We start from the raw sequence: 60,948 nt of genomic DNA, 5'->3' as shown, positions 1-60,948 counted from the left end.
GTGTTTAAATACAGTAAGGTGTCACATATTCATAATGATCCCAGGAACGCCTATACATATCCATAACCTTTCCCCGGTTTTCTTATCTTGGCATTCGACGAGGTTCTGTTTTTTCTTAGCATAATTGGTTACATAAAGCTCTAAACCAGGCACCCTTAAAGTGTTAGTTAGTTAGTTCCCTCTATCATTCTCGCGTTCTGAACTTGTTTTGATGGACACACCTCAAAAGCTGCAGCATTAGAAAAAGGGCTAGAGCTGCATTGCCGTTATTGTGAGTTCAGGGGATTCGGGTTAGACACGAGGAAGGAATTTTTTTTACTATGAGGGTGGTGAAACACTGGAAGAAATTGTCCAGAGAGGTGGTGGATGCCCCAACCCAGGTGACATCCCAGGCCAGGCTGGACTGGGCTCTGAGCAATCTGAACTGGTGAAGATGTCCCTGCTCACGGTATAGGTGGCACTGGGTGAGCCTTGGAGGTCCCTTCAACCCAAACTATTCTGTGATTCTATGATACGAAACTGCAGCAACCGGCCAAGGGAACGCAGCAGAAAACCCCACCGGGGGCTCGGCAGCAGCTCTTACCGAGCCAGCACTTCCCCCGCTCCCGGGGCGGGCGCAGGGTTGGCCTGCAGGCGGCGGAAGGAGCGGCCCGGGCCCGGGCCCGCCCCGGAAGCGGCGGCGGAGTCGGCGTGGCCGCCATGGGCAGAGCGGTGACCGTGGCTACCTGCGCCCTCAACCAGTGGGCCCTGGATTTCCAGGGCAACCTGGAGAGGATTGTCAGGAGTGAGTCGGGGGGGCGGCGGGACCAGCTGCTCCGCGGGTTGCGCGGCCCCAGCCCTGCGGAGCGGCGGAAGCGTCCGGCTGGGGTTTAATCCGAGCCTCTTCCAGGTATTGACATCGCCAAGAGCCGAGGAGCCCGGTATCGGCTGGGGCCAGAGCTCGAAATCTGGTAAGAGCGTTTTGTTGGTGCTGGGTTTGGTCTGTTCCCAGGTAGTTACTGCAGAACGATCAGTAAAAGAATAATTCCCAGGTAATGGTCAGTAAAAAATTCAGCCCTGTGGTGCACTAAGGTTTAAAGCATTACTTAAAGCAGCTGTCAGTGGAAAGGAAAGCGCTGCAATTGCAAGCACAAGATGGGTGCTCTTCTCTTGAAAATGTCACTGGTATTGGTAATTTTTGGCCTATTTCAGCCAGTCTTCCCTCACAGAACCCCTTGTACTTTGACTTCTCCCAAGGCCAGGCTGCTGCCCTTGCGAGGAATGTCCCAGCGATGTCGCAATGTTTTCAGTGCTGGATGATGTTGGCAGTGCTGCTCCTGCATGTTCTGCAGATACTGCCGTGGGAGAAGTGTTCCGTGTCTGCTATAGTTCTGGTCCCTGGCTCTGCTGCTGACGTTGGCTGAATTTTGTATTTCTTTTGCACGCAGTGGTTACGGCTGCTCGGATCACTACTATGAGTCTGACACGCTCCTGCATTCGTTCCAAGTTCTGGCAAAGCTTCTGGAGTCTCCAGCCACTCAAGATATTATCTGTGATGTGGGAATGTAAGGTTTTTTGTCTGTAAATATGATAAAGGGGTGAGTCTTTAGAAATGCCACATCGAAATTTTAAACACATCTGGGGAACTGCGCTACTCTCCGTTTTAATTGCCAAGACTGGGACTGCAACATGCCAAACACTTTCTGAAAGAGAATCCTATTAATGTACACCCACAGGTTGGATTAAATAAATTAGCCCAGCCAGGGGGATTCTTTTGGTCTTCTCGTGCTGCTGAGGCTTGTCAGTCCTGTGGGAGCTGATATATCTGAGACTGACAGCGTGGTCAGTACTCTGATTTTTGCAAACAACTGTTTCAATTAAAAAAAATACAAGCCAAGACTTGATATATCATTTTGTAAGTGTTGTCTTAAAAATACTTAGTGTGCAGTGGAGTAGATTCTGTAGCTTTTCTTAATTTCATTTAATTAATTTACCTGCTGGTAACTTTGCTTTGTATTTTCACAGGCCTGTTCTGCACAGAAACGTTCGCTACAGTTGTCGAGTGATATTTTTAAATAAGTAAGTAGTTCTTCATGGGTTTTGTGAGACATTAGTTAGTGTATCCTTTCAGAGACCTGTTGGGCCTGCAGGAAAGATTCTTCAGCGCTATATGGAGTTGTCTTCCTGTCTCCTGAATTTCAGAGAGACAACTAATGGTTTTCCATTATCACTTTTTCCTTTCTGCATTTGTAGAAACTAAATTTCCACTGCTTTCTGAAAGATTCCAGAAAAAAAGCCTCAACCCCTAGGTCTTCAAACTGAAACTTTAAAAATTAGTGTATGTTGTAGTTGTTTAATGTACATCGTAATAGAAAAAAAGAGCTGGTATTAATCAGTGTTCTTAGTCTTGTTTGGCTGTACATCAGGTCTTCACTCACCCTTTCTGTTTTATGTTTTAAGAAAAATTCTCCTGATTAGACCGAAAATATCACTGGCAAATGCAGGAAACTACAGGGAACTGAGATGGTTTACGCCGTGGAACAAAGCGAGGTAGGCTGACTACCCTTAAAATCGTGTTCAAAACCATGGCTTGCCGTTTGCAGCCACAGAACAAAGACTGAAACCTCTCTAGCAAGCCAGTGATGCTGCTCCAGAGTGAGTGGTAAGACAGAGCCAGCTAAGCTATGTAAGTGAAGCTCAATTAGCTTATTAAGTGTAATCAAATTCTGAATTGCGGAGGTAGAAGGAAAAGTGGGGCTGAATGATCCTGCATCAGGGTAGTAGTGGCATTTTCCTTGTCTCTGCTTTCTAATCTGGGCAGTTCAGGACTGGAAGAGTTTGTGTTTATCTGCCCCATTGATTGATGTATCCTGTGCAATATTAAACTGGAAAACAATGTCAAGTGGATGTGCCGTGTCAGAGTTTTAATGGCTGCAGAGGCTACATACCTTATTGATGCCACAAAATATGCTTGATGCTCGTCTCGAATGCTGTGCGCTCCTCCTGGAGTCAGAGAATGTTCCAATTTGTTGGTCTCAGGACTAAGTGCTTCTGGGAGAGCCCCTCTTAATTCCAGCTGGCTTCCGAGTTGCTCATCTAGTAACGCTGCAAAAAGAAAAGCTTTTATTTAGTATTTGACTTGCATTTTGCGTTCTTTATTAGGTCTAGTTTATAGCTAGGACGCAGCATTGTTCACCATGCGTTTCTGAAGTAAACCAGGATGTTCCTACCTTATAATATTTCTCATTAATTTCACAAAAAGTATGAGGGTTCTTTTTGAAATTTTTTTTTAAACATACACAGCCCTGTACAACTGAGGGCAATTTCCTTTCTCAATGTTAGAAGGTGGCAGAATGCGGAGATGAGAATCAGTTTTTATGCTGTCATTTACATAACGATGTGTATTCACAACCTATAATCCTGCTTTAGGCATGTGGAGGAATATTTTCTACCCAGGATGATTCAGGAAGTGACTGGACAGGTAAGTTTGTAAAGGATTCTTTTCTTTTTAACTTTAGCATCTTCCAGAGTCAGCGATTTAAATGTATAGAATTGGTGGCATAAAAGTGTAATACACCAAATTCTGCTGTCAGTCTTGTGGCAGATCCATAGGTTTCAGTGATAGAGCTCAGTTACATTAAATGAGAACATAATTTAACCTCATTTATGTTCATATTTGGCAGCAAAACAAGTGCATTTTAAATTTGCCTCAGTTATTTGTATATACAGGACCTTGAAGATTGTCTTATTTTGCACAGTTCTGGCACTCATATTTTTCTGTGCTTGAGACTAAAAATGAGTATGTGTTTTGAGGTTAAAAAAAAATTAACCTTGATATAACCTTGGTATAAAATGAAGGTGTAATGTGATTGATATTGTTAGATTCTTCTGTTTGATGTGTGAAAGGATGTTCTTGGTTTTTCTCAGGAAACTGTTCCTTTTGGGGACGCAGTGCTAGCGACCAGAGATACCTGCCTAGGGGCAGAAATATGCGAAGAACTCTGGGCACCAAACAGGTAAAGGAAAAGAAGAAATGCAAAGGAAACTAAAACATCCCTGGACCTCCTGCCTGAAATACATGTTTGAAAAATAATCTGATTATTATTCTTCTATGTGGTAAATCTTTCAGAAAGTGCCAGGTAGCTAAATTATAAGTAGGAGCAATAAATGCATCGGGGGAAAAATTTCACTAGGCTGGATACAGAAAGAAGTTTTAGGTGGTTAAGCTGAATTCATTTGAAACAGAAGGTAGGAGAGAAATACTGAGAAATGGAATGAAAAGGGCGACCTGAGGAAACAAGTGATAGAAAACTACAGGGCTCGTGTTCAGATACTGTTCAGCTTTTGGTTCACCCTGAGGTTGAAATGTCCTCTCTGGGTCCACCTCTGTAACTTGATCTGGAGTCCAAGTGACAAAGGGGTTTTTTTGGTATCAATTTGTAGTATTGATTTTGTGTAGTAATTATAATCCCATATTGTTCCCACTTACTGTATCTAGTCTCAAGAATTTGAAACTACTAGTAGGTCTTTTTATTTAATTACCTTATTCTATTTATCTTTGGCTTTGACCAACTCCTCCAAAGCATTTCACTTAACAAACTGGAGCCGCCTTATATTTGATAAGCTAGAGCATTGGCTTCTGGGCAACATCACTTTGAGGTGTGTAACTCATTTTTCCTACTTAGCTGTTAGCTTCATCCTTCTGCTTTATTTGTTAAGCAGCATCAGACAATGCATAATGATATGCGGAAGGAAACAACAAAAGCAAAGCCTAGTGCCCTGAAGTAATACTTCCTGTTATTATTTTAATTGTTGTTACAAGTTTTTCCCAACAATAAAGAAGATCCCATTCACAAAGGTCTGATGAGGGGTGGGGATGGAGAGATGAAAAAAACATGAAAGCTGTTGTAGTTACCATAAAATAAGCAAAATATTCCTGATGTTTTTGTAAATCTCCCAGTTACATTCACTTAGAGCAAAAGGAGCAAAAGGAGCAAAAACCCTTTTGCTCTTTGCAGCCACCACTGGTCTTTGACAGAAGAGTCAGGCAATGCAAAAAACCAGATGTTTATTTGGGCCAGAAAACTGGCGACGACATAGATGTTTTTACTTGTCGGTGGTTTTAAATGATGCCTGTAATATTCACAGCGTTGTATTACCAGCTGAATTTTGTTCCTGCCTTTTGCTTTGCCAGCCCTCATATTGAAATGGGGCTTGACGGTGTGGAAATTTTCACTAACTCTTCAGGGAGTCACCATGTGCTGCAGAAGGCTCACACCCGCGTGGATTTGGTGAATGCTGCCACAGCAAAGGTATACGCTTAATAAAATAATATGGTTTTGGTTATGCGCCTCACTTTATTCCAGAAGCCGTCTCTCTTGTGACAGGATGTAGCATTTCCTATGTGAGTGTGGAGGCCTTGACAGACTTGGTTGTTAGCTTTTTGTTGTCTTACCTATAATCACCTTCCCTGATTGAATCAGCTATAGGGGAAGAGCTCTCTGGCGGGGGGACTGTACTTCTTTGGGGCACCCTGCTATATATCTTGTTCTACCATCAAACACTCATTTATTCCCAGCCCTGTGACCCCAAATGCCAGAAGCTGTTTGATTGCAGGTTGGTTCTGTCTGGCCTGTGGAGCAGCGGACCAGAAGAGCATCTAGTCCTGCACTGGCATGCGAAGTATAGAATCTTCCACAAACACTAAAAATACCTTAAAACAGCTTGATAACTCCCAGCTCTGGAGACCTGTGCTCCAAAAAATGCATATGATGTCCTCAGTCTTAATTCTGTTAAGCACAGAAGAAAAAAAATATATTGTGGATAAATGTATAATGGATAAAATGGATAGCAAATAGTTCATCAGAATAACCGACTTTATGTGCTGAATTGCCAGCTCATTGCCAGCTTGTAGTAGCATCAGTAAAGGGGATTATTTCCCTAGCACATATAAAACCATCCAAAAGTCTTTTGTTTCCTCAAAATGTCAGTTTCTTTCCCAGTTTTTGTTCACATAGCAACATTGTGTTGGAGAAATATTGGTAACTGTATCAGAAAGGGGAAATAGAAATAAGTGTTTAAACTCTGACTTCATTATTTTTCCCCATCATCTTCTTACTTAAAATATATTCAATTTTTTCCTACTTTGAAGGTTCTGTTTATTTTAAAGAAGAGCAGACATTTAGTTATTAGTTTGTAATCCTGTCCAAGTGATGGGGACAAAACCAAAGTAATGAATGCACATTACACTGTGAAAAATGTTTAATTTGTATAACTGCTTTGTCATCGTAGTTTAACATGCTTTGATTCTATTTAGCAGCATCTGCTTTGTCCTCAGATATCCAAACACACCTGTTGTCATCTTCTTGCTTTTCTCAGTCTCAATTTGGACTTTGAATTTCACTTTAGAAGTGCAGCCCTCTCTATTTGGGCTAATAACATAAGACTTCTGTCTCCCAACAATGTGAAAGGGATACAGCTCAGTTACTACATTTACTTTTGTAGTTACTTCTTTCCGCTGTGTGTATCACATGCAAAGTAGTTTTACAAATGAAAAGAGAGTGTCCTAGCTGTAAATCATTCACAATATAAAGACTTAGGAAAATGATAAGAAGGCCAGGAACAGATAAATAACATCTTGCCTTTTAACATTCTGTCTGAAAAGCATTTTTTTTTTGGTCTGCATCTTTGTTTTCCTCCCAGAGCGGTGGAATATATATTTTAGCTAACCAGAAAGGCTGTGACGGCGATCGTCTGTATTACGATGGCTGTGCCATGATTTCGGTGAATGGAGAAACAGTCGCACAAGGATCCCAGTTTTCACTCGATGATGTGGTAATATATTCAACCTATAGCTGCTGGTTACAGCTGAAATTAGTACTGCTGCATTTATGCTCAACACTTCCCAGACATTCCAGATATTAAGTCCATGTCTCTAGACTAAAAAAGATGTATTTTTACTATGTTATTCAGCGAGATCCAAGGTTTTTCCTAGTCAAATTGCCTTCTCTTGAGAGCAAGGAAGAGCTCTCACAGTACAAGAGCTTCCTGAAAATGTTTGCCTATGCATACAAATCAGGATTGAAAGAACTTGCATGCACTCTTCTTCTCCAGCGTTTTTTGTAGTCCAGGTGTTGTTTATTGGTGTAGAACTGATCTAACGTTGAAAGCCTTTCCATAGGAGGTGCTGGTTGCCACTCTGGACTTGGAGGACGTTCGAAGTTACAGAGCAGAGATTTCATCTCGTAACTTGGCGGTAAGAATTCTTTATGGAGTTGTGTTTGTAAACTCTGCTGAGTTTGAATAGTTACTGAATTTTAAAAGTATTTTCATGTCTTGATTTTCATAGTATTCAATAGATTCGTTGTTTTATAGGCACATGCTATGCTAAAATTGATGTCCTCCCAATTCTTCTGTACTATTGCTTAGGCCAGTAAAGTGAATCCTTATCCCAGGGTAAAAGTGGATTTCGCTCTGTCGTGTTCTGATGATGTGGCTGTACCTACTTGTGTGCCAGTCCAGTGGAGACATCATAGTCCTGAGGAGGAGATCAGGTAAGAACATACTGAATCTGTTGCTTGAAAGTTATTTTGTTTAAAAAAAACCAAACCAAAACCAAACCAAAACTCAAACCAAGAAGAGATAAACATAAGATCTTATTTATATTTAAGTAAAGGAAGTATCTCGCTGGATATCTCACAGTAAATACGCTGACTTGCTTAGGTCTTAGTCCATAACCCTCTTGGAATAAGCATATTCTTTGTTTTCAGCCTTGGGCCTGCATGTTGGCTTTGGGACTATTTAAGGCGCAGCAAACAGGTAAGGAAGAATGGTTTTGTTCTTTGCCTTGGCTTACACATCCCCTCCTGTGCTGCTGTTAATGCAAAGACATGTTAGTCCAAGGAATAAGGCTTGAGTTTTTCACTGGTGGCTCATTCAGACTTAAAACTCGTATGCAAAGCGTGACTTCAACGTACTCTTCAGAGTTTTTCCTTAGGAATCGTGCTTTCTTTGACTGTTGCTTTCAAGCTTACCTAATAAAGGAGTTTTTTTCCTTTGTAACACTGTTTTTTCAGTGAGGAAAATATTTAATGGCATAATGGAGATGTTTAAAATAAGCAGAGTGACATGAAGCAGTAATTGAGTTGAAAAGTGAAATATATACGAAAAAATTCATCTTTTGTAGTAGCTCTTCTATCTTACTAGAGGATAAAGATGTACTGGAAGTTATTCTAGCCAGAGGGTTTGCACTGACTACTTGTTTGATTACCCAGTCGATAAGAGTTTGAGAGTTTGCTAGGTCAAGTTGGTTTGGTTTTCCCCAGTAGAATATAAGCAGACTTGAGCAACGCACACACGATTCTTTTGCAAAAGTGTGTTTCTGAATGGCACGATATATATTTTTCTAATTTTGCTCTTTGGAACGTCTTCCTTGCTCTGTTTTCAAGGCGGGATTTCTCCTACCTCTTAGTGGTGGAGTTGACAGCTCTGCTACAGCTTGCATCGTGTACTCCATGTGTCACCAGGTTTGCCTGGCAGTCAAGAATGGAAGTGAGTAGATGTGCACGTCTGCCTTGCCACGCTTACCAGTCATTAGGGACAACTTAATGTTAGCTTGGTGCAATAGATGCAAGACATGATAAGTGGTAAACTCTTGCCCAGCTGTTCTAATGGAATCCTTTGTATCAGAGATTCCAGCAATGTGTGTCCACATTTCAGGTTCTTTGAATGGCTTTAATAGTTTTCATTCTGGTTTTCAGGACTGGATGTGGAACTCAGATTAGTTTCTGTCTGGAGTATCGTTCAAAATGTTGGCCAATGTAGCTTTGGGATTTCAGTTTATCAGGAGAATTTTCTTCTTCTGCTTAATTCTGCACTACAAAACGTGGTTCAACATGGTTCAAGCTCTTCAACTGGCTTTAGATATGCTACATGCATTTAGCTAAGCCTTTGTACATATTGGATCATATTTTCCATCAAGTTTCTTTAAAACACAGAACAAAAGGATTTAGTATTTCTGTCTTCAAAATTAGGAGTGAAATCAGTACTTCTTTTATTTGATGTATGAAAATACGTTTGGAGAGTTAGATGATGGCATCATGTCATTTTCGAGGGGCAGTGTAAAGCATAATTGGAATACGTATCCTCAATAGCAGGAGTGCAACAATTTCCACTCTTGTTGTATTTCTTTTGCTTTGGACTCAGATGCAGATGTGCTGGCTGATGTGCGCAGGATTGTGAATGACGAGGCCTATGTCCCTGAGGATCCTCGAGAACTCTGCAAGCGCATCTTCACCACTTGCTATATGGCCAGCGAGAATTCCTCCCAGGATACCCGCAACAGGGCTAAACTCCTGGCCGAGCAAATAGGCAGGTACAAAATGCTGCTAAAAAATCACGTTCTGGCAAAGACTTTCATATAAAACTAAAAGAGGAAAACAGGATAGTAGGTGTGTTAAGTAGGAGTATTACAGATGTTTTTTAAGTGTGTAAATGTGAGGCAAACTTAAAAGCATCTAGTAAAGGATATGGAAATTTGGAAACAGATGCTGGAAAGTTTTATTCTTTCCTAAGTTTCTTCATGCCAGATCTGAGCTGGTAGTGGCCTTTCAAATATAATTTTATGGGTGGGTTTTTTCTTTTTTTTAATGCTGTTTTATATAGTCAGATTGTGCTAGTTGAGTCACTTCTGCTTGAATTCTTTTCAGCTATCACATCAATCTGAACATAGATGCGGCTGTGAAAGCCATTGTGGGAATTTTCATCACGGTGACAGGTCGAACTCCCTGTTTTTCTGTCTACGGAGGGAGCAGCAGAGAAAACCTGGCACTCCAGAATGTGCAGGTGTGTTTCATGTAGGCTGAATCAGGTCAGAACCTCCTCTTTTTATCTATCTATTTTTATTCTTTTAAAGAGTACAAAATGCTAAAGTAGCAAGGGACCCTTCATTTGCATTGGTGTGAAAACCTGAACTTGTGGTACATCCCTGAGGATTCCTGGGTTTCCAGTAAATGCTTGTCTGCAGCAGAAATCAACAATCCCACATAACTCAGGACTAGACCAAGATAATTTTTGTTTGTAACTTTTACAGGATGGTCAGTAAGCAGTAGTATATGCCTGTATCCCATCAATAGCATCGATGTTTAGAAAAGTGCCCCAACAGAAAGCTGCCAGGTCAGGAAGATAAGCAGCAAAAGATTCTTATGGACAAGTCTGAGTCCAGTAGGATTGTGGCAGGTCAAGACTCAAAAACATTGCTGATGTGCAGTAGATTTTCCTATGGTGAATATTAGCAGCCTTTAAAAGGCTCTGAGATGTCAGTCTTACCCATTCTAATTCCTGGATATCCTCCGTTTTAGAAGGTAGAAAATAGTTTTATTTTTTATCATCAGAATGTATTTAATCTTCAGTGGCCTTATAAAACACAGCTCAAACACACATTTTCATTGTGTCAGAACAGATTGGTGCTGTGCCTGGGTAGCGCCGGTATAACTGTCCTATAGAACCACAGAAAACAACTGCCTGGTAACTCCTAGACCTTGGCTCCAGTCGTATCTTTCCCTGGCTGGAGAGCTTTCTTTTTTGGCTTCCAACCTATCCAGAAAGTCTGTTTTAATTCTGGCTAAATGTTGATTATTGTATTTGATAGTTTTTGTTAGCTCAGAACCTGATCTTTCTTCCCGTGATGTTACTGGAGAGCTCCAGCTGTCTCCTCTGGAAGCAAACATTGAATCCTTTATCAGCTTTTTGGCAAAGGGATGGGTGTTAGTCACAAAATGTGATGATTTGCTTAAAATCACACACAGTTGTGGCCAGGGCTGGAAGTTGCATTTCAGGTGTGCTTGGTGTTATTACCATCCTTAGAAAAAGCAGAGTTTCAGAATGGTGACAGAAGCAAAGAGAACTTTTCACAAATTTTCTATAAGTAAATCCCTTCAGTCTAATACTCTGTGAAAGGATGTGTTAGACAAATGGTTTATCTGCATACTTTATTCCTCTTGGACCCTTACTAGTGCTTGGAGGCGGCAGAAAATGGCAATTACCCCCCATTCTGCAATTCGGAGTAGAATAAACTTGCCCAGGTGTGTCAGTCTGTGGCAGTAGCAGATACTGAACCTGGCCTTCCCATGTTCAGCATCTTCTCCACGAGATCATCCTTGCATTAACACTTCCCCTCTTGCATTTTATTCTTTATAGGTTTGTTCAGGGAACTGACTAATAAAAATGATTGAGGAGAAATTATTCTGCTTTGTAAATTTGTTTTGTTTTCCATTTTGCTTTGCAGGCTCGAATCAGAATGGTCCTTGCCTACCTGTTTGCTCAGCTGACGCTTTGGGCTCGGGGGATGCCGGGGGGACTCCTGGTGCTGGGATCAACCAATGCAGATGAGAGGTTGGTGGAAATTAGAAATCTAAAAGCGGGTGAACTGGGAAGACGTCACTGCATTTCCTTGCAACTCTACCAAATCCCAGCGTAAATTATTACTCAGAAGAGATAACAAGCTAAGAATACACTGATAGCAGTGAAATTAAGTAGTTGAATTGACCTGAATGGAAAATCGTGTATTTTTCAGAAGTTTACCGCAAGTATTGTTGTAGTTTTCCAGTCAACTGCTGTTCCTTCCTTAGCCATTTTCAGTAGAGTTTGCCTGTGGGGTTATCAGGTGAACTTTCCAATTTGTTATTTGTTGTATTTTCCGTTACTGTAATAGGAATGAAGTTGTGAACTTCGAATTGAAAAATGTCTTCAAAATCTGGAGTACTGTTATTAGAGCTGACTATTCGAAGATTAAAGCAATCCCCATGAGACTGTGGGATTGATAATCTCAAAAGCTGGGAGAGTAGCGTATGCTGATTCTATGGGTATTTTGGGATTTACTTTTTTAAGCGGTCAGGACAGTATTTTAATTGTTTTGCATCAAATATATTACCTGAGCATGGGCAGTTCAGCAGCGCTTCATAACTGTTTCAAATATTGTCTTCCTCCTGGCAATTTCATGGCTTTGGGATAACCCTGTGGCAACTGAACACCTGTTTGCCTCTTACATATAAATACATTAACAATATGCAGTCTGTTTTTCCTTGTCTTTATATGACATTTATATTCTATATAGAATAAACCATTATTTATTATACTAATGTTACATTATTCTTTACTATTACTATATAAACTTTGTCTCTCGCTCAGTCTCCGAGGTTACTTGACGAAGTACGATTGCTCAAGTGCTGATATCAACCCCATTGGTGGAATCAGCAAGACTGACTTGAAGAACTTCACACAATATTGCATTGAAAATTTTCAGCTCACGGCCCTCAGAAGGTGAGTAGTGAAGCAGCGGTATCTGGTGACTGTATTCGTATGCAGCAAATTGTGGACTTCACAGTTTGATTTTCTATACTAACAGAGCTAAGCTGCAGTAATATTGCACATGCTAATAAAGAAAAGTCTTCTGCATGACCTTCTGGTTTTAAATGACTCTGTACCCTTCACAATGTAAATGACTGAGCGCTGAAAATGCCACCAGTCTTAGGAGGTACCGAATGCAAACATTTGTGTTGTTAATTCAGCTGAAGGAACTGTTTGAACTAGATGCTTTATATTTTTTTGTATAAAGCATTGCTTTTTAGACCTAGAAAAGCTTCTAAGTGCAACTTCTTTGGAGTTATCTGATCATTTAGCAGCTTATGTCCTGAAAAAGTTTTGAATAAAGCATTTGGTTTTTATCAAACCAGACTGGTTGTTAACTAGTACTATTGACACTGGTTAGAATTAATGATTTTCTTTTTACCTTTTCCATACAGTATCATCTCAGCTCCACCCACTCCAGAATTGGAGCCCCTGGTAGATGGACACGTAGCTCAAATTGATGAGGTAATGGGCAGTGACTATAAAATGCTCTGGTAAGCCTGATCCCAAAACTTGTTTTGTGTCTAACAGCTATTGCTTGCTCTTGTGTGCATCCGTGCTTATTGCCAAGCATGTTATAAACAGCCTTAAAGCCACTGACAAGGCCTTGGTATCCCACACCAGCGGTTGCCAAAGCAGCAACTTAACATTTTTGAATGATTTTATATTTTGAGCACTTAGAAGGATGTGTATTCTGAAATTCAGTTTGTTCTAAAGCTTCTTAACATCAGAAGAGAGACAGAAAGGGCCTTACTGCTATTAAAATGACAAAGCCCTCCCTCTTCTTGCTCTGCCCTTCTCTTTCCTACCCACTTGTGTAAGACAGGACTGCTCAGCCAAACCACCACCTCGAAAGGATGTTGGATATTTAACTGCAGGGTACTGTAAAACTCTATGATAAAGCAAAGAGCTGCTGAACTAGAGGTAGTGGTTTTCTTCATTTGGCCTCACCTTACTGATACATGCTACATGTAAGCTACCTAGAAGCGAAAACAAATGTTTTGCAGGAAGAAATCTTTTCACTGACCAAATCAAATATATTCAGGGAAGAATTTCTAATCTCCCATGTCAGAGAGATTCCAGGTTTTGTTTGTTTGTTTGTTTGTTTGTTTTCTCCTCACAATATTACTATCTCCTTGTCTTTTTGCTCATTCACAATTTCATTTTGGTCTTGCCTTGACTAAGCTGGGTTGTTGTAATTGCTCCATAAAGCTGTTAATTGTAATTTGCATAGTTAAGATTTTCACTGACTTTGTGTGTGTGATTTCAGGTGGACATGGGGATGACCTATGCAGAGCTCTCAATCTATGGCAAATTAAGAAAAATTGCAAAGGCTGGCCCATACAGTATGTTCTGTAAGCTGATCAATATGTGGAAGGAAATTTGTACTCCAAGAGAGGTAATATTAAAAAAAAAATAAAATCAAATAATGTAATTTCTTTACCAAAATAGACTATGTTTGGAGAAAGGTCAAACAGACTTCCTTTTAACTGAAAGGGATATTTTAATTATTCTATGTTTAAGGATTATTGTGCAGCTGTAGCAAAATACACTGGAAGAACTGGTATGCATCTCTTAATGAACCTTGTTGTCTGTGTTGCAAATTGTTATAACGGTAATTGGGTAATTTGAAAACAATTACTTCAGAACTGTACCTTCAGGGGAAAATTATTCTCTGCAACTTATGTGGCTGACTGCTCTTAAGGCCTTTGGTTATGTGTTCCGACACAGCCTTGAAGGACTGTCTACACTGACGACGTGTCCTCTTGGCTGTTACGCAGTTGGTCCTTTCTTGTGCATGAAGGAAAAAAGTTCAGATTGACACCAGAATTGCGGAGATTAGTGCTTATTGTTAGATTTTGTACACTGCGCCTCCTTATTTTTATAGTAAATAGGTGCAGAGAGGGAGGTGGTGTCTGAAAATGGTCTTAAATGCCTCTTATAGGTAGGGTGATCCACAGTGATTCATACCAGTAGTGGTAGATAATTTATGTAAATGTTAGGGGAAGAAAACAGGTATGTAAAGCTAGAATACAATCTCAGCTAGATTTTTCAATACTAAGAACCTTCATCTGATTAAAAGCTATATTCTCTGTACACCAGGTGGCATCCAAGGTCAAGCATTTCTTCAGGATATATTCCATGAACAGACATAAAATGACCACTCTCACACCATTCTACCACGCTGAAAACTACAGTCCTGATGACAACCGGTTTGACCTGAGGCCTTTTCTTTATAACACCTCATGGTCCTGGCAGTTTAGGTGTATAGACAAAGAGGTAAGTGCCGTCTACTTCTTGTATAGATTCGTATTTAAAGCCCTTGCAGTCGAACAAGCGCAGTTCCAGTGAACATCCAGCAAAAGCCCTCTAGCATTTAGGATAACAGTTTAATACAGAAATAAGTGTGATTGTTCTTTTCACATCACTGTGAGGCTAAGAATTCTCTGCTTTTAGTGTAAGCTGTTTTTTTTTTTTTTTAGTTTTTTAAAATTGTTAAGTACAGCAAAAAGATAAAAACAAAGAGAATATGTGTACTGAGGCTGGAAACTAATAGGTGTACCCATACTCATTAAGTCTTGTGCTAGTACAGAGAACAAGCTTCTGTGTTTCAGTTTCAGTTCAGGACGTGTCTGCATGGATCTGTTTAATTGCAGGATTGAGACTTGACCTACATCTGTGTGGGAAAAGCCCGTAAGAGGCAGCAATTCACTGTGAATCCTTCTCTCACCTGCTGCTATCAGAACTGTGCTTCTTGTAGTTTTTAGTCACACCTTCAATGTTACTTTAATACATATTTTTATGGCAAAAGTGCTGGGCTGAAGAATTTTAGCACCTTGAAAATTTTTCTGCCAGCGATTTTTACACCTCAGTTGCTTTTAAGATATGTTTATATATGTAATAAAATATTAATGCCCTCATCTGCGAAATGCCAGACATGCTGTAATAGTGTTTTTATTACCTTGAAACCTAGGATAAAAGCTACCATATGTGGTGGTTTTTTCTTTTTCTTTTCAATCGTTTTAGACTTTTTCCCTACTGAAGTCCAGGACAAAAGGGTTTTTTTGGCCCCAGTGGGAGTTGACTAAAATTATTTTTGTAGGGTCTGGACCAAAATGTAATTATTTTATGCTTACAGTAAATGTGATTAAGATCTTTTCATGGTCCAGAATATTCATACACTCTTTAACTACATTTGTATGGAATAGCAGTTGTGCTATGCAAAGGTCATTGCACCTTATTCCTGAAAACTGGGATTTAAGTTTGGGGAAAAATCTCTTATGGAGGCAACAGTAACCTGAACTGATAACTGATAGTTTTTTGCAAGACTGGAAAATAATGACTTGCAATAACGTGAGTTAAATCTGCCTATTCAAGAAAGGGAATACTGTAAGAGTTTCCACTTATTGTGCATATTCAGTACAATAATAATTCTGAGGAGAATCACTCTATAGGACAATGTCTTACTGATAATTGTGCTCCTGGGATTTTAATCTGCGCGTAAGGTTTTTCTGGCATAGTAACAGGACTGTGAAAATATGGCATAAACTCTAAATGATGCAGTTTTGCCAGAAAACACCTTTAGGCAGGTAATGCCAGGTTTTCCTGTCGAAGACTCGTGTTACAGCTTGAGCTCATTTGTGAAGGGAAATGGTTTTGAGTGCTAATGATAGAGAAATCTGTTGGATTTGTGGAAAGTACTTTTCTACTTTGGATGTTTGTAGTGTAGTCAAGCCACATTAGTTATCCACTCTTCTAACTGCAAAATTCTCTCCGTATTTGCTGCAGAAGGAAGAGGGGTAAGAGGAGGCCGAGTTCATAGTGCTTGCTGGGAATTGCCAGATTTGCTCTTGGAGTCTTAGTATCATTCAACTCTACCTGGGTCATGAAATTTCTAGTGGTTTAGAGTGAAAACTGGAAACTGCAGAAGCACTGTCTGTAGGTTCTGCTGTTAAGTTATGCATGAGGTAAACGATGTGTGGTCAGACCGTGCACTTTAACAGTTTCAAAGTGCCAGAATGTTCATTGGGATTTTAATAGCTGGCATAATTTGAAGGGACTGTGACATAGCTCAGAAGAAAACTAGGACACCTACCCCCAAGGATTAGGTACCAGCAGTCTGTCTTACGCTTTTTCTAGCACTTATTGGTCATACCACAAGAAAAACTACGTTGGGTCAAACAGAAGATTGAGCAACCTGAGTATCTTTGTGCCTCTCAGCAGCAGATGTTGAAGGACGAACATAAGAACAGAGAATTTGTAGTACAACCCACCCTTATATATCCCCATATATCTAAGGAACATAAATCTGAATTTTCCAGTTAGAAGTAACATGCAGAACATCATGTTTAGTTTGTGTTCTTGGTCTATCCTCCACGAGTTTGTAGAATCCGTTCTGAAATGATTTATACTGCTAGTCTTAGTAACAGTTTAGGTTAATATAAGGTAATTAATTTTCTAAAGTTTTAAGAACAGTGAAGGCCAGTTTTATAAAATTGTGTGCGTGTGCATGGAAAGAACTCTCTGTGTTCGTTTTAATTATTCTAGGCTCTTAGGGGCAGGGTTCCAGGTTATGGCCTGATCTGATCTGACAGCTGTCACTGAAACGGACAGCGCTGCCTCCCTTCCTGTCTCTCCTGACTTTTGAGATGACTTTGGTGCTCATCTCCCTCCTTGGGCAGCCATATGAAGTCACCGAACTGACAAAAACCTAAGAACTGATGAGAGCATGTGGCTGGGGGGAGGTTAAGAGGGTAGGTAGAAAGTTTGACCTTCTCTTTTGGCTGCAACTAACATCTTGTTCAGCTCTGTTGTCCCCTAGAGTGTCTCCTGCTGTCAGTTGCTGATGAATCTGGGCTCTCCACTGTTTTGTGATGGAAGTCTGAAAAGGCAGGAGACGCTAAATGCAAGCGTATTTTTACTATTGAATCAGTTTCCTTTTAACTTGCAGGTATCCAAGCTAGAAAAAAAGGAAGGAATTTCTCTAGATGCAGAAGTGGACTGACTTGCTGTCTTGTATAGCTGTGGTAATTAATTTGCTAAGCAGAATGTTCAAAACTGGAGTATACTGTGATGATCATGAGCGGAGATGACCCAAACAATTGTCGAGGTGACCATTGTAAATCAGGATTTGTAATGAACTCCTCTATTTTGATTGACTCCCTGTTTTGTTCCCAATATACTTAAACCATAGTTCGGCTAAGGAATCATTTGTTAAGGATTTTCTTCAACTACTGGACTTAATTACCTTTAATTGAAAATATTTGGATAAGCCCATCAGTCATAAATACAGGGTAGTCTTTTGTGAAAGTGTAATAATTCATTCTAATAATTTGGATATGATTTTTGCGTAACATTCAGCCGAAAGTATAACATTTTAACAGTTCTGGCATGTGCTGTTGAGGGGAAAGGCTCATTTTGCTTTGCAATAAACTTGTAATTTTATAATGCTAATTGACTCCGTTCCTATTTTACTGTTCCTTTTATTAATCTAGCATTGGCTGTGTACACTGGCCTGGTGTTTTGAATAGCCATGTAAGGTCTAATTCAGAAAGGTATTGGAAACATGTCTAACTTGAAGCAGATGGGTAACCTCCTTGTTAGTGGGATCCAAATTAAGAGTTCAGCTTCTTGTTTTGCATCTACTTGCTGTGTAACTTGTGACAATTAACTTTAAAATCTCTGACTTAATTTTCTCAGAGAGGAGAAATAACCTGCTTCATTAGTCTGTTCAGAGATCGTTTAATGGTTACTGCTCTCCAAGATCCTCAGCTGTATTTTAAGGATTTTGATGAAAGTTGGCATGGTGTCTTTTCCCTCCTGGCATTTTTGATGTGTAAGAGTAACTTGAGTCCCTTTTCTGCTTGTTCAATTAATGTTTGGCCATTTTTGTTGCTTTTTAAAAAATCTGACTTGAAAGATGCTTTCAGAGGTTCTAGAGAAACCATGCTATAACTGCAACAGCCGGGTAGCTTAGACCAGGCAAGAGTTTTGTTAAAATGGTTGTACATTGTGCTAATGGCAAATGTCTGCTAAAGGGCATGTTCTCCACATTTGTTTTCCACAATCTGGAAACACAGACTTGATTAACTTGGAGTTAAAGATGCTGCATTATTCTTGGTGAGTTTATTATATGGTATTTTATAGATACGTAGCTTACCTTAGTGGATGCTGCTGATACTAAGGATGTTTGTGTTCGTCTGACTGAAAACCCCAGTTAAGATTTGCTTTCCTTCACTGTCGGTTGGGCATTTCCCCTTCCTGTTCCAGCCGCAGGGAGTGGATGAATTTTGAATAGGAATCCGTTGTATATTTGAAGGCTTCTTATTTCTTTTTTTCTTCCTGAAGTTATTGATTCTCCTTCCTGACCATCACAGAAGAGGAAAGAAGGAAACATTTGCTTTCATTAAAATAAAATTAATAGCAAAACCAATACAATGTTTACATGTACTTCCTGTTACTGTGATTACCCTGAATGTTTCAGACACTTAGCAAAAGGACATTTGTGGGTTTTAGCAATGGCACTTAGAGCATGTGTGAGAATTCCATTTTATTTCTTGCCAGCTACTGCTGAATACACATTGTCCCAGCCTACTTCTACTTTACTTCTACTATCCTGAAATTTTCACTGTACCTGTTCCATTTGATGCCTCTAGTTCACCTGTTAGCAACAATAACTCAAATTTTATTGGTGCTTTGCTGTCTACTGAGAATGGGAAATAACTGTTATGTGTAGCTGCTGCCGTTCACTTTTTACTAGTGATGACTCTTACAGTAAAGGTAATGTCATGGCATTTTCCCTTTTATCTTAAGCTCCCAAAAAAGGCTGGATCTTAGACTGATTTATTTAGAAGCCTCTGTATAATGACAATTTTTGACCCATCTGTTGTGCAGCTGAAGGCAAAAACCTACCCCATTGCTAATTAAACAGTGTAGGATGGATCTACTTTTAATGCTCAGGTTGGAACACCAAATCAAGGAATGGATACACTTTCCTTTTTATTGTTATGCTGCCATAGGTCCCAGTGTGTGGCAGAAAAGAGTGCAGACTTGTCAAATTGTTGTCCCCAAAACAGGGTTCTTTACCCGGTGTACGTGCAAATTTTGAAATTCTGCACACAGAGATGAGATGCTGGTTTTATTGCAGAGTTGTGCAAGTCTGGATGCTAGATCAAACTAGTGTACCAGCAATGCAGAAGTCTCATTCATTTATACAAAATGCTGTCAGTGTATGCACAACCTCAGGGCTGTCCTGTAGGGCTGACTGGTTACAATATTTGCACATAAGATATATAACACTGTTCTTACTACGCATGCTCCCTGAGCAGAGGTCTTCTGGAGGCAGGTAGCCTTTAATGAGGGGGTGTGTTTTTGTATTCAAATGATATTATAATGCGCAAAATTTGGCAATTATAATAATAATCAATAATAACCAACTATCCATGGTTGACCTGTCAATTTTGGAATAGGTTTTGTTCTGCAATTGAAAGTTAATTACTGCTAGGCATCTCATTTGTTACTTGTCTAATATTAACTTTCCAGTAGGCCTCATGGTCAGCTCTTTTGGCCTGTCTAGCAACAAAATTATCCTGACACCTACCCTTTAGAAATTGCAGCTTTATGCAATTGAACAGTCAAAATGTGCATGAAAGGGACCATGAAGAAAGGTGGAGGGTAGTAAAAGTGAAGAATCTCTTAACAAAGTAGCGTAAGCCAAGTTCGTAGTTGGTTCTGGGGTGCCTAGGTAGCTAAATAGAAATTAAATACCTTCTGCGACCAGGGTTGTGAATTAGTATTTAAGAATGTGAATACTAGCAGGAAGCGATAATTTCTAACCTTGCTATTATTTCTCAATACATCCTAAAGCCAGATCCTGCGTGGCCAGTGTTGGCGACTGGCTTTCAAGGTGTGTGGAGCTGAGGAGAGAACTGTAGAATCGTTTGGGTTGGAAAACACCTTTAAGATCATCAAATCCAGTCCATCGCTAAACCATGTCCCCAGGAACCTTGTCTATGCATCTTTTAAGCCCCTCAGGGGACGACGACTCCACCACTGCCCTGGGCAGCCTGTTCCAGTGCTTCACAACCCTTTCAGTGAAGAATTTTTTCCTAATATCCAATCTGAACCTCCCCTGGTGTGACTTGAGGCCATTTCCTCTCATCCTGTGGCTTGTTAGTTGGGAGAAGAGACCAACCCCCTCCAAGCTCCTTTCAGGCAGTTCAGAGATCAGAAGGTCTCCCCTCAGCTCCTGTTCTCCAGGCTGAGCCCCCAGGTCCCTCAGTCACTCCATCACAATTGTGCTCCAGACCCTCACCACCCTGGTTGCTCAGCTTCTGTGAGGTAAAAAAGCTTCAACTCCTCACGATATAAATATTTAAATCGTAAACAACGTCTGGGATCTGCTCTCTAAGGGGAGAGCAACACTTTTTACCAGAGACTTACGTCTTTCATCAACCCCCGGCCACTTAAAAACACCAGTTCTTGAGGCGGCAGTCATTGCCGGGGCGCGACACGGAGCTCCGTTTGCTGCCAGAGGGACGAGCCTGACAGGGGGCAGGGCCGTGACCGAAGACGGAACGGGGAGCGACCGGAGCCACCGCCTTCCCGCCCGCCGCCGGTCACGTGAAGGGAGCGGGGCCTCAGGGGGTGGAGCCATCCACCCCTCCCCTTTCTCAGCCCTCTCACAGGCTCCGCCCCTTTCCCTGCCCCTCTTATAGGCCCCGCCCCCTTTCACGCCCGTCGCTCCCGTGCTATCCGGGCGGCGCGGCGGGGTCGCGGTGTTCGCGGCCATGGACGCGGCGGCCGGTGCTGAGGCGGAGCCGCTGTTGCCCCCGCGGAGCTGGCGAGCGGGGCGGGGGCTCTGGCGGGCCGGTGGCGGCGTCCGCTCCGCCGCTGAGGACGGTGAGTGCCCGTGGGGCGGGCGGTGGCTACGCGCCCCGGGCCCGGCGGGCGGCGCTGGGGAAGCCGGTGGCTGGGGCGGGCGCTGGCGCTCCCGCTCTTCCCGGGGAGCGGGTCGGGCAGTGGAGGAGGAAGCTGCCGGGGGCCGGGGCTCGGCGTGGTCTCCCCCGCCGGTGTTTCGGCGGCGGCTGCGCCCGCCGAGACTGGTTGAACACGCTAAGCCGCTATCACCGACCTTTGCTGCAAACCTTCAGCCTCGGGCTTGGCTTATTTTCCTTTTTAATTTTTATTTTTTTTAAGCTTCTGACTATTCTCTAACTAATTTAATATTAAACGTCTGACTTCTCAGTTCCCCTATAAAAGGCTCCCCTGGAGACCTCAGGTTCTGTATTTTCAGGGTATCGCATCATTCGAACGAACCTTCTCCTTTTGTTGCCTGTTTGTGTGGTGTCAGGAGCACAGGGGGGTCTGGGGTGGACCCCGCACAACCCAGCGGAGCAGCGCTTTAATCATCGCTTGTGACTCAGGGTCACTTGCTGTGACTAAGAGTTGCAGAATAAACTGGGTATCCTTGGCAGTATGCATGGAGAATGCCTTTTTTTAGAAAAATGAAGTTGTTAAACTCTTCTTGTTAACTTTCTTCTTACAGTTATATTAAAAGGATTGCTTAGACTCTTCGCTTTCAAAATTGTGGGGATTAACGCTGGGCTTGTGCTGCGTGCTCCACAAGTCTAAAGCTTTTGTTGGCCTTGATACCCTTTTAACTAATACTGTTCCTTTAAACAACTTTATTTGCATCTCGCTGGTGTGTCGTGTCTTCGGAAGATAAAAATCTTTATGAGTATGAGCCTCGCTTGTCTCCTGTTTGTGTTCATTCTTGTACCGCGGATCATATCAGAATCAGTACAAAACTGTGTTATTGCTTGCGCTCAGATAAATGCTGACATTTAAAGACTGTTTGCAGCCTTTGTAGAAGGTTGATGCAGCTGAATCATGTGGAATATCAAGTCGTCTGGGACTCAGATCAGCGGTGCTTCTGGCGCTGGTTGGCATCTGGATGGGCTTGTTCTAGTGCTGGGATTGTAATCTCTGGGAAGGAGATGGTGTGAAGGGCTTCTTGGGCCTCTTCCCCTTGTGGGGAGGTTACACCAGCACATATTGCTCTTATCTCTACATATTATTCTTATCTCTAACCCTCTCCACTTTCTCTTTTATTTTTTTCCTCATTTTCACCTCAACTACCTTTGACTCACTTGTTGACTTAATCACCAGGTTCCTTGCTCCAAGGTCTGAATTCAAGTGAGCACAAGCAATTGCCTTTTATTCTTACTTTATGTATTTATCTTCATGTGGACTTTTTAGTAATGCATTTTGAATTCACACATAGTAATTAATTTGGTGACATTTTATTTCACATTGCGTACTTTTACCTCTTTCTGTGTCTTGAACTCTGATCAGTTTGATATGGTAATAACAGCTCTCAGGACAAATTAGAATAGGACTTTTGTTCTCATCTGACTGGAGGTTTCTGTTGGTTTAGGAGGGAACGAGATCAATCTAAACCTCAGTACCTCTATGAAACGAAAGCAAAAATTCCTAGAATGCTGGTGTCTGTTTTTTCCAGCTTTACTTGACTGTACACTTTGTCAAAGAGTAATTTGATTGAAGCCTCTTTAAATAGAAATGGATTTTTGCCATCTAATTTAGGGGTAGTTTTCTTGAGACAAGACTGGTGAGGTGGTAGGGTTATAAAATAATACAGTATGTGTTACTTATGACCTGTCTCTGTATAGAAATATTCCAGTCTTGTGATAGCTGTTTAACTACTAGTGTAGTCTAGGTACTTAAGGTAAATGTAAGAGCGAATCTTTTCACAGCGTATAGAAAGATGTATGATGTATTTGAGATTATTATTCACTTAATTTAATGCACAGTGCTACTAATGGAGCAAACATGGCAGGAGCTGTGTCTTTACTTTGTGTGTGTACAGTGCCCTTTATCATGAGAACCACGGTTGTGGAGCTTCTGATAACTGAAATACATTATCTGCCATACAGTAAGTGGTTCTTACTTCTTTTTATCTTTGTAGGTACTGCAGCTGATAATGACCTTTATATAAACCAAGCCATAGTATTTATTGAAGATGCAATACAGGTAAATATAACTAATTTGTTAGCTATTTTGCTTCCCATGCTGGATATTTGTCACACATTCTGCTGACTTTTCCCATTGCACACATCTGGGCTGCAGCTGTGCTCGTGGGTGACCGACACTTCAATAATTAATAACGTGTACCGTAGCATCTTTATCTTATAGTGAAACTGGAATTGTCTGAAGACTTGGGCTTTGTTGATTAGAACTCAATTTATTTTGGTAACTTGATCTTTGAGACAGACTGAATGTGGTGTCTGAATCATCCTTTTTGCTTTCTGCCTTCAGTATCGATCTATAAATCACCGTATGGACTCCAGGTCCCTGTGGCTTTATCGATGGTACTACTCCAGAACTTGCCAGTGGTAAGAACTTGATGTTCTTTTTGCTTTTTCTTTTGGGAGTAAGTCTTTATTCAAATAAGAAAATCACTCTTTGTTTGTCTTTTTTGTTAAGTAATTTGATAATTGTGGTTTTATTCTTATAAGAACTTATTGCAGGAAGCAAGTGGATTGGCTACATGTGAACGTGACAGAAGTGGAAAGCAACAAGATAGATTGAAATGTCATCGTGTAGATGGCTCTTTAAAGGGCCTTAGGACTGTTGTGTGAATGAGCTGTTGCCGTAATTTACAGCCCTGTGTGTTAAGAGTTTCTCAAGTGTCTATTTCTAAACATGTTAAATAGTAGGGAGGTTGTTTGCTGATGTTAGTTTCAAAAGAACACTACCTAAGGTTGTTTGATGGTCAGCAGTTACATTATTCTAATGCAGGCAAGCCATGTATGTTAAGTATGATATTCTAAAGCTTGGTTTAGTTATAAAAATTTGCTTTACTGTAAGTATTTTGTTGTTCTTTTGACTAATTTTGTGGGTTTTGAGGTTTGTTTTTTTTTTTCTTGTTTCCCATTTTGTTTTGTGTTTTTATAACTTTATCTCAATTCAAACAGGATTTTGAGTTTAACCATCACTCTGATCCTGGCTTTGGCTTTCATTGAGAAGCCTTCTTCGCTGACTGTCACGTCAGACGTGCGATACCGCCCTCCCGCCTGGAACCCTCCCTGCGGCCTCACCGAGAGCATCGAGCTGCTTTGCTTCATCGTATTCGTGGTTGATGTGTCGGTGAAGGTGAGCATCACGTTTCTCTGGTCCTCAATGAAATACGGGTCCGTCGGGCAGCTCAGCAGGTGTAGTCAGTGTGGATCTCCTCCGTTATATTCTGAGAAACGCTTTAGAACTGTTATTCAAATCTTGGGTTTGCATGGTGAGATTGCTTTGCTGTAGTAAGGTCTTTTAAGAGAAAACTGAATTTTCTTTCAATATTTACTTCTGGAAAAATCTCTCTTAACGGTTATTAAATGTACATTTTTCTATCATCCAAAGGATTCCTTTCACGTGGCCTGTGTGCGCCTCTCACTTCTACCAGCCTTTATTCAGCTCTGGTAGAGAAATTATCTGACTAGTGTATTTTTGTTTGGATTTCAGGGAGCTCTTCATGAGCACTGATGTAAAATTACAAACACAAACCAAGCGGTGTTGACTTGTTATGGTATTGGAATTTATTACTAAAATAACCCGTTTGTTTTTCCTCCCTAGAGTTACTTAGTTGGATGGGAAGAATTTTGGAAAAACAAATGGCTGATGGCTTATATACTGACACTAGTTGTTTCCCTTGCTGATTGGATTGTGTCTCTGAGTTTTTTCTGCGCGGAGGTAAGAACCGTGTCCTGCTCAGTGTGTTGCTATAGTCTGTCAACATCCAAAGAGTAGAGAGAAAACTGGTTGCGTAGCACCAATTTTGTCATATAGTTGGAGAATTACACTCTTAACTCGTTTCAATGGCACAGTCAATGTATTGATGTCTAAATAAGAGGAAATTGTATAGTTTAAAAATCAATTGTATAGTTTAACAGCTGCTTTCTAAGGTGTTGTGTTCAAAACAATTGCATCCCAAGAGGAATGTGAGTTTTGTGAAAAGGTTCTTAAAGTCTCCTCCTCTATGTAATAATGTGATCTCCCACTTGGTTTTCTCTACCGTGGCATAAAACTGCATTAAATCGGTTGTTGTTTACTTACAATCATCATTAAGAAAACATGGTGGGAAGTGAATGAGGCAGAAATCTTCTGCTTTCTGTGTGATTTCTTGTGTCAGAGCCATTATTCGTTGCCTGCACGTAACCTTCAAACCTATTTCAAATTATTGTCTGGATTAGTCAGGGTTAGGTTGGGTGCAGTTGCTGCTGTTAGTAACTCGCTGTTTAGTTTTCCGTGCTTCAGTGGTTGTAGTTAATCACTGGTCGCTGTTGACCAGGGTGTGATGTGGTATCAAACAGATGATCTTAAACTCTTGGAAGAATATGGCAATTAAGCTTATAAGCATCTGACTATTAAAAAACCCATGCATATGCACTTTTCATGTTCAAGCCAAATAAATGTAGTGCGTCTGAAATTAATTATCTAGGATGAAGATTTTGCTTGCAATGTGGGGAATGCATCTTGGAAATAAATGATTGTAAAATCTTTAGGTATCATAGTGGACAAGTAGTTTGAACAGGAGCCTCCCATACAAAGCAGAGGCAGAAGAAGCAGTTTAATTCTTGGGATGTGTGAACAAGGGAATAATGAGGGGAAAAAAGTGATTAATTTGCTGTTATATGTGACCCTGAGAAGACTGATCCTAAAATGCGGGATGCTGAAATACCCGAAGCAGCTGATAAGTCACAGAAATCACTTGAGGGCTGGCAAGTGTCTTGAATGTGAGAATCAAACAGCTGAATTGTTTTAGTGTATGTGAAGGAAAATAAAGGCAATCACCTGTTTGGGTCTTGTCAGAGGCAGAAATCACTGAGTAATAAGCAGGCCCTTCAATTGTGAAAAGAAGGTTGAAAATTGAAATCAAGCACTTATTTTCAAAATGTCAGTCTGTTTTTATTCAAAGTAGCTGGCTATTAATTCCTATCTTGAAATGGACCTTGTCATAAAATATGAAAATGCCATCTCTTGACCTGCTTGCTATGTCTACCCAGCTGGCAGTAAAGTTAGATTGCTTATAATTAGTGGCCTGATGAGGCTGTTGAAATGTCAATGTGCTTTTTCAAAGCGATCTCTCATTCTTTTAATGAGGCACCCATATGTATAAAATAGGACCTCAGTGGGACACATTGAACTTCTGAGCACAGATTTTTTTTGTATGCCAAACTGTAGACTTTGTTGTTATGTGTGTCAGTGTTTAAAATATTTGGTGTGTTAGTCTTAGAGGAACTCAGTATCTGATCCATTTTTTTTTTTCAGAATGTGAGAATAAGAAGAATTCTTCGTCCTTTCTTTCTCCTTCAGAATTCCTCTATGATGAAGAAAACATTGAAAAGTATCAACAGCACGTTACCTGAAATGGCAAGGTAGATAGTAGCACAGAAAAGAACCATGGCAAGCTTGTGGTTACCCTTAATGTTCTGGCACGGGACGTAGAAACACATGTATTGTCTTCTAGTCATGGGTGCCACACAACAAGATACCTCTTTCTTTACATCTTCAGAGTGCTTTACTTCAGCTTTTTTATTTCTAAATGATTTTAGCAATACCTATATTAAATATTACTGTTACTAGAGACATTGAACTGGAAACCCCTCTGGTGAAATCATAACCAGGCAGCATCCTCCTTTTGGAAGATGTGACATGGGTTCTGTGTATATTTACAGCTTATAGAACTCGCTGCCCTTACCTATTACTTTTTAACTAACAAATCCCAAGAGAATCAAAGGTGTGTGCAAGCCAAGATGTTGTATTTTGATCGGAGGGTATAAATATGGTTCGAACTGTAGAAAAACAAGCGCTGTGATCTCACTGACCTTCCCATTGTCAAAGCTCAAGCTGAGGAGTCCTGAACAAATGTGATTCTTATTAATCAAAGCTTAGATAATCTGTAGACTCCATATAGCTTCTTAAAAATACCCCTGGTTTTCTTTATAGGGCATCTTTTTGTATTTTTAGTAAAGGATATTAAGATAAAGTTGGCGTTGATGCATATGACCTGTCTTCTTTCCAACAGTGTTGTTCTACTACTCGCCGTTCATCTGTCTCTCTTTACCATGTTTGCCATGCTGCTGTTTGCTCGAACAAAGGTAACCCAGTGTATTTATGCTTTGGTAGATCTTGCTTGCATAGCTGCTGCATGTCTAGTTTTATAATCAAACTGGTAAAACTTGTTTCCCCCCAAAAAAAGTCATGTTACCTTCTCAGAATTAGTGGAGTGAGTTTAAAGTCTATTTAGAGAGATTTAATGTGTGCGTAGCATTTATCTATAGGGTTCTTTTTCAAAGTGGGCATTAGGAGGCTCCTTAGAATAATGTTAGAAATCTCTTCATCCTTTAATGAAGAACTTTTCCCAGCCTGCGCTTTGTTTCTGAAGTGATAACGTTCCTGCCTAGTCCGCAACTCAAATCTTCCGTTCTTGCTGTGAACTCTGGCATATTAATTTAATTTAGATGGCTCCATGCTTTGTTTATCGTTGTGCATGTTACTGATATAGATGCCACTATCACAGGGGAGAAATTTGAAGCCTGTTTATACAAGAGGCTTCTATATACAGCTCTCCGATTTGATCCTTTGAGTTACTTTTTCTGTTCAAACCTTCTATGCTGTTCTGTGTTCAGAGCTCTTAATCTTGTCACTTTTTTGTTTCTACAATCACTCATTTATTTTCTCTTTTCCTTATCTAGCTGTGCTAAATTTAGTTTCTTCTGTGTTTTCTTATCTTCCAATACTGGTATTCCTGGCCATGCCTTGGTAGGTTTTTGCCTGTTTTTGCCTGCGTTACTCCAATATTTTAATTTCTGAGCTTTGTTTTTTGTTTTTGTTTTGTTTTACTTTCCTGCTTCCAAAAAACAAATTTGAAATTTTGTGGTTAAAACTTTTCTATTCCAGTGCTCTTGGTGTGTTCCCTCTCCCCTAAACTTCCTGTATCTTAATGTATCATACTCAATTTTTATTTGTTTTTGTCCATACTTTTTAAGGCTTTCCATAAATGTGTTACTGTGAGCACAAAGATTTGTTGCGCCCCTCCCAGTAATTTTAGTCCTCTCCTTAATGTCAGTTTTACCCCTTCATTCCTGCTCCGTTTTACACTTGAACCTGCCTCCAGGCTTCCTCGTGATCAGCAAATTCCTTCAATTCCCATGTTATAGAATTTTTCTGGAATTAGAAGCAGAGCTCTATTTTTCCCCCTGTTCTTTAGTTATGTGCTGTGTCTCTGTATTATCTCTGTATGTCAGATCTAATTTCATTGATGAGCTTTCCCAGAAGATGGGAGTGTAACTTTTATACCTGAACCAGGCACTTTTGTATACATTTAGGTGAAAAATAACGAATTAGAGAGCAGTCTTAATCTATTTCCTTTGTTTGTTTTGCTGATCTAATACCCCTACAAACTGATTTTATCCAGCAAAGCAAAATACTGAAAGCAAGTTCTAAAAATACGTTTAATAATGAAATTAATGCCTTTAGATTTTGTGCTGTCTCGTATGTCCTCTAAGGTACATTTTCCCAGTCTTTGCAGCAGCTTCAAGGGCTGTTTGTTCTGATCTGCGTGATCGATGTTTGTGCTGTTTTCACTCTGCATCTTTTTTAGCCGTCTCTACTTGACCTCGGGGAAGAAATAAATATGGGGCTGGTCCAAGATCAGCCTCCCAGGGTGTTTTTGCTGAACATTCTGATACCATCAGAGCTTCAGCAGATCAGCTGATGTTTCTGCTGAGTCACTAAATAATTTGCTGACTTAAGTTGCCAAATCTTTGCAAGTATTTTTGGGTCCTCTAGCACATTTCTATTTTATTTATTTTTTCCCCAAGGTGTTTAAGCTCTTTGTGATGTTTTCATTGATGCTGTACATAGAATTTTGAGTCTTCTTTTCAAAATGACAGTTGCGTGTTTTCTGCCTGCCCGACAACTGTCATGTGCACTCATGCTGGTTATAGCAAACTGCTATAGCTGTGTCCTCATATTTGTGTAAATACATTTCTTTTCTCTAAAATAAGATGAGGACTGTATCCTTGTAGTAATACTTTAAGTACCTCTTGATGGACGTTGTTGAAGAGAGACCTAAAACTTGTCTGGCTGTGTTCTGTGTTGATCTTACAAACTCAGGGATTTCTGTTTAATTACAATAATGCCTGGAGAAGGGGAAAAACTTCCATTCCAAGTAGTGTTAGTGTTTTTGTGCAAATAATCCCTATCTTTTGTAACACGGTAGCTATTGAGGCAGCTCCTCGTTACCGAGGGGTTCATGGGGTCACCCAGATGTTGCCATCCTTGTTGTGTTTCTGTTCTTCAGCATAAACCCAATCTATTTTAATATTTTCCTCAAATCGTATTATACTTCTGGACACGTGCAATTCTACAGGACACAATTCAAGGTGATGAGGTTCCCATCTACGCTGGGGTACGGAGTTCTGTAGCTGGACTGACAAAGAAAACAGCTTCTGCTCTACTCTGATTTTTATAATGCAATTTGAGACTCAAGATGGCATTTTATTATTGTGATTTTATGTATTTATTTTAAAATCATGTTTAGGATTAGCTCCAATACACTAATATCACTTGCAAGCTAATATTTTTTATATCAAGCAAGGGTGGCTTCAGATTCCTGTATAGTCTGTTTGTGACATTGTTGTTCTCCCTGGATCTGAGGTGTTAAATAGACATGATTTCTGTGTTGAGCCTCCTGTGTCTGTCTTAGCTTGCTGTTCTTCCTTCTGTTCTTTTAACAGCTGTCGATGAGTGAAGTGATTGCACTGCATTACTACACATTGTCCCAATTTTTATGTCTGTTTCATGTTTTTTCCACCAGGTAGATTTGATTGTGTGTGTGAGGAATTGATTAACTGATCTATTTTTATTATTGTAATAATAATAGTATTATTGTTGTAGTGATTCTCCAGTGTTTCTCTAACAAGGAATGTGTCTCTGTGTAGGATGGCCAGCAGGATAAGGAGTGGGTGGTGTATTTTAGGAATCTGCCAGATTCGCTGACATCGCTGCTCGTTCTGCTGACTACTGCAAATAATCCTGATGGTGAGCAGTCTTTCTGATGTTACCTCTCTCTTTTTACAACATTACAGAGTAAGATTAGCCTCAGACTACTCTAACCATTCATCCAGCTGATAACCTTCCTCTAGCTGTAGTAAGGGCCATGTAAAGATTTGTCATACCTTAAGTAACTTGATTCTTACCTTTCCTTTAGTGTAGTTATATACGCAGCCTGAAAGTAGAGCAATATAAGAGCTTTTACTGATTGCCAGAAATGGATGGAGGTCTCCAGTTTTCATCTTAAGCATTAAATTCTTATATCCTTTTTCTTTAAATGTGATACAGTGATGATTCCTGCGTATTCTAAGAATCGAGCATATTCCATCTTCTTCATACTCTTCACTGTGTTAGGTAAGTGACCTCTTGTCTTCAGTAATTTAAATGCACCTAAACTTTTACAATTGTATGTACTAACTGCAATGTCTTATATTTCTAGGAAAATTTAATAAATTTCTCATTTTTTTGTGTTTCTTCCAATTGCTGTGTAGTGTCTTGTAAGATAATTTTAATGGGAAGTACTTAGAGTTTGGTGGTTTCTTTCAGTAAAATATCATAGGGGAATGGATACGTTACAGTATATTCAAACAGTAAAAACGTTGTGGAAAACAAGCACAAGAAAATGAAGCCTTTTAAAATTTTACACCTGACTTGCTATATACGTTGAAACAGAAATGTATTTCGATAATGCTACATACGTTGAAACAGAAATGTATTTCGATAATTCTTACTGCTTCTTTTCCTCCAATAGGCAACTTGTTTCTGATGAACTTGCTTACAGCAATAATATACAACCAGTTTCGAGGATACCTTCTGGTGAGTAACGCATTCCTAATCGCTGTGTTCTACCATAAACTTAAAACTGCAAAGCCCGAAGTATTAGAAGCTTCAACTGCGTATGAAAGCATTGTCCCCATCCCAGTTATAGGTACCGTTTTAAGATACTAAAAGTTCTATGATGTAGATACATATGCTGTTGTAGTTTCATCCCCTTCCATGACAACATTACCTGTTTGTATATATCTGTGGATCTGCAACTTTGACTATTATAGGGGGGAAAAAACCCAAACTATTGTAAAACTGAACAAGGACAAGTGAACCAGTAACTTAAGCTTGATCTCTGAAGAAAACCTTCAGTGCTATTTAGACAGCTATTGCTGCGAATCCTAGCAATTAATTTCTCTGACTAGCACAGCATTAGAAGCCTTCAATAAAAAAAGAATTGCTGACTAAAACATCTTCATGTCTGGTATTTTTTTACTCCATCCTCACTATGGTGGGTGTGATGTTAGAATGAGTAGGGCAGCAGACTGCCCTAACAGTTCAACAGTTTCACTTCCACATGTGTTTTTTACTGTCTTCTTGCGTATTTTCTAAACTTGGCAGCTCAACAGTGATATATTTGGTAAAGCTGGGTTTAGGCAGCGCTATGCAAAAGCGCTGGAGTCTGACAGCTAAACCTCTTTCGTGAAATTTAAGTTTTCTCCTTCTGTGCAAGTACAATCTCTTTGGCCTCTGTAGCTTGGAATAAACAGTAATTCTTGGTTGTGTAGGTTCCAACTCGTCTTTTCTCATGCCCGTGGTTTCCTTTGGGTTTGATGGCAGAGGAAACTTGGTGACCTTGACCTCAAGTGTCATTTTCCCCTTACGCACAGTCTTATCATTCCTCCATTACTTCCCCCTTAACTTAGATACAGTTTTATAGCTCCTTCCCTTTACTTACATAGTCTCGTGGTTCCTTCAGCCCTTCAGAGGAGTGGAATTGAGGGCTTGGCGGAAAAAGTGAAATAATAGGTACTCTGGTAATGCTCAGAGACAAGGTAAAGTTGGTTGGATAATAAGTCTTAGGCAATATTACCCAAAGGAATGGCCTCCACCCTCCTGTGGGCGAGTGGTGTTTAGATACAATGTGTGCAAACAATACTTTTTGTAATCCTCTCATCCTGCCCTGTTTCTTCCCTTCTTTCTCTATTTTCCTGTTTCCCATGGCATAATCTGACTTCTGATCAAGTAGCTGAGTTTGAAGGTGATTACTAAGAGAAAAATGAAGCATAAAAACCTGTGGCTCTGGCTTGCTTCTCTTTGGCAAGAAGCTGGACGAACTGTCTAATTCTCCTCTTTGCACAACAGTATGAATTCCAGTGAATACTCGAGCTTTGCTGTTACCGTGGTCTCCAGAACTGGCATGTGCCTATGCAATCCAGGATTAAGAATAAACTGTGACCTGGATGTTTACTTGAACTCAAGAACCTTGTTTGCTTGCTTCCTTCCTTCCTTCTTGGACACCGAGTTCTTGAGGGGAATGAGGCCTGGAGAAGTCTTATTTTCTGATTTTAATCACAAGTCTGGGGGTTGTGCCAGGAGATTGGGACGTTTTGTGACCACAGGTCATAGTGCTGCATGGGGACTGGGTAACTCTGATTTTTCTCCAAGTCCTTCTGGTAGGAATGGGCTTCACTGATTCCAGCCCATGACTCTTCACGGTGTTGCTTTTAAACCGTGGAGTGTCTGTGGTTGGACCCAGTATCTAGACCAGACCTAATGGCTCATGATGGGGATTTTGGTGGTGGGAGAAAGAAAACAGTATCTTGTGTTCCTGAAAAAATGTTTTAGTTGAACAGATTGAGCCTTTTCTGAGGCTGGCCGGCTGGGCAAATAATTACAAGGTTTTATTAGTATCATCTAGTTGGATTTCCTTTAAACAAGTGTGAGTAAGTTGTCTCCTTTGTGGTGTTTTTACTGTCCAGAAATCGGTTCAATCCTCCCTCTTCAGGAGGCGACTGGGAATCCGGGCTGCGTTTGAAGTGCTTTCCTCCCTGAAAGACACTCCTGCTAATGCACAACAGTAAGTGAAGACTGTTGAAATGGTCAATTATCTAGAAGAAAAGAGCAGATTTTGGTAGTTTTGTTTATTTTATTTATGGAAAGCATTTGCTCGTCTTATTTGTTTTGTTTCTTCTCTAACTGGACATTTATAGTGCACTTTTATGGGATCTGTTTCTTCTTGATTTCTACTTCTAAGTTTATCTGCTCTTAAAAAAAAAAGGCCAGAATGAATTTGGAACACGCATTCTCGCCATCAAGACTGTTATTTGTTTCAGGACTAATCCTATTTTCTTTTAAATAGGTCTTACGTCAGCGTTGGGGCCTTACTACGGGTGCTGCAGAAGGTTGAAATGGATTCTCGCTGCAAGCAAGCCATCATGAGAGTAAGAACTGTGTTTTCTTTGTGTTGGTGGCTATCAAACCATCTGATGGCACAGCTGTGGAAGCTGAAATTTCCTTCATCACACCACTGGTCCAGGAGTAGCAGCTTTCAGCTCAGCTTTCTTCATGCTGCTTGCTTTAAGAATGTTAAAGGGAGGCCCAGCTCAATAATGGCAATATTAGATGAGGCTAAAAATTCAAGTGTATCGAAAGAACGAGCTCCTTTTTAAGCAGCATGTGATCCCAGATGGGGGGAGATGGAAAAGATGAGAGAAATCCCACAGTCATGCAGCAGTTTTGTGTTAAAGCAAAGCAATGCAAAGCTCCCTGTAGTACCCTGGTGTAGGTTGTATTACACCTCTCTTCCTAAACTCCTAAGATAGTGTCTTGGCACCGTTTGAAGATGCACCTATTGCAGGTTTTGATCTGAATGTTTCTTCCCTTCCATGCAAAGTCACTCAAAATATGCTCCTGTGACCACTTGTCAGCCGCCCAGTTCCAGAAGCTCTTTGAAGAACTAGACAAAGATGCCATTAAGCAAGTAAGTATCTGGCAATCGTTTGTAAAGCGTCACAAGTTGGGTGCGGCCTTGTGCAAAAATAAGTGATAAAATTCCACTACGAAGTGTATAAACAAACTCCACAGCTTGTTGAATGCAAGGAGTGATGGAGTGTCATTGATTTTTTTTAAGCTGGATTGTTCTTAAAGTCACAAATGACATTGCTCTGGGGGCTTTTACAGCGTTAGTTTGGGATTGTCAGGTAGTGTTAAATATACAAAATGCATGGTTGTTTGTTATGTCAGCATTTTTAAGAGACTTGGCCAGACAAAATAGATGGGGGTTGTGTGTGTGTGTTTTGTTTAATAGGAAGATTCATTACAAGGTAACAAAGAATAAGAGTTACTTCCAGCATAGACTTTCTGAAAGGTGCTGTAGAGAAATGGTACCTCTCTAGTAAATTTTTTTGATGAAATGTAAGGGATTTGTCTTGTCATGGCAGTCCTTTATTAAATCAATGCATCTCCACCATAGATTAGTCTTAATATACTCAGGCAAAGTCTTTTCTCCAGTCCATGAATGAAGAATGAAATGTGCATTCTTTAAGTGCTCAGATGAAGATGAGCAGAGAGCAGGATTTTCCACTTGGATGAAGAAAGCAAAAAAGCAAATCAAACTTTTTGAGAGTTAGAAAATGTTCTCGCATGTAACTAAGACTTCTGAATCTTTTAAGGGAGATTAAATGTTAGGAAATGAGGAAGAAATGTATACAATTAGTAGTGTGGTGTTTGGTTTACCTGCTTGGAGCACTGGAGAGAGGTTGGATTATCTTCCTTCTTTGCCATTATCTTCTGTTGTGCCATAATCATCAACCCATTTGCTAATCAGAAACCATCTCTTTCTGTTCATAGCCAGAGCTTGAAAACACCTTCCCATGGAAATGTCAAAATTAGCATGTGGCCCTGAAGTTTTGCTTTGAAAATGTCTGTTTCTGAGACCTGAAATGGGGTGTGTTTATTGAAATGCTTATGCTTGGTGTCTCAACAAATCCTTTGTGTTCTTTTCAGCATCCTCCCAGCCCGGAGTACCAATCCCATTTTATGCAGAAATTGCAATTTGCCTTTGGCCATCCCTACTTTGGCTACTTGGGGAACGTTGTAGCCCTGGCAAACATTGTTTCTATATGTGTAAGTAAAATATATGTATTATTTTTTTCCCCTTGTGCTACAAGCTTCAGTTTTGGTTTTGTTCTTTAGTCTCTGTTCTGTTGACCAGTTTTTGTAGCAGATCTCCACGTTTTAGTCGCACAGCCTTAGGAGAGAGTACTCGCCCTTAAAAATATATCCTGAGCTGCTTAAAAATGTCTTTGCAAAGAGTAAAGGACTCTATTTTGTTCTTGTGCTTGATAATCTGATTTATGCATCAGTAAGGCAGTGGATTAATAAAATGTTTCTTGTCATTTAAGGTGGTTTTGGTGATGGATGCAGATAAGCAGCCGTCTGAAAGAGACGACTTCTTCCTGGGGGTGAGTTGCGACAGTTCGTGCAGTTCTTGCTGTTCCCTGAGGTCTCAATAATTCTAATAATTATTTCTATTTTTGGGGGCTGAAGGCTATCAACTGCTTCTTCATTCTATACTACCTGCTGGAAATGTTGCTGAAAATCTTAGCAATGGGCTTGAACAGATACTTGTCATACCCAAGCAATAGATTTGATGGACTTCTGACTGTAATTTTGCTGGTAAGTTTTTTTGTTGAGTTTTGTATTGCTGGATTTGTTGACTGGGATGTTCAGGAACTGCAAGAGCCAGTGGAATTGCCTTTTATTCAACACTAATATATTGAGTTAAACAGCATGAGCCAGTGTTGTGATTTGCATTGGCTTGAACATTTTGGTGGCACATGGTTCTCTTAGGGCCTCCTTTCTGGAGGCAGGCTTGAAATTGGTGGGAAAGATGAGGTTTCTTATAAGCAACCTTTTTAATGTTACTTGGAAACATTCAGGTCTTGGTGTAATTACATGAGATCTGTTACGTAGCTGAAAATCACTTTGTTGAATTTAAAAGAAGATGGCTGGAGATGATTATCATTATTTGGTAAAAGTCTGAAACTCATATGGCAGATGAGGCCAAATCCATGGTTAATGTGATTCACTCTGTATCCTTGTATGTGCCGCTGATGGATTATATGTGTTCATTGGCTTCATTTGGGGAACATGATGATTTGAGAGCCTTAAAGTGAGGCAGATTAGCAGCTCAAAGCTCTTGAAAATGCTTCCTGTCAAGCAACTTATGTAATTTTTGAAACTCAGCATTACAAAGTAAGGTCTTGATTTTTTGTTTTCTTCTGTAACTAAAGGTTTTGGAGATTGCAACTTTTGCTGTGTACGGATTTCCTCATCCTGGTTGGTATGTAACCTCTTTGAGCTGTTGCACTTTGCTCGGTGTCTGGGGCGGGTCAGGTGAATATCTGCCCACGTTTGTATGCACGTTTGTCATTGTTGTACGATTGCCAGCGCCATACATAACTACATAACCTACCAAACCCAGCAGAGTTTATCACCCTTGTAGTCACTAGGGGCCATGCAATATGCATAAGTGGAAGAATTTATTTTTTCATAAAATTTAGACTCTTGTTTAGGTGTTCAGAGAAGGATGCATTTTTATTACTTGTAATCTGATGTAAAAATTATTTTGCCAGACCTATCCTTACTAAAGGTGCAGGAGTGGGAGTTAGGCACAACATACACAACCAGCTACTAACCCATTGTGTTTCAGTATCAGATTGTCCATAAACCCAATGATATGAATTACTAAACAGCTGACAAAGCTCCTTCAACCCTGTGTGTAGATTGAAGTCTGAGTTTAGTTTTGTGCTGTAAAATTAAGTAGAATAACTCCCACGGACTTAAACTATTGATCTGTACTGGCATAGCAAGCAATTGTATTTTGATTTCATTAAGGTCAAACAGGGTAACTATCCTGATCTTTTTTGTTATCAAAAACATACGAATCATTGTTTTGTTTCTTAAAATTTGGGAACTGCCACAACACAAGAAAGCAAAGCAAAGGATTTCTGGAAGATTTCCTGAATCTTATTTTGGGGTGATTCATAACACATTCTGATATCTGTCTATCTGTTTATTTATTAATATGAGCTCACTCTTAAGACATTGGCTTTCCCTAATTTTTCAGGATATTTGTTATGTTGCCATCAAGAAGTTTCCTTAATTTGGTATCTATGAAGAGACCCGGTGGATCTTAGATTTGACATGGGTTTATTTTTGAACACTACTTGCACTCCCGTCACTCGAAAGTGATGGTTGGCATATGGATATTGTTAACAATCTAATGGCATTAACTATTCATCTAACTTATTGTATTTGGGGTTGATTTCACCGTTTTAATTTACCATGGATGTTAACCGAAAGTTGTGGGGAATTATAGTACCTGCAGCCCGGTGGATTTAACTTTGTCATGAGCTGTTTGCCTGATTTGTTATTTTCTTCCACCTTTCCTAGGAGACCGGAGTTCATGGGCTTATTATCCCTGTGGGATATGGTGCGATTGGGGAACATGTTAATTGTGTTCAGGTTCCTGCGGATTATTCCGAATATGAAGGTTTGTGTTTATCTCTCCACACTTCTGTTTTCTTTGCTGGTCAAATTATAAACGTTATTAAATCCTTTCAGAATAAGAGGTAGATTGGAATTCTCTTGCATTTGAGTGGGATTATAGCGCAGTTCTAACTGTCCAGACTATTGCACACAATGACTCACTGTCTCTTTAGCTGGTTTTCTCTGTCGAGGTGGCGGGGAAGTTCTGTTGATGGTCAATGGAATTGATGCCAATATTCTAACACATCCAGAAACACTTCTGCAACTTGTGCAGTGCTTTAATCTTATTTAGACGAGTGGATATGCTATCCTGGAATAATTTTGTATTCAGGAGGTGATAGACTTGCTTTTGCTAGATGCTGCCAGGCATTTTGGTCATGCAAAGGGTTTTTTGGGATTAATCCCTCTTTCTGTTTCCCACTATGGGTATTTCCACCAGAACGTGTGTACTTGAATCTGAAATCACTTTGAGTTATTAGATTGTTTATTATAATCCTGTGCTTAAATTTACTTGAAAGCTAAGCCCAAGTTAATGTCAGGTGCAGGACTTGACTTATTGAACTTAGTTCAATACTTGGTTCAATAAGTAATAAATAATAACTCTGTGTAGTCGGAGGTCACAATGTCAGTGGAAAGTGTAAACTAGAAATCATGTGGATCAAATATGAAGCAGTCACTCTGGAGCTGTGGACTGCTCGTGATGTTTTTCCTGTTCTAGCCTTACTAGACATAAAGCCCTTTAAGTCGCAGTGCCCGTGTATATTTAAAGCTTACCATAATGTCTGTGTATGAAAAGAACTACAGCATTGTTCATGTATAAAAGATACTCTGCGTTTAGATGTAGCACGCTTCCCTGGTTGGTATTTCTTTGTGCTTTTGGTGAAAATAATTTGATACAGATTGCAAGTACAATTAATGTCATGCATATAAAATTCTGCTTTGTTTTAGTTCATGGCTTTGGTTGTTACTACATTGCTGGATCTGGTAAAAAACTTGAGAGCCTTTGCAGGAATCCTTGTGGTAAGTGGTGATGCAAGACTGTAATTTCCTTTCTTATGCTTAGCAGTATAATAAGGGCATGTCATCAACAAAGTAAACAAGGTTCTTTGGCAGTCACCGCAAACAATAGCATTTCACCTCAATCAGCCACTTCTTCTCCAAGGCATTTCTTGCAAAGCCACAGCAAACTCCTGTTTTGCTATGGGCTGCACACAGTGACAGTAACTCACGTATCAGTTTCCTTTAGGAGTGACTTTAAAAGGCTGTTTGCAACTCACTCCAGTGCTTGCCTCAGGCTGGGTGCTCTTGTTTCGAATAAAAATTGATCTGATGCTAAAAGTAGCCTAGTTTTCCTTATCCTGCCTTGCTTATGTTAAATTAAGTAACAAAGCAGCTTTAAAAATGTTTTGAATTGAGAAGATCTTGAGGTGACACGTTTAGATGTGACTTAAAAGCCTCTGCCGTCCTGTTTCAGGTGTGTCTGTGTGGAGCATTTACTCTGTAAACATGTGATTAAAGGATGGATCACCATGTTATATCCATTACGTAAATCCTCCGTTTCCCAGCTCTTGAGTTTCTGGCTTTGCGACAATGTCTTTCCAGTAAATAAGTGGCTGGGTAGTTTATGTTTGTGTTTTTATAGGATACCTTAATGTGAGGCAATGGTATGAGAGCAAAGGTTTGCTGTGTATTAGATATTGTCTAAAAACTTGTTGTAGTCTATATATTTAGCATGCAATTTACCCCAAGCTATTCACCTATTGTGAAGCAAGTCTACCATGGTGTTTGCTGCTTCCAATCAATTTAATTGGCTTTTACTCACGGCAACACAGAACCCATTGCTGATCTTCAGTGCGGTGAAGTCTTGACTCCTTTACCAGCTGATGCTAAACATCTCTCCCAATGTTAAACTGGGACACGTGCTGATAAAGTAATGTAGCTGATTAAATCATGCGGTGCCTGAGAAATTAGCTAGATATATCTTTTTTGAATAATAAAATCAACATTTTATTGCCAAGGCAGATACCCCATCTTCTGGCAGGCTGTGGAATGTCAGCCTCAGCTTATTTAAGTTATGTTCAAAGTTCATAGGTCTAAGCAGTTTCTCTTCTACTCCTCCCAGACTTCCCTCTTTCGTCTGTTTTGTGGCAAAATACAGAAATATGGAATCTAGCAAAAATGCCTCAGATATTTAGATTATTCTGTGGAAATACAGGTGTTATTTTTTGCTTTTGTTTTTAAAGTCCCGGTCCTGCAGTGTTAATGGTGAAATATCAGCACTCTGAGACACAGAAAAGTGAAATAGATCATATAGCAAATTGATTTAATGCATTTTAACTACTGAAATTTAAATAGGGTTTTCAAAATTAAGAGGAAACAGTTAAGTAGTACAGACAATGTGAAGCATTTTCACTGTAATAACTTCAAGTGTTGTCCTTGCTGAAATACCTTTAGCTGTGGTCCTAATAAGAAAACAATGTTATTACATGGAATGCATATTTAGGGACAGAAATACTCAAAACTAACACTTGCTAATGTTCCTTTCAGGTGGTTTTCTATGCATTTGCTATAACTGGCATAATGCTATTTCAGGGTGCTGTTGTTCCCTTGGGAAATACCAGGTAAACATCACTGCTCAGAAAATCAATCTGTTTTTTCCAAAAGCATCTGCGACTTGGTACCTCTGACATGTGTGGTTATGGTTTTCTTCTGATTGTGTTTTTGTTTATTGTTTTCTTTTTTTCTTCTTGGAGCCACCCTTCTTTTAATGTTAAATCCCACAGACTTTTTTCACCTGTTACTCCTTTTTCTTCTTGCTATATTGATATTGCAGGAATGCTTATCCGTAGCTCAAAATACATTCTTAAATACGTTTTTTAACTATTTCCTTTGTTTTCTGCCCATATGAGATACTTGACTCAATACAAAGCTTTCAGAAGAATCTTGTATTTAAGGTATAGTACGTAGAAAGCTACACTTGCATCAGCCTGTAATTCTCTTTTAGTGCTGTCAATACAACCTATGACAACAGCACTCTGAGGTGTGGGACCTACGAGCAGCTGGAATATTGGCCGAACAACTTTGACGACTTTGCTGTGAGTAATTGCAATCCGTCCCTCTTTCCCTCTCTGTCTCTTCACCTGATTTTCTGACGCTCAAATGTGTGATATAAGCATCCAACTTCTGTTTGACTGCCGTTGTTTAGGCAGCGGTGGTGACCCTCTGGGACGTGATGGTGGTGAACAACTGGCAAGTCTTCTTGGAAGCCTTTTCAAGATACTCAAGTCCGTAAGTAGCAGTAATAATGATAAAGTCCCAAATAAATCTGGTTTATAAGGTAACTGAATGGGGATTATACACACAGCACAATTCTACTAAGAGGGGTGCCCCTTACCTTTCATGTATATAGGGAATAAACTTCTTGTGTAACTGGATGGTTGGTCTAGTGGATGCCACAGAATCTGTGATCACATTTAGAAAGGATTGGAAACTGACCTGATAGTTGTCTCGTTCCAAAAAAAGTGAAGTATTTAAGTGGGTTATAAACAGAGTTGCAAGAAGTATTGGTTGGGCTCTTCCTGTAGAGCCGTTCTGAGATATTAGTGAATTGCTGTAATTGATTTGGAGCTACTTCTGTATTTTGCCTGTGGGTGAACAATTTATTGTGGACTTAAAACCTTGGACATATCATTAATTTGTATTAAATTACTTTATGGGCACGTTTGGATGAATTGGATAGCCTCTGGCTTGAGCTGTTCCAGTGATCCTTGACCGGTTAACCCAGCGTGTAAAGTTGTAGAATGCTCTTCTACAGGCTGGTGTGTGTGACAAATGTTTAACGTGGTCTGGTGAAGAGTGGAAATTTCAAGGAAAAATGTGATTTCTATGGCTCTCTTTGGTCGCTTTCAGGCTGAGGTTATTTACTGCCTATCTGTTGTGTGTTAATCTGATCTGCAGGTGGGCAAAGATCTATTTCGTAGCCTGGTGGTTGATCTCCTCGGTCATCTGGGTTAATCTCTTTGTAGCTTTACTTCTAGAGGTAAGGAAGTGTGTGTGTTTATTTGGTATTGTATCCTGAAAATGGGTTCTGATTTGTGTGGGTAATGAAAAGAACCCTGACAAATTTTTGGGGAAAAAATATTGACTTTGTGTGTACTTTCTCTTTCTCCTTCCCTTGCTTCCCCTGAGATGTTGAGGAAGCGTTTTCTTCTTCCTGGACAGTTGTATAATTTATTTGCAACATCGTCACAAATATGGTTGCATTTCATTGTGTGTGTTCATCTGTCACTATAGCTCATTTTTGAGGTATGATAAAATTGCTTGTCTTTTGTGCATTAGCAATTAACTTCTACTTTAGTTATCCAAGCTGCAGTTGTTTTACATTTTGATGGGTCACCAAATGAGGTTAGCACTTTATAAATTACATTTTTATTTGATTTGGTTGTCTTGTGTTTCTTCCTACCCCAATTTGAATTATTACCCTTATTCGGTTCCACACCAGAAGAGTGGAACTGATTACTTATTTTGAAGAGATCATCCTCTAGAGTTTTTGCAAGAAGCTGTGGCAATGCAGGTGCCTGAGCAATGGCGTGAAGAACGTGTAGTTCCCCTGGTTTCTCGTGTTTGCGTACTTCTCTACAAATCCAAATGCCTTCTGAAATTTTGATGGTGAAGGGAATGTTCATCATAGCCATCTACTCCAGATTAATCACTGTAGACATGCCTTATAAGTAGTGGAAGAAACTGAGGACTGGTAGAGAGCACTTCACCCCATTTCAAAACCTATGAAAACTTCTCTTGGGGATGCTCCTGTTGACTGTGTTGAGAACTGAAATTTACGACTTAAGGCAAAATGAAGCACTTTTAGACAGAAACCTAGGCCTGAGTCTCACGCTGAGCCTCAGTCTTGCCTATGGGCATTCTAGAAAAGACTATTTTCTAACTGGAGGCTTATCCTGTGAAGTCTTTTCCCTGCTCACCAAAAGTTTGCTGGAAGAACCAAGATGTAGCATTCTGTAGCAAGAGATCACTATTTTTCTCCTATTTTTTTCACCTAATCTGTCTGTCTCCTCCCTAGGTATTGATTTGTTAGGGTATTCACAGTGGCTAAGGCACCGTGGCAAAACCAGAAGCTGAGTTTAAGCTGCGATGCATGGATCAGGAGTGTGTTCCTATATCATTGAGTTTTTAAAGAGGAAACAATTCAAAGCAGGTGAACTCATGTGGGTAGTTCACATAGTTATCTCATGGAGGCAGTCCTTGCTAGGAGTAGGAGGCAGCAGGGCTATCTGCTGATCTTTCAGTGTGAGATGAGAAAGTTATTTCATTCCTTTATTTTTTTTACTTTTTTTTTTTTTGCTTGTTCCTTTTTTACATTCCAGAACTTCATTCACAAGTGGGACCGCCGCTGTCATCGAGAGCCTCTTTCAGATATTGAATACCAGAGGACAGTTGAACTGATGTTCAGGTGAGCTGAACTAGGCTTAAAAATCAACCTAGTCTTTTATGTTCAGCTGTTTTAAAGAAAATGTCTGGCTGCAAAAGGGTAAAAGGCTTGTCTTCTGTTACCTCCCTCTGAAGCAAACTGTGTCGTCTGTTAGTCTGGAGAAGTTCAGAAAGTGCTTTAGTTAGGCCTGTTTTAAGCCGACTTGGTAGCCTAACCATTTTAGGCTAGGCCTTGGCATGATGGAGAAGAGGGTTTGGGGTTGCGGGGGGTGGAAAAAGGACTGTGCTGAGAGAGAGAAGAAAAGGGAAGATGAGGAAAGTGATGCACGTTCTTGGCTTATTATGAAATTGTGGGTGGTGAGTTGATAGTTGATGATCATACACAAGTGGAACTTCTGGTGCACATTGGATATTCAATAGTAGCACTGGGAACGTGTTCTCATTTGGGAGTTTCTTCAGGAAAAACAAATCTACTGACCTTCGGTTGTATTGTACTGTGTGCAGGAAATTGCTTCCCTGCTTCTTATGGGAAAACAGCTGCTGGTTTCCATGACACATCTGTAAAGGATGGATCGCTTGCAAGTAGATGCATCTTTAGGGAGCATCAGCTTATTGTAACTTTAATTCCTCATTTCATTCTTGAAACAAGAACCCGTTACATCTCAGTATGTGCATTGCAAAAACAAATGCTGAGAAGTTCCCTTTGCTGCCCCTAACGACTTGTACTTTTTCTTTGTAGGGATGTTTTGGAAGAACCTACAGAGGAAGAGTTGATGGAAAAGCTGCACCAGCATCCACACCTGCAGTTGTGTAGGTGACTGGTGGGAAGGACTGATTCATTTAGACCTCTGTTTTCTTGAGGTTGTCAGCTGGAAGAAACTGAATGGATTTTGTGTGAGGTGCTGTTAGGAGAGAGGATCGTAGGACAACACGAGAGGTTTTGCTTGGCAATTCTCTGAAGAAAGAGGCTTTTTATTTTTGGTTCCTATCTTTTTTTTTTTGAAAAAGATTTGAATCTTGCTCATTTGCTTTGATATTAAGTTGCAATTTTAGAGGAATATTGCAGCTGTTATTTTTATAAACTTAGCATCAGAATATTTTATTTTCTTCTTTTAAGAAGGGAAAGTGTGTTTGAAACAACGGTGCACTTTAAATCATGAACTTTTTAACCACTAAGCCTGCGACGTTTTCTTTCAGCACAAGAACATGGAACTGCCTTTTCTGGTAGGCGAGTGTGCCGAGGGCCGTGCCCTGCGATTCATGAACGGATTAAGCAGGACAAGAGCAAACTCCTTTACTTTTTTTGTAGTGAGAATTGAAACACTATTTTTATTGAAATGTAACACCAGCATATCTTACCAAATTTTCAGGAGTTAATCACTTCAGAACACAATCAAGTTCGGCTTAGTAACAGGGAGTGTGTACTTTGCACATATTGTCTTTTTCTTTTGTTTTGGACCTCGGGTTTGTGCTGGTTGCATCGTGCTGGTCCCTTTGAGAGCAGTTATAGCTCTGAGTGGAGCAGTTGCACTCGTGGTTTTCAATGTGGTAACATTGAGCTCTCTTTTAGAGTAAATATTCTCATGTTGCTTTTGAGTGAACCTCTTCCTTTTGTTTTCTTCCAAGTCCTGTTCTACACTGTATCATATTCCATGGAAAAGCTGAGGGGAATGAACTTTGGCTGGAATGTAGCACCATGATCGCTGTGAGTCTCCCATTAAAGGGGGGAGATAAAAAAAGGTCGAATGGGACAATTGAAATGCTGAACAGTTCAGTTTTTCATTTGAATCTGGGAATTGAAGGTGCTCAAGCAGTATTGCAAGATCATTCTTTTTTGGCTTGATGACCACATGCTATATAGCACTAAATTTCACCTGGGCAATAATTTGGGGGTGAATAACTTTGTCCACAAATCTAAAGTGGAGAATTAACAGTAAGCCATGTCCACGTGCTTACTATAATTTAGTATTCCTCTAGAAAAGGTGTTTCTCTGTGAATCTTTGTCACAAAACTGTTAAATCACTATGAATAATAGAATCAATCCAAACTAGGACTTTGATCTGTAAAACCGAAACTAGGCTTGGGGTGCTGCCTTGTCCTTGAGACACTTATCACCGAAATAAACATAATTACGATCATCTCTACTTTGACTGAAGCTTGGGGAAGGTAATTGGTCATAAACCACTGCTACTATTTATAAGTAATTTGATCCTTTTTTAGACAAAACCCCATTTTTGCGAAGTGCTAAGCAGCCATCCTCTATGCTTTTTCTCCTCTTTTGTCATCCGTTGTCCTTCATAAAGGAGAGAAAAGTCTCTGGGATGATGGTGCCTTTGAGCTAAAGAGCATATTTCTGCATTGTTGTCTCACTGTTCAGAAGTTGCGTGGTGATTTTTTTGTCTATTTCTTTATCTTCCGCTTATATTCTCCTTGTGCTATGCAACAATGTGTTGTAGATTGCATATGTGTAGAGCAAATCTGAGCTGAGCTCCGAACTACTCCTAGTTTCTTGCTTTATTTTTATATTATTGCCTCTTAAGCCGTGCTCATGTCTGTGTTCAGCCTCTGATCCCTGTTCCAGAATAATCCACCCAGTAACTCACTTGCACTGGTTTCATTGGCATTACCGTGCTTATTTTCAGTCATGCACTTAGAAAACACATCATAGCAGGTAGATAAAGGCAGCAGCACACAGTTTTTCTACATTTTAGTAATTTTTTTGCAGTATGGCTTTATATCAGAATGGTTTCCGCTCCTTCTAGTGGGATGTCACCACTGTTACCAATTTATTGGCACTTATTAAAAGGGGTTAAATAGTCTATTTTACCTTTTTATAGAAAAAAAGTTTTCCATTTTTCTGGATGCTTGAAGAAGTAGCTTTGTCTTGCCAAAAATGAAGTGGCCAATTCTTATCAACCTGCAAGTTCTTATCAACCTGCAAGTTGGTGTGGGATTACCATAAACATCACAAATATCTCCATTATGCAATCTTTGCATCTGGACAAATGCGAGGAAGGCTTTCTGAAGGGAGTAGTCTTAGTCCTGTTCTTGTTTCACATAAATGACTGAAAGTATAACTGGAATTTAATACCAAATTGTGGTACCTGATGTCACTTGTACTGGAAGATGTAAATGGCCAGAAGTCTTAAGCAATAATTGTATAAATCATGAAAATGATTGTATTTAACTGGGTAAAACTTCAGGTTTGCATCATTAAAAATTCCTTCTCCTTCTTAAAATACGAAAATAATCGGGATGTTGGAATGTTTCTTGTGGTTTGTTTTTTCCTGTTCCCCTGCTACTGATCTGTCATGCTCAGCATCGTTGCTCCTTTTATCTCTGCTAGTTGAAGGCTGTGCCCATGGGAGAGGTGACATGGAGATGGGACACAACAGCCTGGGTTCAAAAAGCAGGGCCTAAAGTAATCTGCTCCATTATTCTCCAGCTCTAGAAGCGCGTAACATCATCTGTAGGTACTTGATGTATCAATACTTAAGGTGAAATGTGGTTGGAATTGAGCGCTGAGGGTGAGCAGCCTGACTTCCATCTGCATTTCAGTCTTTACCTCTGCAAACTAAGTATTTGTTCATCTCTTTTTCCTGAAAAGATCAATGCGATATACATTCTCATAGCATTTTGATGGGGATGGACCTCACGCATCATGTGGCACAGTCCATGGCATTGTTTAGGTTTAGATGGGTTTATTTTTAAGAACGGGACAAAATCAATTTTGGGTCGAGCTAGAGGCCAAAGTTTTCTGGTCTCTCTGACAGTGGCTGTTCCTGATGCTTAAGTGGAGCATGTGAAAGCCAAAGCAAATGCAAATCACCTTGCATTATTAAATCAGGCTCAGGTTTTTGGCTTCTGATGGAGGGTGTTAATCACCTGACTATTGGTTAATTTGAGATTCCTCAGATTTGTTTTTCCTTCCTGATTTGCCATGAGTTTGTGTTGCTTAAAGATGAAGGAATGGAGGGAGAAGGTGGAGGCGACTGAGATGTTCTTGATTCTTTCAGTAGAAACACTATGATAAACCTCCCAACTGCATTTAAATATGAAGAAACTTCAAAAGCTTCTATAGGTCAGAGCTACAAATAGGGTAGCCAGAGTAACTTTTGTTATCTCTGAAATGTGAGGGAAAGGTATTTCTTACCTTGTGACATGGTTTAGCTTTTCACCTGCCAATATATCATGAGCATTATGTAGTGTTACCAGGGCTTCTGCTATTTAGCATCACTGTAGTCAGATGAAGTCATTTCAGTCCTGGGTTTCTATTGAAAACAGAAAAATAGGTGTTTTTCTGTCTGTTTTTTAATGTAGGTGTTGATGGTTTTTTTTCTTTCACTAGATTTTTTGTCTAATTAAGAGCCAGCGATAGTTTTCCACAAATCAAATGGTTTTGACTTACTCTGCAGTCTTTGTGAACATTCGGAGCCATTTGCTATGCAAACTCTGGGTAGAAATAGTTCAGGGGGGTATGTGAGAGGTATAAGACTTGATTTCTGTTCCATCTGTAAGTGCTTCACTATATAGGATGCTTTTTCAAAATAACCCTGATAAACTAGAGGAAATTGCCAAAATTATTGAAGCAAAATTTAAGAGCTAAATATGGACTGTTACAGTTTACAAGCACAAAATATGGAAGAATGTAATAGTGAGCAAGAAGACAAATATAGGTCTTATAGTTTACTGTAAGTGGAATGAGCCAGCAGCATCTGAAAGAGATCAAAAGAAAATTGCTTTGCTGTGATTTGTAATTGTACTTCCTTTTAGGCCCCGCTGTTCCCATTTTGGGCTCTGCATTTTAAAATAAACAGGTGGGGGCAGGCATTTGTTATAGGGCAGTAACAGAGGCCTTGAGAAATTTGGGAGGTGCGAGTTGAGAAGAACTTTGAGGGAAATAAGGTGGGTTGGACTAGATGATCTCCAGAGGTCTCTTCCAACCCCAATCATTCTGTGATATAATCTGTTCAGGCAAAGAAAAGATATTTGAGGATGTTAGTGGTTGAGAGGAGCAAGTTGTTGATGTTGTGTGCTGATTGTAGGACAAATTGTAGTTCAGATTGCAGCAAAAGGGGTTGCTAGAAGTGAGGGATGCTTCCCAACTGTGCTCTGGGAGGTCACAGCCTCCCCTTCCCCTGAGTGTCCCCTTAGGAAGGGTTTGACAATCACCTGCTACAGCTTTGGATGTTTGTGAACCTGCCCCTGCTCTGTGATGCTTCAGCTGGTCCCCGAGATCCTGTCCCACCCACCTCTCTCTGGTTTCACTGGACACGATTCCCACGGCTGTAACAAACCTTGCTTTTGTTCTTCCAGCATGTGCTGTTGGTTCTTGCTAATGGCTTACAAATGTTAACAGCACGCAAGTGTTTTACAAGTAGGGATAGCAAAAAAAAGTGATCCTTCGGCTTCCCCTTGTGAACAGCGAGCTGAGATTTTGGTGTGTGTGCTCTGCTGATGCTCCACGAGCATCCCCCGCTCCCCACGCTGTCTCCCCATAGTTCTCTGTGCTGGGTTCCCTTTAATCTCATTTCTACATCCCTTCCCTTTCTGGGCAAGAGGAGGAAGGAGCTGCCCTACTCCCAGTTTGTGTTTGCTCACTGGCTTCATCTTTCCACTCGGTGCCACTCGCTACCAGTTGTCACTAAATGCGTGACACTCGTATCTTTGACACTTCAGATCGTCCATCAGATTTGGTTGGGTGAATGAATTTCAGAAGTTATTACCAGGGGACTGATGCTGTGTAATTCCTAGAAGCAGCTAAAATGCCTTATTAAAAGATAATTCTGAGAATTATGTTGATAGCAATTGGGCTGATGTTTTGCTGGATCTAAGGCAGATTCAGATCTGAAGCCTTTCAATGAGAACTGAACACTTAACTCTGATGGGGACTAAAGGAGACGGTCCAGAGACTTAAGCATGCTTAGCATCCTTTATCAGTTTGTAGCAATGTGGGCTAATGTGTTTCAGAACTGACTTTTCCAGCATTCTCCAGGGATACCAGCACTTTTTTTTTTAAAGATAAAATAGATCATGAAATATCTAAATGAAGAAGTTTAGGTCATGGGAAATCTGTTCAGGAATAAGCACCAGATCCTCAGACTTCCTTAGTCGCAAACCTCATATTTCATCCTGTACTTAAATATCTTTTGTAGAGCTACTGTTTTCCCAGTGTAAAATGAGACAAAATGTTCAGGAAAAGTCCTGGAAGCTGAGGTGGCCTTCAAGTACTAAATACATAGTGATGTGTGCAGCAAGCGACTGGAGGAGCCACCTGCCATTATCTCCTATAAAAATAGGAGAAGAATGTCAAGACTGTGTATAAATGGAGTCACAAGGCGTAATAAGTGTGTGTTTTTGAATAACTGTCTTACTGAACTAAAATTGTTGCCATTCTGGAGGAAAAATGATGGTATATGGTTACCTCTGTCATATATGTACTTGTTTACCAAAGGTAGCAAAGCGACGTTTTGTCATGAACTACTCATATTACCAACTGTAAGAGAAAACTTAAATGTCTTCTGTGGCTTACAATTATGTAGTTTATTTGCATCAATTTTCACATCTAGTTCTATACTTAGATTTTTTTTCCATAGTAATTGTGTAAAAAACTGGTTTACTGTTGGTGATGGTTTTTTAAACTTCAAACTGTAACTTGAAGACAGTTGCAGATTGTCCTTTAATGCTAAAAATCCCTTCTAACAGTCTCAGCCATCTTTTTTCCATTAAGCCAGTCGAGCAGGTGTTGTCTTTGTTCTGTACAGATACTTTCATGGCCCCTATCATTGCATTATTTGAGTGCCTCCCAAGTACTTTCCTGAACACATCCTGCTGGGATAGGAAAAAATTACTGTCCTTATTTTTGTAGCTGATCAGCTGAGATATTTGGTGATCTGCCCACAGCCGAACTTGAAATCCGTGGGAGAGTTAAGACTAAAACCTGCAGTTCCTGCTCCCTGCCTTTGCTAACAGCCAATATTACCTTTTTTTTTCCCTTTGCAGCAGCTGTGAACTTCAGTTGTATGTTTATAAGACAATGTTGACATTTCCACATCAATTGGTTTATAATTTTACTACTGCCTATTCTTGTACATAGCTCTTCTTGTTTACTTTGTTTCAAAATAGCAGAAAAATCCCAGAACCTCTAAACTTCTAACCCCGTTTATTTCCCACCTCACCAAAAGAGGAGGGACGACTATTACTGGTTTTCCATCTGATTTATAAATATTTAGTCAGGATGATCTGAGGCTTAAAGTTTAGTAAATATAAATGAACTACTAGATTCTACTAATTACGGTACTACTGTAGCTGTATAGAAATAAAGGAAAGCAGTGCAGGGTGACCATCCTAAACAGCAGTTATTTGACAGCTCCAATTTGCACTTGTTTGAGATATGGAACTCCAAGGATGCTGGAGTTTCTCTCTAGCCTCACATTCTTCTGTACTGCTTATATTTTGTTGTTTGAGGTGAGTGATCTGACTTTTCAGAGCTGGTGATTGCAACAGCGTATTGAATTTGTAAGACGGTCCAAGAGACCAATTGCCCTGTGTGGTCTCACCGACAAAGGCCCATCAGCATTGGAGAGAAGAGAAATTCAGGTCAAAATAAAAAATGGAGACTGTTTTTGAGACCAGGTTCTGTTGTGTAGCAGGTGCGTGTCTGTGTAGTGTGAAATACAATCTCTGATAGGACTACAGGTTGGATGCAGAAATTACCGAGTCCAACTGTACGGATTCTGTTACACAGCCTGTCACATCAGGTAAGCGTAAAATCCAAAATCCCTTCTGGTCTTCGAGTCAGGGTTATTGTGTAGGATTCTGGCTAAAATCAGGTGGAGGTCTGTGCAGCTTCCAGAGAAGAATTAGGATTTTGTGTGTGATGCAAAACGGTAACACTATAGCGTTGAACTGGGTAGCGGTAGCATAACAGTGACCTTGTACAACAAGTATCCTACTGAGGTGCAGGAAAGCCGGTCCAGCCTGGATTATTTTGTTATGTTGGATCTCGTCTTGCGTTTAGGAATGAATTGGTTCCACACAAAATGTGCTGAGCTCTTTCCAGTGCCCTTTTTTATTAAGTAACGATCTTAGAAAGTAAAACTTGAGTCTTTAACATGTCTTGCCTTAAGTATTTAATACCAGTGAGAATAAGCTTGTGTTTCACCCAAACTACAAGTGTTTAGTTTCCAGCGTCCTGGGTAATTGCTGGTTTCTCTGAAAAGACTTGAACAATTACTTGGGATAGAAAAACTGCTCTAAAGAAGCTTGCTGTAAAATCAAAGGTAAAGGTGTTAAACCCAGACAATAAAACTTAGATCAAAGTAGCCAGCAGAAGGGGCCATAAGAGGAGCAGATTGTCCTTTAAGCTTCACCATGTTGTGTAAGGTGTTACCTCTCTCTTTCTCTAATCACGAAGAAAGCAAAGCTATTATTTCCTGATGAAATTCAATCAGAGCCCTCAGCTAGATCAGCAGGAAAAGCACCTGCTTTGATAGACCCCAGTTTTCGATAGCAGTTGGTTAATCCATAACCCAAGCATGTGGCCGCAGCAACACCTGCCATGCAGGTGAGCTTTTAGCATTGTTAATATACAAATATAGTCTAGGTTTCTGTATCAACCCTGCACACATACACACCCAACAGTGCTCGTCATAAGTAGGAGAATTTAATGAAATGAGATCATAAATGTCTAATGTACTTTTTTTTTGTTGGGCAATAAAATTGCCCACATGTTGTAACTGAGGTCTGAAGTTAACTTGCTGGGGCCTCTCTAGGGTAGATTACAGGCTAATAGTGCACATGAAAAAATTGGATTTTCTGCTTTGCTTTTCATCCTGTTTTGTCCACTTGGCCTTTCCTCCTTAACCTTGGCTTGGGTTGGTGCCCGCTGTAATATCTCCTGCCGTCAAACTCAGCGCTTCGAAATTAGGCACACGTTTGAAACATCTGCTTGATTGAGACCCTCCGTGGTGACTATGAAGCTTTTGCCTCTGCCGTTTTCCAAAGTCCTTGGTTCTTTTTCTGGTCTCCCGAGTGACCCTGGTATTGTCCTCCGGAGATCCGTAAAGCAGGCTCCTGTACTTCCTAATTGCGCAGATATTGGAACGTGAACTGTGGGCTGAAGGTTCAGGCTTAGTTTTTAGTTTTTATAAAAATCACTTATACTGTATATGTGGCCGCTGTGAAATTTAGATCTGGAGCAGCTTATATCAGTTCTGCCCCAAAGTTTCACGCGTGTGATTTCAGGTGTGCAGAGAGAGGTTGTCACTAGAGATTCATGAGCAGGTGTTTGGGGACAACCACGTTGTGTTTACTGAATTGAGGAAGGGTTGAGTTTAATCCCATATAGATAAGATGGTGGTTCAGATAAAAAAAAGGTGGTGATCCATCAGTGTTTGTGAGAATCCCACTGGGAGGAAGGCAGTTTCATCATATATGAAGGAATTTCATAAGATTTGTGCCAGCTACATTACAGCGACATTTTCTATGGCCACCAGCGTGTTAGTGTGTGAACAGACTTACGGGAAAACACAATTTGTGACTTAGAAATGATGGAAATGCGGAAGATGGTGGTGGGTCAGACGTGGTGCTCTAAAAATTCTTTTGGAACAAGTTTGAGAAAGCTGGGTTATGTGACCCACCACAGAGGGCACTGGCGGGACACCAGGTCTGCTCTGTAAGCTCCTTGAGGCAGAAATCTCCTCTCTTGCAGTCGAAATATGAATAGACAAAGGGAAGAAGACAAGCGAAGAACAATTTCCAGAGAAGCAACTGAGACAAATGGATTTGGGCACCAGAATTTCTCTCAGGAGTGGGGACTGAACCCAAACCCCGCGTTAGCCCTTTGGTAGCTCTAGTGGACCGTTCTCCCCAGTAAATTTGACCTGAAGTTGTAATTTTGGTCCTTGGCAAATATGTCTTTATTTACTGCTATGACAGTGGTTTTCCTATTAGCCGTTCTCCCACCTTTTCCTGTAAAGGTCCTCTCATTATCTTGGTTGTCTCACCACAGATACCATCCTCTTTGTGTTCTCTTGCATGAGAAGGAAATCATTTGTGCAGGACTCACCTGCAGAGCTTTCCTGCTCCTTTCTGCATACTTAAAATTATTATTATTATTATTTTTGGCATGACAGGATTTAAAAAAAATCCTCTACTTTGATTTTAACCAGCAGAGGGAGTTCAAGACCCCATTTTTAGCCTCCAGCCGTGCAGCTTGGGCTGTATGGTCACCACTTCTGGATGTACTTAATGGAACATTCTCAGCATAGTTCAGTGCTGGGGCCTGGATCAAGGGCTTGGAATACAATCGGGGTTTGTTTTTTTATGGCAAAACGTAAGAAGGTATGTTTTGAGGCAGTGAATTATCTGTAATACACACCTGCTTGTACCGAACTGTTTGTATCTGGAACATTTCTGCGTTATGCCTGGAGTATGAAAACGGAAGAGCAGGAAAGTGAAACTTCTTACAAGCCGCCCAATCCAGTTTCATTGTCTCAATGAAATGTAGTTAAATGAGTCTCAAAACGATCTCTGGTCTTTGAGAACCCCAGCGAGCAGCAGTGGACAAAATGTTTTGAAAATAGCCTCTAAATTTCAACGCAGTGATTGAATTTTCTCATAGACAATTATCAGGAAAGAAGTTAATTCTTTCTTTAGGTTTTTAGTGTATGCTCTCTGACCTGTATATTATGGTGGCAAGGACATCTTGATATACCTTATGTGCCAAAATAAGAATATTAACAAAATGTGAAAATAAATCACTGTTGGTCTTCCTTTCAACCTGTAATTGTGGTTCCTCTGTGACAATAAGCTCTCAGCTGAGCATTTGTCCCATCAGGGTCTCTTGTACCATCTTAAGCTGATAACTGAAAATGCAAACCACTTTTTATAGTAATTTATTGTATAAATTTGCCTTGCAAATTTTAAATTATGCTGATTTGAGCACATTTTGCTGCTCTAAGCATTCCGGACAGATTCTTTAGAACTGAGCAGCTAGTTCCTTGAGCTTCTTTAAATCTGCATTTTACATAAGGAGAACCGAAGTGTTTAAATGAAGACTTAATTGTAGATGGGGTGAACATCAAGGTATGAGGAACAGCCCTTCCCTTCTGCACTTAAACCTGATGGGCCACCACTTGTGTTTATCTACCACTGCAAACTTGTTTTAGTCCTTACTACTACATCTAAATTAAGTTGCACTTTGTAAAGAGACTGAAGAAAGGAACTGAACAGTCCCTGCGTGGAAACAGTGAGGGGAATCGGCGTGTCTGTCATTGACATAATGCTGCGAAATCAATGCTTTGATCAACTATAAAACCTAACAGCTGTGTGAAAGGTTTGCGGTGCTTTGCTGGCATTATCTCTCCTGTAAAGGCAAGTACATTGTAAACCAGTAAAAATTAACTGCCGGCGCACAATAATGGTTTTGTGACCGGGAATTCAGATAAACTTTTGCTTCTCTTGGCAGAATGATAAAAAGAACAGGGGGCATTTGCATACAGGTGAAGAAAGGCGGCGATGTCCCAAGTTCCACAGGGGACAAGGGACCACAGGTATGCAAAGCACTTCAGCTCCAAGTGCTGCCTTCAATTTCACTTGGTATTTTTTTTCTTTGCCTAGTTAGTGATTGAGTGGGAGGAAATGGACTTAGGAAATGGGCAATACCAGGAAAAGTCATTGGGTGGCAGCAGAGCATTTGCCACTTACCACGGCATCCCAACCAAATAAAGGCAGAAAGGGCTGTAGTTCTGTGTAATTTTGATGCAGGTAGCTGAAAACGAGTGTGTATATATAGATATACATATGTAATATACAGGATGTTTCAAAAAGATGGACCCAATTTGAAATCGTTTTACCTCTGCGATTGGGTCCATCTGTTTGAATTGTGTATAAATGTATATGTACGTGTGTGGATAAAAACTATGTCTCTGTGTGGGGTCGCAGGTTTCAGCTCTGTGATAGAGGAGCAAATAGCTTTAATGTGATTACTATTAATGTAATTGCAATCTCCCAAATTAGATTCTATACCCTTGACCGTTCAAGCTTGTTCACAAGATATATAGCTTGGTGCCGGTGTGAATAAAGCCGTGTAATGGTTCTAAATTACTTTTCTGCTGGAAGAAATCAAGTGGGTCTGTGAATGTGGCCAGCAAGATCCACTTTCACCAAAATTGGTGATTTGTTTGTATATTAGTTGTAATGAAACTATGAGAAGCAGGACAGTTAGTATTTATTATCCTTTTAGGAAGGAGTTGATCTCTCCGTATTTATTCTACAATGTAAATATTGAGTCTTTTTGCTGAATAAAGTGGACGGTGCTTGAAGGACTTTGCAAAGATGGTCCTTTTTTTGGGGCTAGAAGCTAAGTATTTTGGGTGTGTTTGTTTCAGTGAAGAGGGAGAAAATTCGGTTTTATTTGTCTTGTGTTTAACGTCAGCCTTGGCGAGGGCTGATGCTGTACAGCTCACTATGTAGTTCATACAAAGGAATGTGTGGTGGCCTTAAGGAGGACACAAATTGCAGCATGTGTATGTCCAAACCTGCATGTTTCCTTCTCATCATACGCATTGTGAAGCTACAATTTGTTTGCTGTTTTTTTGCGAGGTTTTCTGTGAGTTGCTGCTATTGTAAGTATCTCGCCTTCTAACTGCCCGTTCTGCCATCACCATTATGGAAACGCTACCAAATGCTTTATGGGCAGTACCGCTGCGAACGTTAATTCAGTGACTGAAAGGAATTTAACATCTTTCTGTTGCTACTTTGCTTAGGAATAAGAAATTTTTAAAAGCGGGTGGCTGTAGAGAAGTATTCCACCACCAGCTTGTAATTCCTGCTGTGTTTGGAAGGTCCCACTAATGATTAATGCTGGAAGCAGTCCTGCAAGAAGCACAGGCTGAAAACTACAATGTGTGCGATGCTGAGCTGCAGAACCGGCTCTTATTTTGAAGATAAACATATAAGCAGCTCGGGGGCAAATACCCACATTTAGGGAACTTGAAGGAAGCATAAGAAGATGCCCCGCAGACTTCTACAGGGATCGCAGTCTGGCTTGAGAATCGTATTGCTCTGCATCAGAGAGTGACTTGTAATATCGAGTTTTTCTGAACTACGCTGATTTCTGAACTCGGCTGAATTTGGGACTCCCTGCTGAAACCAAGGCCCACAACCCATAGAAACAAGGTCCTATTGCCTCTGAAGAACTGCTACCCTGTTCCAGGTTCTCACTGTGCTCAGAATTCAGGGCTTGCTCCCACATCTCCAAAAGTTATTGTCTTGTACCAGTAAGAAGCAGCATCTCCTGGATCCTGGCTCCCTGGGAGCATTAATCCCTTGTTCACTGGTGGCACGTTGCCTCTGCAAGGAATGGTTCTAAATTACTTTTCTGCTGGAAGGAATCAAGTGGGTCTGTGAATGTGGCCAGCAAGATCCACTTTCACCAAAATTGGTGATTTGTTTGTATATTAGTTGTAATGAAACTGCAAGGAATAAGGGCTTTTGGCTCCTGCAGAGCTTAATAAAACCTACTTTTACATCCTGTTTTGAGTACTGTTGGGAACTCTTTAAAGAAAGATGTCTCTAAAATTATGTTATTACTTCAGTTGTACATATTGGTGCTGGAAATGGTTGTTAGAAGTTAACAAAGGTATTGGATGTCCCCTGAAAAGCTTACAAAATTAGGCAAGGAGCAATGTGTGGAATGAGATCAGTATATAGGAAGGTCAGCTTATTGTTCTCTTTCATTTTACTCACCCATTCCAAGCAAGACGACGTTGCATGGAGGTGAACTCCAGAAAACATGAAGCAGAAAACGAACTCCACAATTTCAATCTTCACCAAGTGTACATGGACTTGATCCTTCCTGGTGAAACCCCATGGCTGTGTGTTTGTGCCTCTGTGTTTCTGAAACCAGGAGGACAGGACATTGGAGCAAGCACGGATATTCCAGGTGATCTCAACTGTCACGGTGACACAGGGGAAACAGTCTTTGAGGCATCAGCACTGATTTAGTGAGTTAAAATGAGCATATCTCTTTCAGTAATGAAGTAACGTGCTTTCCATGAGAATTGTAAGGTACCACATCCTGTAAAGAGCAATTAGGATGCAGATGCTATAGTGAAGGGAGCTGCCTTGTGGAACGCATAGAACAGAGAATGGGGAAAGATGGAAATGCCAGCATCATGACAGTGAGACTTCATTCCATGTATTTGGACCTGATGTTGTGAGGTTAGTACGATATACAATCTTGTTCATGGTATTTGCAGTGATTTAACCGTAGTGAATTCAGCTCATTCCTGCCATTTTCTTCTATCAGCTGAAGTGATTCCCTTGTTAACTGTGGCATCCACACAGCTCTGTGCTTTTTCATACAGGGGGAAAATGTCCCCTCATGCAGTATTTCATTATTTGCTTCTGTGTTTTGTGTTACCTTTTGCAGAACATTTAAGGTGTAACCTGGAAATAACAGGAATTATGGTACTGAAGGTTGTGTGCGAACTCTTGTAATACCTTTATTTGCCACTAACGTGCAGTCATCAGCGAGAAACTGATGGTAGAAACAACACTGTTTGATCTGTAGACAATTACTTGAAGCCACTTTGCGTTTATGTCAGTCTGTGGTGCTTAAGAGAATTGGTGGTATAATATGAAGGTGACTAATGGGAGAGCTGTCAGTTTTTCTGTTTGTAGTGTATGTAGCAGAATTTTCTTATTTTCTTTTGGACAAATACATTGGTTGAGGAAAGAGGCTGATACTGGAAAAACTTATAAAGCTGTTTATTAGGAGTCCATTATGAGTGTTCTGGTACTGATGTCTCATGTCCTTTTGAAGACTACGTGTTACATCTGTTTCTTTGAGGGTTTAGCTCTCTAAATCTCAGCTTTGCAACCCTTAGTTAATTACCAGCTTGTTGGAACAAATTACCTCTGGCTTTTATTTTTGTCGCATTCAGGGATTTGTCAACCTGACTGCAGGAAAACCACAGTGCCCTGTTGTTCTGTGCCTATTTTACGCGCTTAAAATGGATAAACTTTCTTTGTCCCTGCAAGTTTGCAATGACATTCTCGTCACCACCCTTTCCTCACAGTTAAGCGTCCCTGCGTCCAAGAGATTTGATCACTTGCAGTGGGTGATAATTGCACGTGTACCTGTGCAGGCTGTTGTGAAGGATGCTGTCCTAGGTCAAATCTCTAGGAGACATCAAAACATCGTGTTGACAAAATAGCACGAAGATCTGTAACACAAGCTGGTCCCTACACACTCGGTGGCTGCAACCAAAGGTCAAATTTGCTAGGAACACTGGCAGGAATTCCTGAAGGTTCCCTTGGATTCTGATAAAGTGCATCCAAACCTTGCGTGTTTGAAAGGCTGATTTTTAGGCTCAGTGACTTGCCTGTTCTAATGGAAGTTTTAGTTTTTCAGACTGTGTAATTAGGAAAACTCTACACAAATTCTTGAACAAACAGCGTAAAGAGTGTCCTGCCATTTTTGAAGAAGGTAAACCCAATTTGTTGAAGCACTCGTGTATTTTTGGAGCACTTTGAGGTGAAATGGAGTTACTCTGAGGTTGCATTTCTGTATAGAGATGAAAAGCAATATATATGTGACCATAAGAGTACTAGTGGCACCTGGCAGTTTGGAGTGCCTCAGTATCCAAGCATGTGTTCTGTCCTCATGGTGGAAGAGGTTTCCCAGGAAAACTTTAATGTAAGCATTGTAATTTGCTTGAATCTACGCTGAGATTCAGCTATAATGTTGACAGGTAGTGGCACGGTTATCTCTGCACGTAGTAAATAGCTGACATTAATTCATGTGGTTACGTTAATACCGTGAATTCTTCTGTAACATAGTCTAGGGTGTTTTGGATAAATTTTGGTCATAGGTGCCCAAAAAAGTATGTGAACTTTTTCTTCAGCATTTTGAAAGTTTTTGTTTAAGTCCTGGCTCCTTACCCTTGTTCAGTGATAAATTGGGGGCCCAATTACAAATCAGGGGTTTATGGCTCTTTTCCACAGACCTTTGGAAATTCATGTTTAGATAAGGTGGCTGTAATAGTCCATCTTGATCCAAAATCGGGGTCTCTTTCTACAGCAGCTGTGGCTGAGTGCTCAATGCACGCTCAGGGAGGTTCTTCCATTCTTGTCGTTGCATGCCCTACTGAGTTGGGTTAAAAACTGGACTTTGTATCCTAAGAATGTAGCCAGAGGTGGAAACTTGAGCTTCATGGGAAAGAAAACAACTCCTTTTGGTATCTCAGAATGGGTTAGTTAGTCATTGCAATAACCCAATAAGTTTTTCCTGACTAGAAGCCTGGGATTCTGAGTTCCTGCTTTCTTAAAAGTGGTAGAAATTCATCTACTACTCTGCAGAATCTGTGGTTAAGTTGCTTTTGAGTTGTTCTGCAGAAGAGGGAATTAGTTCTTGATGCTAAGTTCACTGAAGAGTTTGAAAGATTTCCATAGGTTTCAGAGGCCTTTGGTCAGACATGTGATGTATTATGAAATAGCAGAGAATTTCACTGTGTTTTTTTAATTTGACCCTAAAAGCAAATTGTGAACATACTGAGAACCTAGTTTTTCGTATTTTCTGTGTACTTCAACTCTAAGAAAATTAAGTAAATCTTTGTTATAAAATTATCAGTAAAAAAATATTTGAATGCTGAACATGTTCTGAAACACGGTTATCAGGAGTCTTTTGAAATGCTTCTATATCCAAATATGGTCTCTCATAGGATAGTTTTTGCCAATTGAATGTTTTCCTAATTGTATCCAGGCAGCTCAATGAAGAGAAAGGAGTGATACTGAACAGGTAAGAATTACTCCTAAGTATCTTAAAAAGATAAATGAGCAAGACCTGAATAAAAACAAATTTACGACCATGACTTAATGTTTCAGAGGTGCCCAGAATAAAAGCATGATTACTTTTCGTTGTGTAAAATTTATTTGAAATAGATGTTTCTGAAAAGAATTGTAGATTTAGGTTCTATGACATTTGATGTATTTGTTATGTGCTTTCTGGGGTTTCTTTTGCAAAGATGGATAAATATGGTTGTCAGCACTCTGGAGAGCATTTACCTATGGCAAAGGCAGTTTCTTTTTATTCTCATCTTCTTATGGTGATGACTAGAGGCTGGTTAAGACCAACTGTGATATATTGGTACACAGGCCAGTAAATAATCCCTGTCCTAAAGAAACAGTTATCTAAAAAGCTGGCAGCAAGAGGAAAGGAATATACAGAGAAGCAATGATATAATAAAATAATATTAGTTTATATATTTTTTTTTAAGCTAGTTGTCCCCAGAAGATACGTTAAGTGGATTGGTGAAGGGAAGGAGCTTACTGAACCTGCACAGGAGATAAAAGATGATGGAATGAAGGTGAGGAGAAGAAATTAAGAAAGGTGGCTATAAATTGGGTAGACAGTCCTGAGTCTGAGCCTTTAAATGGTCTCAGACTGGATATAACTCCTTTTTATGTTGAAAAGCATAGGGTGTTTATATATATACGCATATATTAGTATTTATGCATGGATGTGATTAATAGCAGACATCTGTCACAGAGTCCAGCTACAGCTTTGCGTTCTGAGGCCCCAAAATCCTTTTTAAAGCCATGAACATCTTGTGTCCTGCTTCAGAGGCATTGTTTTCTGGGCAAGGTTTACTAATTTAGAAAGAA

General features: G+C 40.1%; 2 protein-coding genes and 1 long non-coding RNA gene across 5 annotated transcripts; 2 read left to right on the top strand and 1 right to left on the bottom strand.

Annotated features, from left to right (window-relative positions):
- Positions 1 to 648: 648 nt before the first annotated feature.
- On the top strand, positions 649 to 17,838 carry NADSYN1 (NAD synthetase 1). 3 transcript variants are annotated; one of them, XM_071808806.1, is made up of 21 exons: positions 649 to 784; positions 890 to 950; positions 1,428 to 1,544; positions 2,005 to 2,058; positions 2,440 to 2,529; positions 3,409 to 3,460; positions 3,907 to 3,995; positions 5,174 to 5,291; positions 6,682 to 6,813; positions 7,160 to 7,234; positions 7,408 to 7,532; positions 7,749 to 7,797; positions 8,427 to 8,529; positions 9,184 to 9,352; positions 9,687 to 9,822; positions 11,264 to 11,370; positions 12,166 to 12,297; positions 12,780 to 12,849; positions 13,655 to 13,783; positions 14,488 to 14,664; positions 15,042 to 17,429. In XM_071808806.1, exons 1-21 carry the CDS (start codon positions 700 to 702, stop codon positions 15,045 to 15,047), a joined length of 2,076 nt encoding a protein of 691 aa, XP_071664907.1. In that variant the 5' UTR covers positions 649 to 699; the 3' UTR covers positions 15,048 to 17,429. The 3 variants fall into 3 exon arrangements, with proteins under 3 accessions (XP_071664907.1, XP_065694401.1, XP_071664908.1); XM_065838329.2 differs by having other exon boundaries at positions 650 to 784; positions 17,336 to 17,838; XM_071808807.1 differs by lacking the exons at positions 649 to 784; positions 890 to 950; positions 1,428 to 1,544 and adding an exon at positions 1,552 to 1,577 and having other exon boundaries at positions 17,336 to 17,838.
- On the bottom strand, positions 2,635 to 20,994 carry LOC136101843 (uncharacterized). Its single transcript, XR_010651390.2, has 3 exons — positions 20,827 to 20,994; positions 18,545 to 18,748; positions 2,635 to 3,084 (listed from the first exon to the last, which is right to left on the bottom strand). It is a non-coding gene; the product is annotated as an uncharacterized lncRNA (long non-coding RNA).
- Positions 20,995 to 21,123: 129 nt separating this feature from the next.
- TPCN2 (two pore segment channel 2) lies at positions 21,124 to 46,525 on the top strand. The gene is made up of 25 exons (XM_065839952.2): positions 21,124 to 21,285; positions 23,372 to 23,436; positions 23,722 to 23,798; positions 24,381 to 24,558; positions 25,027 to 25,143; positions 26,722 to 26,828; positions 27,479 to 27,551; positions 30,399 to 30,498; positions 30,799 to 30,864; positions 31,262 to 31,326; positions 33,258 to 33,355; positions 33,638 to 33,719; positions 34,172 to 34,258; positions 35,284 to 35,403; positions 35,682 to 35,741; positions 35,827 to 35,955; positions 36,573 to 36,622; positions 37,735 to 37,834; positions 38,779 to 38,850; positions 40,378 to 40,451; positions 40,835 to 40,925; positions 41,036 to 41,118; positions 41,788 to 41,869; positions 43,212 to 43,297; positions 44,015 to 46,525. Exons 1-25 carry the CDS (start codon positions 21,174 to 21,176, stop codon positions 44,091 to 44,093), a joined length of 2,253 nt encoding a protein of 750 aa, XP_065696024.1. The 5' UTR covers positions 21,124 to 21,173; the 3' UTR covers positions 44,094 to 46,525.
- Positions 46,526 to 60,948: the final 14,423 nt, after the last annotated feature.

Source organism: Patagioenas fasciata, chromosome 5 (genome assembly GCF_037038585.1).
Source record: "Patagioenas fasciata isolate bPatFas1 chromosome 5, bPatFas1.hap1, whole genome shotgun sequence".
Classification (NCBI taxonomy): domain Eukaryota; kingdom Metazoa; phylum Chordata; class Aves; order Columbiformes; family Columbidae; genus Patagioenas; species Patagioenas fasciata.
Note: the sequence above shows the minus strand (reverse complement) of the source record. Positions and strands in the feature narration are given on the sequence as shown.

Bases quoted from the DNA above. Each gene is read 5' to 3' on its own strand.
- NADSYN1 (XM_065838329.2), top strand. From the start codon at position 700: ATGGGCAGAGCGGTGACCGTGGCTACCTGCGCCCTCAACCAGTGGGCC. The intron at 951-1,427 runs GTAAGAGCGTTT...TTTTGCACGCAG, and splicing joins GGGCCAGAGCTCGAAATCTG to TGGTTACGGCTGCTCGGATC. The intron at 9,353-9,686 runs GTACAAAATGCT...AATTCTTTTCAG, and splicing joins CTGGCCGAGCAAATAGGCAG to CTATCACATCAATCTGAACA.
- TPCN2 (XM_065839952.2), top strand. From the start codon at position 21,174: ATGGACGCGGCGGCCGGTGCTGAGGCGGAGCCGCTGTTGCCCCCGCGG. The intron at 23,799-24,380 runs GTAAGAACTTGA...CAATTCAAACAG, and splicing joins TACTCCAGAACTTGCCAGTG to GATTTTGAGTTTAACCATCA. The intron at 43,298-44,014 runs GTGAGCTGAACT...TTTTCTTTGTAG, and splicing joins ACAGTTGAACTGATGTTCAG to GGATGTTTTGGAAGAACCTA.